Source organism: Gorilla gorilla, chromosome 7 (genome assembly GCF_029281585.2).
Source record: "Gorilla gorilla gorilla isolate KB3781 chromosome 7, NHGRI_mGorGor1-v2.1_pri, whole genome shotgun sequence".
Taxonomy (NCBI): Eukaryota; Metazoa; Chordata; class Mammalia; order Primates; family Hominidae; genus Gorilla; species Gorilla gorilla.
The window spans coordinates 78,682,247-78,733,585 of record NC_073231.2 but is presented as its reverse complement, the minus strand read 5'-3'; the positions used below and the strand labels follow the sequence as shown (position 1 = coordinate 78,733,585).

At 44.7% G+C, this 51,339-nt stretch overlaps 1 protein-coding gene across 1 annotated transcript; it reads right to left on the bottom strand.

The window, feature by feature from the left end:
* Nucleotides 1-11,605: 11,605 nt before the first annotated feature.
* On the bottom strand, nt 11,606-50,839 carry CHRNA6 (cholinergic receptor nicotinic alpha 6 subunit). Its single transcript, XM_055349179.2, has 9 exons — nt 50,758-50,839; nt 50,577-50,629; nt 48,359-48,469; nt 28,917-29,023; nt 25,639-25,778; nt 19,665-19,709; nt 17,507-17,616; nt 16,425-17,403; nt 11,606-13,862 (listed from the first exon to the last, which is right to left on the bottom strand). Exons 4-9 carry the CDS (start codon nt 28,993-28,995, stop codon nt 13,731-13,733), a joined length of 1,485 nt encoding a protein of 494 aa, XP_055205154.2. The 5' UTR covers nt 28,996-29,023; nt 48,359-48,469; nt 50,577-50,629; nt 50,758-50,839; the 3' UTR covers nt 11,606-13,730.
* Between the last annotated feature and the right edge of the window lie 500 nt (nt 50,840-51,339).

Here is a 51,339-nt window from a genome sequence, read left to right as displayed (position 1 = left end):
CGTAGTAGCTGGGACTACAGGCGCCTGCCACCATGCCCAGCTAATTTTTTGTATTTTTAGTAGAGACGGGGTTTCACCGTGTTAGCCAGGATGGTCTCGATCTCCTGACCTTGTGATCTGCCCACCTTGGCCTCCCAAAGTGCTGGAATTACAGTCGTGAGCCACCGCGCCCGGTCTACAATGGTTCTATCTGGAAGGGCAGGACAACTCAAAGCAGGGGTGTTGGAGGCGGTTTCCAAGTCATAGGTAGATTTTAAAATTTTCTGATTAGCAATTGGTTGAAATAGTTATTATCAATAGAAACGAATGTCTGGTTGACAATGAGGGGTTGTGGAGATCAAGGTTTTATCATGCAGATGAAGCCTCCAAGTAGCAGGCTTCAGAGAGAAGAGATTGCAAATGTTCCTTATCAGACTTCTGATCAGTGTTGATGTTAATTCTGGTTGGCTTTTCCTGAATTCCAAAAAGGAGGAGGGTATAGTGAGGCATGTCTGAGCCCCACTTCCATCATGGCCTGAATAGGTTTTTCAGATTAATTTTGGGTTGCCCTGGCCAAAAGGAGGGGACCATTCAGATGGTTGGGAGGCCTTAGAATTTTAGTTTTGGTTTATAGGAGTTATGATTCATGCATGACCTTTGAAGCTCTCCCCTGCTCTAAATTTCTATATTTTGGATAATTTTACTGGAGCTTTCACAGTTTTTAAACCACACAACTCACTGTAACTTTGTTCCTTTGGGAAAATTGAACCTGCTTTATCAGTACTTCATGATGGGATTTGCAGGAATACGTTGTGATGAAAATCAAGGATTCTTTGCCTTAAATTATTGATGGGATTGTGGATTCAAAGGGCAAGCCACTATTCCTCTCCTTTTTATTGAGAATACTATTGACTTTAACACACCACTTAACTTTAACTCTTAGTTTGCTAGGTAAATGATGTCAATCTAAAATAATCAAAAGGGTCAGAATCTAGTTTAAGCAGTTTATTCAAGTGCAAAGTTTGAGGACAACCCTCCCAGGAACCACAGATTCCAAAGAATGGAAGTCAGCGTTCCAAAGTTAGAAATTTGGGATCACTTTTATAGACAAAGCTTAGGGAAGTTTAACAGAATTTCAACCTCTTTCTATATAAGGCTTAATGCATAATCACAATGTTCTCATTAGTCAAGGTGGTTCTTTTCTTTCGGGAAAGGTATATTTAACATTCTACACTGAAGATGGAACTGTCATGGGGTCCCCGTTTGGGACACCATCTGGCCTGAGTTAGGTACAGGATAACAAAGGAGGCAGTTAATCTATCACAATGATCAGTGTTTGGAAGAGGGAGGTCTGGTCTTGCCTAGTCAATGACAGAACAAGGACAATGAGAAAGAGAGTTAAGCTATAATCTAAGAAACAGACGTGACAACAACATGCCATATAACTCAGATCACAGCCACATCTCTCTCAAAGTTTAAAGCGTTTGGGGGTTTCCAACAGCTTTTAAGTTTTATTTATTTTCACAATGATTATACTAATTTCAGAAAAATGTGTTTAGATCTGAATTCAGTTTCAAATTTTGAAAAAAATGCCGGTATGAGCCAGGTGGGGTGGCTCATGCCTATAATTCCAGCCACATGGGAGGCTGAAACAGGAGGGTCACTTGAGCCCAGGAGTTGAAAGTTTCAGTGAGCTATGATTGTGCTGCTGCACTCCAGCCAGGAGCGGCAGAGTGAGCCCTCATGTCTAAAGCAAAAACAAAACAAAGTTAAAAAAAAAAAAAAAAAGGAAATACCAGCATGAAACACCTTCTACAGGAAGCTTCTTACTGATCAGACACAGATTCAGAAAAGATTAAGCCTTCACATGTGTACATGTAGCCAAGGTGGGAGATAATAACAGCTTCAAACACAGAAAAGAACAAGTATTTATATAACATAATAATCCTAAGGAAGTAACCACAAATGATCACTCTAAGGCAAAGAAATTTTAATTCCAAATGTATAGCAAGAAAAATCTGTGTGCAAAATCTGCCAATTAATCCAAGAAGTGGAAGTTGCAAGAACGATTTCTCTCTGTATCACACTGCAGCAGGATGAGCCGCAGACAAAACCTCTCAGACACCAAGATGTAGAAGCAAGGGCTTTATTCAGCTGGGAGCATCGGCAAGCTACTGCCTTAAAATCCGAGCTCCCTGAGTGCACAATTTCTGTCCCTTTTAAAGGCTCACAACACTAAAGATTTCACGTGAAAGGGTCATGATTGATTTGAGCAAGCAAGGGGTACGTGACAGGGGCTGCGTGCACTGGTGGTCAGAGAGAAACAGAACAGGGCAGGGAGTTTCACAGCGTTCTTCTATACAATGTCTGGAATCTATGAATAACATTGGTTTCTAAATTATGAGTTGATTTTTAACTACTGGGTTTAGGCCAGGCAGGCCCAGGCCTAGTTTCAGGCCTGGCGCCAGGCTGCCTGTCTTTGGTTTTACTTCCTTGTTGTTTTTTTTTTAAAACAGGTACTGAGTATAAAACAATGTGAGAGGATCTCTCTCTTCCCTCAACACGTGTGAGTGTGGGACACACGTGTGCAGGCACACACACGGGGGGCCACAGAGAGCTGTCCACATTATGTGCAGCCTTCAGATTTCTGCTCACACACCCCCGCCACTGCTCCTCCTGAAGCCTTCATAGAACACATGGCCCCCACTGGGCTCCCTGTGTTGGAAAGCCAGTGGCATTTCCAGTGTATGCTGTATGGTTTAGAATATCATTTCTATTATCAAGTGAACCTCATTTCCTTAGCTATACCAGCATATTCTCCATCATACCCCCAACAATATCTAATAGAGCGTAGTCCACAGTCAAGGCTTACTTGACATTTGTTGATTAATTAAACCAGATACCAGGAATTTTGGATGAAGTTGTCTAAAATGGGGACAAGTGTGTACTCTTGCTCAGCCCCTCCAAATATTTCTAGCTCTGTGTGTGTAATTTTCAGTATTCTCCTTAGAAAAACATTTTCTTACATTAAAACAATCTCCAAAATACTATTATCATACTTAGCAAAATTAGTAATTCTACATTCAAGTTCCCTGCCTCAAAAATATCCTAATTTGATATTTAGCTTGTCTCAAATAGGATTTGACCCAAGACCATTTTGTTATGCCTCTTAAATCTTTTTTTTTTTTTTTTGAGACGGAGTCTTGCTCCGTCGCCCAGGCTGGCACGATCTCAGGTCACCGCAAGCTGTGCCTCCCGGGTTCGTGCTATTCTCCCGCCTCAGCCTCCCGAGTAGCTGGGACTACAGGCACGTACCACCACGCCCGGCTAATTTTGTTTTTGTATTTTTAGTAGAGATGGGGTTTCACTGTGTTAGCCAGGATGGTCTCGATCTCCTGACCTTGTGATCCGCCCACCTCAGCCTCCCAAAGTGCTGGGATTACAGGCGTGATCTTAAATATATTTTAATCTCTTTCTTGGCACTGGTTTGTTGAAAGGACCAGATCCGTTTTCCCCAAGTATATCTCCCTATTTGGAGTTTGTCTGGTTGCTTGCTTCTGGTGGCATTTACCTTATTCCTTTGTCTCCTGTATTTTCCTGTAAACTGAAAGTTACATCTGTATCCCTAAACATAATTCTGGTTCAATCTTTTTTTTTTTTTTCCCCCTGGGACAGAGTCTCACTCTGTCACCAGGCTGCAGTGCAGTGGCATGATCTCGGCTCACTGAAACCTCCACCTCCCAGGTTCAAGCAATTCTCCTGCCTCAGTCTCTTGAGTAGCTGGGATTATAGGCTTGTGCCACCACGCCAGGCTGATTTTTGTATTTTTAGTAGATATGGGGTTTCACCATATTGGCCAGCTGATCTTGAACTCCTGGCCTGAAGCAGTCCTCCCCCCTCAGCCTCTCAAAGAGCTGGGATTACAGGCGTGAGCCACCGCACCCGGCTCAATCTTTTTGTTAGGGATGTGCTATAGATGATAACATGGTGTTCATATTGTACCATAGTGAGGAGGGAGGCTACTTGGCTATCTGATCATTAGAGTTAAGATTAATCCCTAGATTAAGGTAATGCAAGTCTGATCTCTCCACTGTATCCAGTGGTAAATCTTGTGGTCTAGCCTGAGGCCACAACACACAGCAAGGTTACAAAAACTCTTAGCTATGATCTTGGTCCCTTTGGAGATGGTGTATAGCCAGCCAACATTGGAACATAGTAATTTCCAGAGAGTAACATTCTTATGTTGGAATGGACCTTTCGGTTGTGTCAAAATTCTTTCTCTGAAGCACCTACTGTTATCTACTTAAATTAATTCATTTAATTAACACAGTGATTACCATATATGTTTAACCTGACATGTATTTCTTCTTTGTATTAAAACTTTCTGTTCAGTATGTCAATCAAGTACCAGTGACCATAAAAGTAACACTATGTCACTGGCTCATGGACATAATCTTGGGTTTGGGAAAACTAGGTGAGAGCAGCAATCCATGCCCAGATGTGGACTGTCACCCCTCCAGGCAGTGTTGATGGCCATGGGACAGGGCAGCCCGGCCTGCTGTGGATTTAGACATGCTCGTCTGAATGCTCAAGGACAGTCTCAGCTCCGGGCATCAAGAGGAGAGTCAGCCAGGCCAGAAGATCACAGTGTTCAAAAGGAAACAATAGAAGGATGAAAACTGTGACATTAACTCAGGCAACCTTAAAGAAACAGCCCTGTGAGGAAAGCGCTATTATCGCTCTTGTTTTACAGATGAAGGTTCTCTTCATCTGCAAAATTCCATGAGGTGGGAGTGGGGAAGGATTCACCCTACTTTACTCGGGCACCCCCAGTCATTGTGGCAGCCAAAACACCCCTTTATACATTTCCAAACACCAATGGGAAATGGTATGAGAGTGTGTGCGTGTGTGTGTGTGTGTGTGTGTGTGTGTGTGTGTGTGTAGAATGGGTGCAATGGCATCTCCAGTTGAGAATAACTGGTATCTAAATTTATTCAGGATGCTATATAAAAATACCATAGATTGGGTGGCTTCTAAACTGCAGAAATTTATTGCTGACAGTTCTGGAGACTGGGAAGCCCAAGGAAAGGTGCTGGCAGGTCTGGTGTGTGGTAAGGGCTGCTTCCTGGTTTATAGACAGCCCTCCTCTCCCTGAGTCCTCACATGGTGGACGGGGTGAGGGAACTCTCTGGGGTCTCTTTTATAATGGCACTAATCCCATTCACGGAGTCTCCACCCTCATGACCTAATCACCTTCCAAAGGCCCCACCTCCTAACATCATCACATTGGAGTTTAGGATTTAAACTTCTGTGTTTGAGCCAGGCACTGTGGCTCACGCTTGTAATCCCAGCACTTTGGGACACCGAGGTAGGCGGATCACTTGAGGTCAGGAGTTCAAGGCCAGCCTGGCCTACATGGTGAAACCCCACCTCTACTAAAAAATGTTTAAAAATTAGCCAGGCATCGTGGCAGGTGCCTGTAGTCCTAGCTACTCAGGAGGCTGAGGCAGGAGAATCGCTTGAACCTGGGAGGCGGAGGTTGCAGTGAGCCGAGATCGCACCACTGCACTCCAGCCTGGGCAACAGAGTGAGACTCTGTCTCCAAAAATAAAATAAAATAAAATACACCTATGGGTTTAGGGAGGGCACACATTCAGTCTACAGCAGCTGGATATGCTGAAGTACTGAGACGATCGCTCCAAAGTCTAAAGGGGATGGAAGAGGGGAGGTGTGCACATGTGTGCCCCCGTTCTTATTGCCTTGTTCCTGAAACCGCCTTTGTAAAAATTATAACAGTGAGAAAAGAGATCTGACCTAACCCACTCCATCTTGCCTTTAACCTCCAAGCTGCCATTGTTCATCCCTGGACGTAGGCCAAACTAACTGGGAGAAATTTAGTTTATAGTTTTAACTTTGTTGTTGTAGTTGTTGTTGTTGATCTTTTTTTTATTTTTCTTTGAGACAGGGTCTTACTCTGTCACCCAGGCTGGAGTGCAGTGGCGGGATCACAACTCACTGCAGCCTTCACTTCCCAAGCTCAGGTGATCCTCCCGTTTCAGCCTCTCCAAGTGGCTGGGACCACACGGAGGCACCATCACGCCCGGCTAATTTTTGTATTTTTTAATGGAGATGGGGGTCTCCCTGTGTTGCCCAGGCTGGTCTCGAACTCCTGGGCTCAAGCACCCACCTGCCTCGGCTTCCCAAAGTGCTGGGATTACAGGTGTAAGCCACCACGCCCAGCTTGATTCTTTCCCTTTTTCCTCTCCAGATGTTCACCTTCTCTTATGTAAAATGCACCATTCGCAGCCGGCCTGTCCCTTTCCCTACTCGCCCCACCCCCACCTCTGAGGACGTATATAAATGTTAAACCTCCTGAAATCCTCTTATGAAAAACAGCCACAGGTGTGTCCCACAGGCGCGGTATTTTTCCCAGACCCGCCCTCAAGTGGCTTAATAAACCTCGATGATCAAGACAAGCCTCAGTCCTTCATTTTGGTCATCATTCTTTCTCTGAAAAATCAGATGATCAAGCACCTGAGGCCACATCTGGCACGCGGCTTTGAGGGCTCCCGAATGGAGCTGGGTGAGGGCACAGAGGTGTCTGTGTGTCTTTCCCAGCCAACTCCAATCTGGCTCATGAGCCCCCAGGATGACCTACCCTGGGCATCGCCCCTCTGCACTCAGCATCTGCTGATGTCAGTGGTTTTTCCTCTGCCCACTTTCTGCTGCCTCTGCCATGGGAAGTGTGACAGGGTGGGTGGGGCAGGGCAGTGGGAAGAGGAAACCTGGGATGCTTCCATCTGGCCTGTGACTTGTCTTTCTCCAAATGTCGACCACGCAACTCAGCTTGCCACCTCCATGATTGGTCTCATTGTGAAAACTTGTATACATTAGATATTTTTATCCTTTATGCTCATTAAAATAAACCTTCTCAGGTTTTGTTTTGTATTTTTTGTTTTGTTTTGTTTTTTGCCAACTGATAGTCCTGATCTTCCTTTTTTCTTTTTACTTATTTATTTATTTTTTGAGACAGAGTCTTGCTCTGTCGCCTAGGCTGGAGTGCAGTGGTGCCATCTCAGCTCACTGCAAGCTCTGCCGCCTGGGTTCGCACCATTCTCCTGCCTCAGCCTCCCAAGTAGCTGGGACTACAGGTGCCCGCCACCACGCCTTAGACATGAAATGAAACTCATAGATTATTTAACCCAAGTCTTATTTTATCTCAAAAGATACAGTAGTTTGCCCACAATCATACAGCTAATTAATAACAAATCCAGCACTAGAAAACAAATCTCCTGACTCTTTAACCATGTCTCTACCTCCTGTACAATTCATCCTCTTCCATGAGATGAGAGTAGAAAAAGAAGTAAATCAATTGAGATGGTTCATCCTGTCCCCGCCCCAACTCCAGGCTCACCACCACAGGACAGGGGTGGCAGGGGGACGCCCGAATTAGGGAGAGTGGCTTGGGGGGCAACTTTCAGTGTCAGTAGTCAGTAGGGAGAAGAAGGCTTTGAAATGTAAACCGTGTCAGGAAGAAGAAGAAGCAAACTGCCCACTTATTTTAGGAAGATCAGGGGCCAGGCGCGGTGACTCACGCCTGTAATCCCAGCACTTTGGGAGGCCGAAGCGGGCGGATCTGAGGTCAGGTGATCGAGACCATCCTGGCTAACACGGTGAAACCCTGTCTCTACTATCATTGATTCTATAGTTCAGATACACAGACAACCCCGAATGCATGTGCACACATGTGAACACACACACACAGAGACATTAATGATGAAATCATAATCAAGAGTATTTCAAGTCAATTCTAAAAGTTAAAAATCTCAGGCCAGGCGCGGTAACTCATGCCTGTAATCCTAGCACTTTGGGAGGCCAAGGCCGGTGGATCACCTGAGATCAGGAGTTCGAGACCAGACTGGCCAACTTGATGAAACCCCATCTCTACTAAAAATGCAAAAATTAGCCGGGCATGGTGGCATGCGTCTGTAATGCCAGCTACTCGGGAGGCTGAGGCAGGAGAATCACTTGAACCCAGGAGGCGGAGGTTACGGTGAGCTAAGATCGCACCACTGCACTCCAGCCTGCGTGACAAGAACAAAACTCCAGCTCAAAAAAAAAATTAAAAAAAAAATAAAAGTTAAAAATCTCAATTAACAAAGAGATCTTTAATGTTTTACTCCCTTCATGCTCCTTTATACATTTTCAATCCATGCTTTCCTTTGGTTCTTCTGAACAAATGCTGTGATTCCCTTTTTTTTTTTCCCCAATGCTTAGTTCATTTCTTCTTAAAAGTATGTTGCTAGTTTGTTTACTTGTAAGTACAAGATCCTCTTTCCCCTAAGGCTCACTGAGCAACTTCTGGAAAGCTGAACTGGGCAGTCTAAGGCATGCTCAAGTAGAAAGGTATGTGTTAAGAAGTCAGAATGGGGTTTCCTTGACCCTGGCTGGGAGCACTCTCCTCCCAACTTCCTGGGATGCAGTTCCTTTTTCTATTTTATTTGTTTTATTTAGTGACAAGGTCTCATTCTGTTGCCCAGGCTGGAATGCAATAGCATGATCATAGCTCACTGCAACCTTGATCTCCTGGCCTCAAGTAATCCTCCCACTTCAGCCTCACAAGTAGCTGGGACTGCAGGTGCCAGCACACCCAGCTAATTTTTGTATTTTTTGTAGAGACAGGGTTTCACCATATTGCCCATGCTGGTCTCAAACTCCTGGACTCAAGCCATCCCTCCGCTTCAGCCTCCCATAGTGCTGGGATTACAGGCATCAGACACTGCACCTGGCTGCAATGCAATTCTTTTTTTTTGAGACAGAGTCTCGCTCTGTCGCCCAGGCTGGAGTGCAGTGGCATGATCTTGGCTCACTGCAAGCTCCACCTCCCAGGTTCACGCCGTTCTCCTGCCTCAGCTTCCCTAGTAGCTGGGACTACAGGCGTCCGCCACCACACCTGGCTAATTTTTTGTATTTTTAGTAAAGACGGGGTTTCATCGTGTTAGCCAGGATGGTCTCAATCTCCTGACCTCGTGATCCGCCCACCTTGGCCTCCCAAAGTGCTGGGATTACAGGCGTGAGCCACTGCACCCGGCCAATGCAATTCTTAAAAGTCTCGTTTTTATATCTGATGGGTGATTAATATACAGAACATATCAAGAACTCCTACAACTCAACAATTCAAAAAACAAATAACCTGATTTTCTTTTTCTTTAGATGGAGTCTCACTCTGTCGCCAGGCTGGAGTGCAGTGGCACAATCTCCGCTCACTGCAACCTCCACCTCCCGGGTTCAAGTGATTCTCCTGCCTCAGCCTCCCAAGTAGCTGGGACTACGGGTGCACACCACCACGCCCAGCTAATTTTTGTATTTTTAGTAGAGACGGGGTTTCACTATGTTGGCCAGGATAGTCTCGATCTCTTGACATTGTGATCTGCCTGCCTCGGCCTCCCAAAATGCTGGGATTACAGGTGTGTGCCACCACGCCAGGCCACAAATAACCTGATTTTTAAAATGGGTGAAGGACTTAAATAGACATTTCTCCAAAGAAGATATACAAATGGCCGGTAAGCACATGAAAAGATGCTCAACATTGCTAATCATTGGGGAAACACAAACCAAAACCACCACAAGACACCACCTCTCACCCATTAGGATGGCAACTGCCAAAAACCCCAGAAAATAACAAGTGTTGGTGAGGATGCTGAGAAATCAAAACCTTTGTGCACTGCTGGTGGGAATACGTAAAATGGTACGCACTGTGGAAAACAGTATAATGATTCCTCAGAAAATTAAAAATAGAATAACCATGGGTAAAAAAAATAGAAAGAATGAATAAGATCTAGTATTTGCTAACACAACAGGGTGACTAGTAAAAAATAATTTAATTGTACATGTAAAAATAACTAAAAATATAATTAGATTGTAACACAAAGGACAAATACTTGAGGTAACAGACACCCCATTTATAATAATCACCAATGTGATTATTACACATTGCATGCCTATATCAAAATATCTCACATAACCCATCAATATATACAAGTCCTATGTACCCACAAAAATTAAATATTAAAAAATAGAATAACTGTCTGATCCAGCAATTTCACTTCTAAGTATACACCCAAAATAACTGAAAGCAGGGACTCAGAATTATTTGTAAGCCCAAGTTCATGGCAGCAGGCAAAAGGTAGAAGCAACCCAAGTGTCCATTGACAGGTGAATGGATACATAAAGGGCGGTAAATACAGACAACGGAATATTATTCAGCCTTGAAAATGAAAGAAATGTTGACACATGCTATGATACAGATGCACCTTGAAGCTGTTACATTATGTGAAATAAGCCAGTCACAAAAGGACAAACACAATATGATCCCCCTTATATGAGGTACCCAGAGTGGTCAAATTCATAGAGACAGAAAGTAGAATGGGGGGTTGCCTGTGAGGTAGGGGAGAAGGAGCAGTAACTGCTTACTGGGTACAGGGTTTCAGTGTTGCAGGACAAAGAGTTCTGGAGATAGATGGTGCTGAAGGTTGTACAACAACATGAAGGCATTATGGGCTGGGCACGGTGGTTCACGCCTGTAACCCCAGCACTTTGGGAGGCCGAGGTGGGCAGATCACGAGGTCAGGAGATCGAGACCATTCTGGCCAACATGGTGAAACCCTGTCTCTACTAAAATACAAAAAATTAGCCTGGCGTGGTGGTGTGTGCTTGTAGTCCCAGCTACTTGGGAGGCTGAGGCAGGGGAATCGCTTCAATCCAGAGGCAGAGGTTGCAGTGAGTGGAGATTGTGCCACTGCACTCCAGCCTGGCGACAGAGCAAGACTCCGTCTCAAAAAAAAAAAAGAAGGGATTTAATGTCATTGAACTGGATGCTTAAAAATGGTTAAGATGGGAAATTTTACGTTATGTGATTTTACCACAGTTAAACAAATTTTAAATGAAATTAAACATTGATTGGGCTTAATAATAAAAAATAAAGTATTGCGTAACAACCAACCCTCTATAAAGACAGGAAGATAAAAGGTAGGTACTACAATCACCAATATTATAGGGAATAAAAATGCTCTAAAATAGAGTCATTCAGGCTGGGTGCGGTGGCTCATGCCTGTAATCCCAGCACTTTGGGAGGCTGAGGCAGGTGGATCACTTGAGGTCAGGAGTTCGAGACCAGCCTGGCCAACATGGCAAAACCCCGTCTCTACTAAAAGTACAAAAATTAGCCAGGCATGGTGGCGGGCCCCTGTAATCCCAGCTACTCGGGAGCCTGAGGCAGGAAAATCGCTTGAACCCGAGAGGCAGAGGTTGCAGTGAGCCGGCATCATGCCACTGCACTGCAGCCCAGGCAACAGGGAGAGTCTGTCTCAAAAAAATAAAGAAAAAATAAAAAATAAAATACAGTCATTCAAATTCAAGACCTCTGCCTAATGTCCTACAGAGAACCTCATGCTCCAGCAGAAAAAAGACAAAGAAGAATTCACATGGTAATTATAAAAATTACGAGAACCAACACAATGGTAATTATGCCATCACAAAAATTATACTTCAAGACTCTGTAAAAGAGAATGTTGCTAATATTATGTTTTAAGGAAACAGCATTGCAAGGTAAAATTGAAGTGTTTACATACGGACAAAGACTAGAAGGGAAAAGGCACAAATGAAATTATTTCCTTTGTTAGATTTGATTTATTGTTTTCTGCCTTAAAATACATGTTTAAAATTGTTATAATATTTAAACGACAAATAAGAAGATAATCAGAGTACGATAAAACAGAATTCCCAAGCTTCTCCCTCTCAGAAAAGGAATTGCTCCAAAAGCTCCAAGATTATAATTCCTTATATAAGAAATATGCACGTGGCATTGGACCCAACTTAAAACTAAAAACCTAAATGAAATTTAAAAAAAAGAAATAACTGAGGCTGGGCGCTGTGGCTCACGCCTGTAATCCCAGCATTTTGGGAGGCCGAGGCAGGCAGATCACCTGGGGTCAGAAGTTCGAGACCAGCCTGATCAACATGGAGAAACCCCATCTCTATTAAAAATACAAAATTAGCTGGGCATGATGGCACATGCCTGTAATCCCAGCTACTCGGGAGGCTGAGGCAGGAGAATCGCTTGAACCCCCGAGGCAGAGGTTGCAGTGAGCCGAGATCGCACCATTGCACTCCAGCCTGGGCAACAAGAATGAAACTCTGTCTCAAAAAGAAAAAAGAAAAGAAAAGAAATAACTTTATTTTCCGTATCAGTACAATGAAGAAATGAAAACTGTTGATGAAAAAAGACTAGACTGCTGGGCACGGTGGCTCACGCCTATAATCCTGGTACTTTGGGAGGCTGAGGCAGGTGGATCACTTGAGGTCAGGAGTTCGAGACCAGCCTGGCCAACATGGTGAAACCCCGTCTCTACTAAAAATACAAAAATTAGCCGGGCGTGGTGGCACACACCTGTAGTCCCAGCTACTTGGGAGGCTGAGGCAGGAGAATCACTTGAACCGGGGGAATCAGAGGTTGCAGTGAGCCGAGAATGCACCATCACACTCCAGCCTGGGCGTCGCAGCAAGACTCTGTCTCAAAAATAAAAATAAAAATAAATTAAAAAGACTAGAAAGACAACTTTTTCCAACCCACAACAAAGGGGTTGCTTTAGGCTTGCCTGGACACGTCACGTCATGTTCTCCTATTCTGGTTGCTCTAGTGACATTCCCCAGATGACATCTGGCCTGCAGTCTTCATAGCTATGACTTTTCCTAAGAAGCTACAAGCACTTGTGGGAAAGACCCCATTGCTTGTCATCCTTGCAATGCCTAGCACAGTGCTGAGTTTCCACTTAAGCTTCTTGCCAGATGAATGCTAAGCAAATACAGCCTGTTGAGAAAGACCCTATCTGGTAGTTTTTATTTATTTATCTATTTTTGAGACAGGGTCTCACTCTGTCACCCAGGCTGGAGTGCAGTGGTGTGATCATGGCTCACTGTAGCCTCAGCCTCCCAAGCTCAAGCAATCCTCCCCGTGTCAGCCTCCCAAGTAGCTAGGACCACAGGTGCAAAACACTACAGTGGCTAATGTTTTTATTTTTGTAACACAGGGTCTCCCTATGTTGCCCAGGCTGGTCTTGAATTCCAGGGCTCAAGCAATCCTCCTTCCTCAGCCTCCAAAGTGCTGGGATTACAGGCCACCACACCTGACCAAACTGTTTTTTTTTTTTTTTTTAAACTAACAATCAGTGTATCAAATAATGCTGAGGAGGGTGAGTTACATTACAGAGACATGCACAAGAAATCAAGGATGCAATAGTTCACAAAGTGTTGCAAACAGTTCACAAATGTTGCATGGTCAATTCCCAGAGTTCACCTGTCACATGTCATAATACTGAGAAACAGCATCCACTGGAGGTACAGCAGAACTTTTTAGTGTGGCTTGATGTTAATTACATAATTAGGCTGTATTGTAAGTCATTCTTGTCTTTAGAAGCCAAACACACGGACACGAGAAACCTGACCTGATACTGTAGCCGTGGGTGCTGCCCAATCAGGGCACTAATGTCATAACAGTTCTCACTTCTCCCCCTGTGCTACACTGGAGGATATTCTGCTTCCTAATGTGCAAGAAAGTCCTCTTTTTCCATCTAGCCAACAGTTTTAGCAGATGGGGGACTTGGGTGGGAAGCCTTTGCTTTCCTTTCCTTGTGGCAGGGAATGCAGAACAAATATGGTGTCTGTAAATTTCTGAACATAAAAGAAAATATATTTTAAGATTTTCCTGTGTTCCCAAGTAGTGGCTGTAGAAATAGCCCTGCAGTTCCAAATACACAGACAATTATAAATACCCAAAGAAATACTCTGTCCACCACCATGGCCACGTATTTCCAGTCATCTTCTACCTGAAATGCAAACAAAAATTAAGAGCTGTTTTAAAAAGCAAAACCATAAGAAACATGCCTTGTTTCATCAATAAGCTGCTTCTTTTTTGAAGAAGATTTCTCCGGCACGTTTTAAAGCAAATATTAGCTGGGTGGGAGGATCACCTGAGGTCAGGAGTTCAAGACCAGCCTGGGCAACATGGTGAAACCCTGTCTCTACTAAAAATACAAAATATAGCCAGGCATGGTGGCACGTGCCTGTAGTCCTAGCTACTCGGGAGTCTGAGGCAAGAGAATCGCTTAAACCTGGGAGGTGGAGGTTGCAGTGAGCCAAGATCACACCACTGCACTCCAGCCTGGGTGACAGAGTAAGACTCCATTTCGAAAAATAAATAAAAATAAAAATAAAGCAAATATTAGTATTTGGTGAATCCAGGTCTCCTGTACAGGACACATAAGAAATTTTGTTTCATTTGCAGAGGGCAGATGCACAGCCTCTGTGAGTGCCTCAGACAGCAGAGTCTGCGGCAAAGCCCTGATTCCGTGGGTCACCAGGGACTTTCCCAACTGCAAGAAACGCTCCCGAGAAGCAACTGCTCAGAGAGCTAGACTCATTCTTTGCAACGGTGGGTAGTCTGGCTCCATGGCAAGTCTGGGGAATGAGTTCGAGGCAGGGGGTGCCGCTGGAGGCGGAGGACATGCAGGGGTATGATTGAGAACCACTTTATCAGGAATAGGCAGCCCTCCAGCCCTCAAAGGGATGCTGGCCATGGAGAGCTGGTTGTGTTTCTCCCAGTTCCTGACCCTCCAGCCTTCTGCCACTGTATCTGTACTTGTGTCTTGAGAGCCCTAACTGGTAGTGATTAAGTCAACAGCAGCTGTTTCTTCGATTAAAAAAAAAAAAAATTTTAGGGACAGGATTTTGCTGTGTTGCCCAGGCTGAAGTGCAGTGGTGCGATTGTGGCTCACTGGAACCTGGAACTCCTGAGCTCAAGCAATCCTCCCGCCTTAGCCTCCCACATAGCTGGGACAACAGACTTGGCAAATTTTTTTAAATTTGTTTTTTAAAAATAAGGTCTCAATATGTTGCCCAGGCTGGTCTCAAACTCCTGGCCTTACTTAAACAATTCTCCCGTCTTGGCCTCCAAAAGTGCTGCAATTACAGCCATGTGCCACCATGCCCTACTAATTTTTGTATTTTTTGTAGAGAGAGGGTCTTCTTTTAAATTTTATGAAGGTGAATTTTTCTGGGCTCTCTTGTCCCGTGACACATCCGCATGACAGCCATTCACAGCATCTTCCTTCTACACCAACAGGGCGGACTTTCGGTTTCACAGTATCCTTTCACTAGGAGCGATGGCTGCCAGCAGCTGCAGTCCGAGGTCAAACCTAGACACCTGGCCTGAGTTTCAGATGCCTTCCGCTAGTCACCCACATGGTGTGGGAAATTGGCATGATTCTCTTGAGCTCTGTCTTTGGAGGCTAAGGGAGGTACATGCTGCTATAGTTAGACTCTGGACAGCAGGAGCAGAGTACGTGAACGCTAAAAATATCCCTGGGGCTCATTTCACCAGCACCTAAATCCCTCAAGTAGGACAAGTGGGGCCAGAGCTGCCGGAACGAATGCACTCTCGCCCTCTCCCACATCTCCCAGCACCCCCAGGCTGCACGCTGCTCCGAACTCATTTCTCCTTCCCTCTGGGGCAGCTTTTCTCTTTCTACCTTTTTATTTGCTGCTGTTTCTTGTGCAGGGGCTTTTTTTTTTTTTTTTTTTTTTTCCTGAGACAGGGCCCTGATCTGTCGTCCATCTCCCAGGCTGTAGCCTCAACCTCCTGGGCTCAAGCAATCCTCCCACCTCAGCCCCTTGAGTGGCTGGGACTACAGGTATGCACCAACACGCCTGCTAATTTTTTTTTTTTTTTGGTAGTTCAGGGTCTCACTATGTTGCCCAGGCTGAGGCTCTTGGTTTCATTAACTGAGGTTGCCCTGAATATTTGTTTGTTTGTTTGTTTATTTATTTATTTTTATTTTTGAGATGGAGTCTCTCTTTGTCACCCAGGCTGGAGTGCAGGGGCGCCATGTCAGCTCACTGTAACCTCCACCTCCTGGGTTCAAGAGATTCTCCTGCCTCAACCTCCCAAGTAGCTGGGATTACAGGCCTGTGCCACTATGCCTGGCTAATTTTTGTATTTTTAGTAGAGATGGGGTTTCCCCATGTTGGCCATGCTGGTCTCAAACTCCTGACCTCAGGTGATCCGCCTGCCTTGGCCTCCCAAAGTGCTAGGATTACAGGCGTGAGCCACCACGCCCAGCCCTGAATGTTCATTTTAAGCAAATTTTACTTGAGTTCACTTTTCTGGAGGTGGAGATTTGCTCTGGGGCTATTGCACCTGACCCCGCTCCACTGGCAGGTCTGACCCTGTCAGTCCACCCATAACCACATAATAACAGAGCCAGGTCTCAGAGCAAGGCTGCCTGACCCTCTCAGGAACAAAAGTCACACTGAAGGTCTGACTGTGCATCCAGAGTGCCCATAGGCTGCAAAGGGTGCAAGCCGGCTGGGTGGAGGGAACACACATTTACCTCCTTGGTTTCATTGTGGCTCTTCATGTTTTCTGCTATGAACTGAACACTGTTAATCACATCTTCAACCTCAGGCGAGTGCTCCGAATTTTCCACCACCCACTGTAATGGCTGATGACTTAATCTTCTCTTGCTTGTGGCAAGCTCATTTGATTTGTGAAAATGGAAGCATTCTTTAAGATGTCTGGGTTCCCCACGGCTTGTAAGCTTGCCTTTGGCAGGCCTCCTGGCAAGGCCTCTGGGCACTGCATCAGAGCCTGTGCCCCTTGTCTTGTCCAGCGGCCACCTCATCAGCAGGACCTGGGGCAGCAGCTTCAGGAAAACTGTCTTCACCCACCTGGGCATGGTGTGCGTGGTTGGGGTGCGGTAGTGTATGTTCAACACAAACACAGTCACCACGATGGACAGTGTGACAAAGATCATGGTGAACAGCAGGTACTCACCCACCAGTGGGACCACCAGAGATGTGGACGGGATGGTTTCTGTGATGACCAGCAAAAACACAGTCAGAGAAAGCAGGACTGAAATACAAAGCGTCACTTTTTCACCACAGTCCGAAGGAAGGTAAAAGACCAACACGGTTAGAAATGAAATAAAGAGACAAGGGATGATCAGATTAATCGTGTAAAACATCGGCAATCTTCTAATGTAGAAAGAATAGGTTATATCTGTGTATATCTCTTCACAACAATTGTATTTGATGTCATGTTTGTAGCCAGAGGCGTCAATGATTTCCCATTCACTGTTTTCCCAAAAATCATTCATATCCACTTTTGATCCAATGATTAGAAGATCAATTTCAGCTTTGTCATACGTCCAGGAACCAAATTTTAGGGAACAGTTTTGATGATCAAAAGGGAAAAAGGTGATATCCATAGGGCAGGAACTCTTAAAAATAGCTGGTGGAGTCCAGGTTATCATGCCATTGTATTTAAGAAGAGCTTTTGTTTTGCCTTCTACTTGGAAGTCACCAACAGCACTGCAAAGCAAGTCAGACACCATTAGTAACACTCCCTTTGCTATAGGCCAGAATACACCAACAGCAGCTTTGGAAAGAGGCTACGGTGGTCAGAGACCCATACTTGTTATAGAGAACAATGTCGGGCTTCCAAATCTTATCTGCAGGAACGCGAAGAGTCTCAATGCCATCATATTCCATTGGATCCCAGCGCAATTTATAATCATTCCAGATCTAAAATAAATAGAAATCAGCTTTCAAAATTTCTTAATAACTTTCTGGCCAGGCATGGTGGCTCACGCCTGTAATCCCAGCACTTTGGGAGGCTGAGGCGGGCAGATCACTTGAGGTCAGGAGTTCGAGACCAGCCTGGCCAGCATAGTGAAACCCCGTCTCTACTAAAAATACAAAAATTAGCTGGGTGTGGTGGCAAGCGCCTGTAGTCCCAACTACTTGGGAGGCTGAGGCAGGAGAATCGCTTGAACCTGGGGGGCAGAGTTTGCAATGAGCTGAGATCATGTCACTGTACTACAGCCTGGGCAACAGTGAGACTCTTATCTGGAAAAAAAAAATTCGTTTCTTAATAACTTTCTTCCAATGTTAACTTTATGATGGTTCAACAGTTGTTGTTGAAAAAAGAATACATTTGGCCAGGCGCGGTGGCTCACGCCTGTAATCCCAGCACTTTGGGAGGCCGAGGTGAGCGGATCACGAGGTCAGGAGATTGAGACCATCCTGGCTAACACGGTGAAACCCCATTTTTACTAAAAATACAAAAAAAAAAAAAAAATTAGCCAGGCATGGTGGTGGTTGCCTGTAGTCCCAGCTACTCCAGAGGCTGAGGCAGGAGAATGGCATGAACCCAGGAGGCGGAGCTTGCAGTGAGCCGAGATAGTGCCACTGCACTCCAGCCTAGGCGTCAGACCGGGACTCTGTCTCAAAAAAAAAAAAAAAAAAAAAAAAAAGTGGCCGGGCGCGATGGCTCATGCCTGTAATCCCAGCACTTTGGGAGGCCGAGGCGTACAGATCACGATGTCAGGAGATCGAGACCATCCTGGCTAACACGGTGAAACCCCGTCTCTACTAAAAATACAAAAAAAAATTAGCTGGGCGTGGTGGCGGGCGCCTGTAGTCCCAGCTACTAAGGAGACTGAGGCAGGAGAATGGTGTGCACCTGGGAGGCGGAGCTTGCAGGGAGCCGAGATCGCGCCACTGGACTCCAGCCTGGGCGACAGAGCGAGACTCCATCTCAAAAAAAACCAAAAAACAAAAAAAAAAACAAAGTAAAAATAATACATTCTTACTTGAAGAATGCATTGGTTGCTATCAAAATCTGGACAATTATATCCATGGGGAACAGGGAGCTAAATAGCTGAGCTGATTTAGGCAAATATTTCATTAGATAATTATGTATTGATTATTAGTTAGCTGGTTAAAGTTTTAGGCTCAACTTCCATATTCCGTGAGCTATACTCACACTGGAGTATAGCTCTAATATCAAAAAGTTCAAGGGTATGATGATAAGCTTTGAATTAAAAAAAAAAACTGTATAAACGATTAAGACTTCCTTTCTGTTTTTTTTTTTTTTTTTCAAGACAGAGTCTCGCTCTGTTGCCCATGCTGGAATGTAGTGGTGCAATCTCAGCTCACTGCAACCTCTGCCTCCTGGTTCAAGTGATTCTCCTGCCTCAGCCTCCCGAGTAGCTGGGATTACGGGCGCCCACCACCATGCCTGGCTAATTTTGTATTTTTATTACAGACAGGGTTTCATTTCACCATGTTGGCCAAGTTGGTCTAGAACTCCTGACCTCAGGTGATCCGCCCACCTCGGGCTCTCGAAGTGCTAGGATTACAGGCATGAGCCACTGCACCCCTCCAAGACTTTCTTAAGGAAGAAAGGTATAACTGATAAAACCAGCTGCTGGGAATCTCATGTACATGCTCCCAAGCTCAGCTACTGACTTCTCCAAGCCTGGTCAAGCAGGGATCAAAGAGCAGGCAAGCATCAGACCCTGGAGCTCAAGTTACAGAAAAGTGGAAGATCTGAGAGCAGCAACCAGGAAGGATGGAAATCTCTATGTCAGAGGGACCTTTGTCACTAAGTGTCTGCACCTGTGAAGCATGCATCAAGTCAGCTATTACCAGAGCTGAACTTTAGGCTTTGGAGATGACCTAGTGGATAATATTTTATATTCTATAACCAGTTGGAGATGGAACAAGGTAGTGCTTGTGGGTTTTATCCATTCAACATCATTAAGCCAACACATGATATAGGCACATACGTGACGCAGCCACAAATTGGTTTCCATGATCTGGTTTACTTCATCCTGGGAAGAAGAAATAATACTTTTAGCCTCAAATGTGCTTGCCATAGAGGTGAGACTTAGAGCAAAAATTACAACTAAAAAGAACCAAATCTGACTTATTCATGCCAATGGAAGAAGACTTAAAGGCAATGTGTGAAAGCATTCAGCATGCAAGCAGAAATGCCGCATTTTCACATCTGCTGACTCCAGCCCTGTGGATTTTGAGAGGCCATGTGGCTTTAAACTCTTTCATAGCTGATTTAAGCCTCACCTCTTCTGTGAAGTTCTTCTGATCTCTGCAGCCCATAAAGGTTTCTAGTTCCATGAAAGGAAGGAAAGAAAAGAAGAGCGACAGCAGGAAGGAGGGAGGGAGATGCTGCAGAAAGTGGTGAGGATTCCAACCCCGCACAGTGTTTTTGCCTGTTCCCTAAACGCCTCCCATCCTCGACTGTGCCTCAGGGCTCTCCGGGCTCTGAGTCCTGAGACCCCTGCCCTGGGATCCTATCTTGAAATGCCAGCCTCAGCCAGCTGGGCGCGGTGGCTCACACCTGTAATCCCAGCATTCTGGGAGGCCGAGGCGGGTGGATCACCTGAGGTTAGGAGTTCGAGACCACCCTGGCCAACATGGTGAAACCCCGTCTCTACTAAAAAATACAAAAAAATAGTCAGGCGTGGTGGCGGGCGCCTGTAATCCCAGCTACTTGGGAGGCTGAGGCAGGAGAATTGCTTGAACCAGCGAGGTGGAGGTTGCAGTGAGCGGAGATCGTGCCACTGTACTCCAGCCCAGGCGACAAAGACTCCATCTCAAAAAAAAAAAAAAAAAAAGTCAGCCTCGGCCACCATGGGGTTTCCAGCTGGCAGCTGCTACTCACCCCCAGCGAAGCCACCACTTCGATCGTTCACTACACAAATATTTATTGAGTAACCACTATGTGCTCTATAAATATTGGGAATATAGCAATAAGAAGTTGGGAAAATGTCCTGCCTTCATGTGTCTTAGCTGTTAGATGGGGAGACATAAAATTACTAATACATCTATACTATAACATAAGATAGCGTTAAGTCCTATGAGGACAAATAAAGAGGGATGGAATGGTCCATGTGTGGACACACACACACATATGCACACACACGCACACTCATACACACGCACACTCATGCACACACACACTCATGCACACACATTCATACACACATGCATATACACGGTACTCTCACACTCATGCACACTCACACACTCATGCGCACACACACACTCGTGAACACACAATCATGCAAACTCATATACCCACTCATGAATTCTCATACACATTCGTACTCTCATACGTACACTCTCATACACACACTCATACATGTGCACTCACACTCATACACACACTGGTGCATACTCATTCATGCACATGCACTCACTCATGCACATGCACACGCTCATGCACACACTCACTCAGGCACACTCACACTTAGGCACACACACTGGTGCACATGTACACACACTCAAACACACTCATGCACACACACACAGTCATGCACACACACTCATGCACACATGTGCACATAATCTCAGTCACACACACACATCTATTTTAGATGGGATGGGCAAAGAAGGCTTCTTTGAGGAGGTAATGTTTAAGCAGATACTTAAATGACCAGAAGACAGTCAGGGCTGTGTGGAAGAAGACCATTCCAGGTGACATCCCAAATGTAATGAGTTCCTAAGCTACCACCTCTCAGTGGGAGAACTACCAAAGACACACCTGGCACCTTGAGCAGCCTTACAGCCCAGCAGCCTGGTGGCTGTGTATGTCCCCAGTGGCCAGCAGCAGATTCACAAGTCTTCCTCAGCCAACCTTGCTTCCCAAGACACCCAGGCACCCTCCAGAGTAAATGAGCTCCATGGTGGTGGCCGAGGGAGTCATGGTCAGGCTCAGACACCAGCTTCCCCTGGGCCACGTGGCTGCCCTGCAGTTCTCTTCTCCCCTACTCCATCCTCACTGCTGCCCCTCCTGGAAAACTCTAAACAGAAACCCTGCTGGGCTTCCTCTTTCAAATGGGCCTGTGACAAGACAGGGTAAGCCCCGGGATTTGAAAGGTCAGCAAAGGAGTTACAGTCATGGGTTCCTGTAGTCCCAGGAAGCAAAGAAATTATCTGTGCTTATCTATTGGTCAACCAATTCATGGCTTTACAATTACACAAGCCTGCGGTCATGCCTTCTGGTAATGAGCGTCCCCTTGCAATCTGCAGAGTCCAGCAGGGGCCATGTCCATAAATCCACTCACTGTTGGTCAGGAATGGACTAGCCCTGCAGTCTCGGTTCCAGGAAGGCCTTGGGGATGAGGGCATAAGCCCTAACTGCCCTTCAAAGCCTGCTTTGTCTCTGAATAAGCACACTGTGTTCAGAAGGCTGAGCTCAGTTGGCAATAGCCAACTCCACAGCCTCACTTCCGCAGGCTCGGAGAAGCTCCAGGTGGTATGGACATGGCCCATGGGGATGTGGACACCTTCAGAGATGTCAGCTGACCCTATGGAGCAGGACCTGTCTGGCAAGTCATACTCTCTCTCCATCCAATTCCAGATCCCACCAATGGGCATGGCACTGCTATCAGACATCCCTGCTGGAGGAGTCCAAAGACCCACAGCATCAACTCCATTCCTGGTGCCATCACCCTGTACCTCCTTCTTGGAAAAATCAATTAATTGACACAGCAGCTGCATCAAAGGCTTTGAGTTATGATTTCAAATGGACTCATTTCTGGAGCAGCAGCAGACTCGGAGACTCGGATCAAAAAGACCAAGTGGGCTGCATTACACCAAGGCTTTATCTTTGTCATTTCAGATATGCCAGGCCAGCACAAACACTGGATCCCTCCGAGGGGCACTTGGCCTTGCTCCTGCACTGAAAGAAACCAGAAAATTTTCTGGCCAAGGTCATTTTGCATGACACAAACACACTTCCAGGTAGAGCCTTGGTGCTCCAGAGCCAAGCTGGGGATCAGAGAGCGGGCCTTTTCCAAGGCCTTCCAGAAGGGAGGGGCAACAAAGCTTCCTGGCTGTGCCACTTCTCTCGGCCACCCCAAGTTCACCTGACAACACACAGCTATTGCACTCCTGGGCATATCCCAGAGACATGGAGGTTTATATTTACACTAAAACCTGTACACAAATATTCACAACAGCTTTATTTGTAATAGACCAAAAACTGGAATCAGTTCAAATGTCCTTCAACAAGAATGGTTAAACAAAGCGCCATGGTCCAGGTGTGGTGGCTCACACCTGTAATCCCCACTTTGAGAGGCCAAGGCGGGCAGATCACTTGAGGTCAGGAGTTCGAGACCAGCCTGGCCAACATAGTGAAACCCCGTCTCTACTAAAAATACAAAAATTAGCCGGGCGTAGTGGCACATGCCTGCAATCCCAGCTACTTGGGAGTCTGAGGGAGGAGAATCGCTTGAGCCCGGGAGGCGTAGTTTGCAGTGAGCCAAGATCACGCCACTGCACCCCAGCCTGGGTGACAGAGTGAGACTCCATCTCAAAAGCAAAACAAAACAAACAAACAAACAAAAAACAAAGCACCCTGGAGTACTACTCAGCAACAAGAAGGAATGAACTACTGATAACACTCAGTGACTCGGAGGAATCTCTAAAGGATGATGCTGAGGGAAAAACCCAGTCCCACAGGTTTACCTGCTCTATGATTCCAGTTACGTATAACATCGTTGAAATGAGAAAATTTCAGAATTGGAGGGCAGATTAGTGGGAGAAACGGGCAGAGTCTACAAGGGATCCCTCTGTTATTTCTTACAACTGCATGTCAATCTATAATGATCTCAAGAAATAAAAATTCAATTTTAAAAACCTGCAGTTCCAAGTCTGCCTTGCAGCTGAAGGTAGTCAATGAGATGGAAAGCAGCAGCTCTTACGGAAGTCACAGAAGTCTAGGATGTACACTTTGCTCTTTTTCTCCCTTCCTTATGTTTCTTGCCAAGAATGTGAATGTGAGGATGGGAATACAGCAGTTATCTTGAACCATGAAGCAACACTGAGGGAAGAAGCCACGTGAAAAGGGTGGTGAAATATGAAAGAAGGAAGGAACCTTGGTCACTGCTGCCTCATCTGGTTTATGCCTTTAGAATCACAGTCCATTGGAGTGACATCCCCTGGAGTTGTGCGGTGCATAACCTGGGCAACTGAACACACATGTGCAACCACTAACACTGTGAAACTGACTGATATTAATCTCCTGGACTGTTAACCTTTAGATTTCTGTTGCATAAGACAGGAATAAACTTGTTTTATAAAGGCTGTGGGTTTTCTTTTAATCTCTGATACTTGCAACCAAATGTAAATGTCAAAATCCGTATTTACCAGCCTTTTCACCCCCATCTTCAGAATAACCTCCTGCAAAGGTGTGTCCAGCAGGGTTATGGAGAGATGCCATGCAGTGAGGTAGCCCTCACAGACTACAGAGGAAACTCAGTTCAGCTCTTGGTTCACAACAACCCAGTCCACAGCAAGAACTTCCAGCCCAGCAGGAGACCAGGAACCAGGACAAAGCTACTGGAGTTGGGAAGGGGATTAGAACAGGCACCAAATAAGTACTCACTAAAGGATGGGAGAGTGCATCCAGGTGAGGGGAAACATCTGGCTTTATTTTTTTCAACCAGTGCATGCACACTTTCAGCCTGGGTCACAGACAGAGGACTGGACCAGGGTTGGCTTCATCCACTGAGAAGCATGGACTGGAGAATGTGGTGGGGTCTGACTCATGCCTGTCATTAGGGCCTTTCCCCAGGTGTACCCAGAAGGGCCACCGCCACCTCACCCACAGAGCAAAGTCTGGGAGGAAGGAGATCCCTTCCCCATCCATGGCTGGGGCTGACTTGATGAGCAGGGCTCCCCCTCCGTGTCCTGTAGTCTCAGGAATGCTCTAGCGCCCCTCTCTGGAGACACTTCAGACCTTCCTTGCTTCCTAAGCCTGCATCTTCCTAGAATTTGGTCTGAGCCCTGGAGCCCAGACCTTGCTGTACCCAAGAATATGGGCCTCGCCACTTCCTCTCCCTGCAATGGGGGGCGCAAAGATTATCCAAAACAAAGAGCTCCAGTCCTACTTGCCCTTGAACATGGTAGCAAGGAATGAAATTAAGATCCTCAAATTCCCAACCTCTTTTTTTTCCCAAGGCTGAATGGAATTGCATTTTTTTCGTTCTCACATAACATAGAAGACTTAATGCAATTCTTTTTTTTTTCCTCTGTCACCCAGGCTGGAGTGCAGTGGTGCAATCTCGGCTCACTGCAGCCTTGACCTCCTGGGCTCAAGCAATCCTCCCACCTCAGCCTCCCTAGTAGCAGGAACTATAGGCATGTGCCACGACACCTGGCTAATTTTTGCATTTTTATAGAGACAAGATCTTGCTATGTTGTTCAGGCTGGTCTCGAACTCTTGAGCTCAAGGGATCCGCCTGCTTTAGCCTCCCAAAGTGCTGGGATTACAGGAGTGAGCCACCATGCCCGGCCTTAAAGCAATTTTTAAACTGTGGTGTGAAAAGGGCATGAGCTTTGGAGTTAAATCTCAATTTTGCCATTTTGTGGTTGTATGACCCTGGGAAAGTCACTTAACTGAGCTTCCATTTCCTCAGCAGTGAGATGAAGATGTTGGCCACACAGTGTAAACAGGCGTCTGGTGCATAATGGGTGCCCCGTGAAGTTAGCTCCCTTTCACTCCCCTGCAACTCTTTGTTTCGTAAACTGGTTCTCAGAGCACTTCCAGGAAAAACACTGCCTCACACAGACAGTTACAGCATTGGTGGGAAAACTGCCTGCCTCCCAAATGGATGGCTTTGAAGGGCCAGATCTCATGTAGATTTGCATCTATCTGTATTTCTAAAATTCCTTCATTTACCACCTGCAAAAGTGTAACAATGCTGGGGAAAGCTCTGATCAGAGGGCACTCACCACGTTGGCCAGCTGGGTGATGGCCACTTCAAAGTGTACCGTGACAGGGTCAGAAACGTTTTCCACAGGCCTGATGAACTGGTTGTAATGAGAAAACAGCTTGTGGAAGAGCCTCTCCTCAGTTGCACAGCCCACACAGCCTGTGAGGCCAAACAAAGGGGAGAGTTAGAGCCAGCCCGGCCACTGGCCACTGCAGCGATTCTAGGCAATTCTTCCCGGGCCCTGTGGGGAGCGAATGTCCCAGCCCATGACTGCATCCTGGTATTGTTACCACCTGTGCGTGCTCCACCAGTGCCCATCTCACCCCACCCTCTGTGCCTCAGCTGTTCACCTTTACAATGGAGATAAAAACAGCAATGCCTGCATTTCAGGACTAGAGCAGTATCAAAGAAAATGATGTTGGTCAGAGCATTTCTTAAAGTCTAAGGCACTGCAGATATAAAGGATTAGATACAAGGCTTGGAATCTTCACTTATGTCACTGAAGTAACTCGCGGTCTTACTGATGGCACTAGACCCTTTCCAGTAATTCAGGAAAATCCTGTCCTTTCTTGTCTAAAATACTGAATCAACTAAAATCTGTATCTACACCAGCAAGGTGCTTAGCTGGGGAAACTTCACCAAGGAAACTGAAGTAACTAGTAATTTCATGATGGTCTTCGCAAGTCATGTTCTTTTAAAAAATCAACTTTGAGGACATGAACAGACACTTCTCAAAAGTAGACATTTATGTGGCCAAGAAACAGGAAAAAAAGCTCAACAACACTGATCATTAGAGAAATGCAAATCAAAACCACAATGAGATATCATCTCAAGCCAGTCAGAATGGCAATTATTAAAAAGTGAAGAAATAACAGATGCTGGAGAGACTATGGAGAAATAGGAATGCTTTTACACTGTTAGTGAGAGTGTAAATTAGTTCAGCCATTGTGGGAGATGATGTGGGGATTCCTCAAACACCTAGAACCTGAAATACCATTTTACCCAGCAATCCCATTACTGGGTATATACCCAAAGGAATATAAATCACTCTATTATAAAGATACATGCATGTGTATGTTCACTGCAGCACTATTCACAATAGCAAAGACATGGAATCAACCCAAACGCCCATCAATGATAGACTGGATAAAGAAAATGTGGTATAGGCCAGGTGCGGTGGCTCACGCCTGTAATCTCAGCACTTTGGGAGGCTGAGGCGGGTGGATCACAAGGTCAGGAGATCAAGACCATCCTGGCTAACACGGTGAAACCCCGTCCCTACCAAAAATACAAAAACTTAGTCGGGCATGGTGGTGGGCGCCTGTAGTCCCAGCTACTTGGGAGGCTTAGGCAGGAGAATGGCATGAACCTGGGAGGCGGAGCTTGCAGTGAGCCAACATCGTGCCACTGCACTCTAGCCTGGGCGACAGAGTGAGACTCCGTCTCAAAAAAGAAAGAAAGAAAATGTGGTATATATGCACCATGCAATACTGTGCAACCGTAAAAATGAACAAGATCGTGCCCTTTGCAGGGACATGGATGGTGCTTGAAGCCATTATCCTCAGCAAACTAACACAGGAACAAAAAACCAAACACTGCATGTTCTCACTTGAAACGGGGAGCTGAACAATGAGGACATATGGACACAGGGAGGGGAACACCACACACTAGAGCCTCTTGAGGGGGTCCAGGGAAGAAGAGCATTAGGAAAAATACCTGATGCATGCTGGGCTTAATACCTAGGTGATGGGTTGATCTGTGCACACCATGGCACACGTTTACCTATGTAACAAAGCTGCACATCCTGCCCATGTACCCCAGACTTAAAATAAAACAAAAATCAACTTTGAAATTCAGTTATTGTGGAGATTTCTGAGAATGCAAGATTTTTAAGGCAAATTTATTTGAAACTTCTTTTTTGTTGTTGTTGAGATGGAGTCTCGCTCTGTTGCCCAGGCATGGGCATGCAGTGGCATGATCTCGGCTCACTGCAAGCTCTGCCTCCCAGGTTCGTGCCATTCTCCTGCCTCAGCCTCCCTAGTAGCTGGGACTACAGGTGACTGCCACCACGCCCAGCTAATTTTTTATATTTTTAGTAGAGACGGGGTTTCACCATGTTAGCCAGGATGGTCTCCATCTCCTGACCTTGTGATCTGCCTGCCTCTGCCTCCCAAAGTACTGGGATTACAGGCATGAGCCACCGCGCCCCGCCACTTGAAACATTTTTAAAAGTTGAAATTGGTTCTTAAATAATAGCACTTTCAGTCACTAAATTCTAGACAATAACTTTATGCATATCTCTTTGTATTTTTCCAAGAAAACCTTAAAAGTGGGGTTACTTTTCCTCATTTGACATAATTCATTTCATTACTACCTCCTCTACAATTTCCTCACAGAATTTAAATTTGATACCTAACACAGGACTCCACAAATTTCTCAAAGGGATTTACATATTGAAAGAAAAAAATGGAAAGGGATTGAAAAGCTCATCAGGCAACATAAATGGAAAGATCTCTGTTAAATTACTAAATGGAAAGAGTTGCCTGACGAATACCTTAGGAAACACTGAGACACTAGGGTTTTAGCAGGAAGGACAAATTTAAGGTAAAACATCATTCTTGCCATCATAATTAATCGTGATGAACATATTTCTCCATGACAGACAATAAATAATCCTCCTCATTACCCATTTTCTTCCTCTTTAAGACATTTTATAGCAGATAAACCCTCCATCAGCCTTGAAAAGCAAGTCCCCTGCAAACCTAACAGCACAGAAATGTGATTTTGTTCAGCAGAACAGCAGTGGTCCGTTTCTAAGTTGTAACTTTTAAAATGAATGATCTTACTCATGGGATACGTTTCAGCATAATCACGTGATGTTTCCCCAAACAAACATGATTACCTACAAAATGGAAGGGTTCATTGACTGAGTAATAGTATCAGCTAACAAATAAATTACCACTTTGAAAAAATATTAAACATAACTACAAATAAATAAGCTCAATACAGCCACAGGGGAGATGAATAGAAAACTGTATCATTCTCCTTATTATATTTTAATTGGGTTTGCACTATGTTTCCTGGTCCTCTCCTCCCCACCCTACCCCTCAGATTTCATCTTTTGTGTTACACCTAACAAATAAAAACCAAATAGATTAATTAGCAGTTGTAACAGTGGTGGCTCCTATGCAGACCATAGAATCTTTTATTAATATATCTTCTCAAGCACAACTAGAAAAGAGAGTAAACACATGTAGCTAAAAAGGGAATAGAAGATAAAGCAGAAATGAAACCTACCTTTAAAGAAAGGTGTGAACACACACAGCCAGAGACACAAGCCCCCATGAAGGAATCCCTGCCCCTTGCTGGTCAGCATGGTTAAAACACACTTGGATTCCTTTTTCCTAGGCAAAGGATTGTGGAAAACAAAGAGCTATCAGTCAGCCACATGCATCCAACCTTGACATCATCAGAAGCCCACTGCAATCCGTGTGTGTCTTCTCAGAAATCAAAACATCCCCAGGACTTCACACGGTTATTACCAGGATCAGAGACTGAGGCAGACATGAAGGGCGAATAAAAAAGATTCGATCTGATGTCAGATGAGTCATCACATTTCCTATCAGCCTAGATATCTGTTCATGTAAGAAAGGGGAAGAAAAGCAGAAAGGAAATGCTGGGGCAGACAGGACCCCGGGAGGAAGAACACCTGTGAGTGGTTGAGATCTTTCTGTGGTGCAATCTCAACCGTAATCTTAGGGGAATTCACTGAGCTCCAACTACAGGTAAAGCTCATGCTAGGTCCCAACAAGTTTGTTCTGACTCATGGAGTTCTCCAGTTAATCAAGGCTTAACCTTGTTAGAAAACTTTCTAAAATATGAATCCTCATTTCTGTCTTAATGAGTGCAGCTTGGAGAGAACAGAAATTTGTTTTTGTTTTGCTTTTTTCTGACTCCAGGGTTTCCAGTGCCTTCTCTTTTTTGAGTTCAGTGATGATCCATGACTAGAGACTAGATATCAGAGAATGAGAGGAATGGATACCACCTGGATATTTTCACATTTATTTAAATATTCTTATTGCAAAGCATGGTGGATCATGCCTTAATCCCAGCACTTTGGGAGGACAAGGCAGAGGATCTCTTAAGGCCAGGAGTTTGAGACCAGCCTGGGCAACATAGTGAAACCTCATCTCTACAAAAAATAGAAAATTAGCTGGGCGTGGTGGGCATGCCTGTGGCCCCAGCTACTTGGGAGGCTAAGGTGAGAGGATCACTTGAGCCCGGTAGATCAAAGCTGCAGTGAGCTGAGATCACACCACAGCACTCCAGCCTGGAAGACAGAGCAAGACCCTGTCTCAAAAATAAATAAATGGGCTAGGCGCAGTGGCTCATGCCTGTAATCCCAGCACTTTGGGAGGCCGAGGCAGGCAGATCATGAGGTCAGGAGCTCGAGACCATCCTGGCTAACACAGTGAAACCCCATCTCTACTAAAAATACACAAATTATCCAGGCATGGTGGTGCACACCTGTAGTCCCAGCTACCCAGGAGGCTGAGGCAGGAGAATCACTTGAACGCGAGAGACAGAGGCTGCAGTGAGCTCAGATGTCATCACTGCACTCCAGCCTGGGTGGTAGAGTGAGACCCTGTCTCAAAAATAAATAAACAAATAAATATCCCTGTTAAACTGGTTTTCTTATAATTTTCCTCTTTTCTTTGTAAGTTTAATGTCAGTGGGTTTCTTTTTTTTTTTTTTTTTTTTTGAGACGAAGTCTCGCTCTGTCGCCCAGGCTGGAGTTCACTGGCACGACCTCTGCTCACTACAAGCTCCGCCTCCCGGGTTCACACCATTCTCCTGCCTCAGCCTCTCGAGTAGCTGGGACTACAAGCGCCCGCCACCACGCCCGGCTGATTTTTTGTATTTTTAGTAGAGACGGGGTTTCACCCAGTTAGCCAGGATGGCCTAGATCTCCTGACCTCGTGATCTGCCTGCCTCAGCCTCCCAAAGTGCTGAGATTACAGGCGTGAGCCACCGCACCCGGCCATGTCAGGGGGTTTCTAATTAATTGAGCCTCTGACCAGATATCAGTGTTGGTTAAACAGGAGTTAGAACTGAAGAAAGACCAGGCGTGGTGGCTCACGCCTATAATCCCAACACTTTGGGAGGCCAAGGCGGGCAGATCCCTTGAGCTCAGGAGTTCGAGACCAGCCTGAGCAACATGGTGAAACCCTGTCTCTACAAAAAATACACAAAACAATTAGCTGGGCATGGTGGCATGCACTTGTAGTTCCACCTACTTGAGAGGCTGAGGTAGGAGGATCACCTGAGCTCAGGAGTTCGAGGCTACAGACAGCCTTGATCGTGTCACTGCACTCCAGACTGGGTGACAGAGACCCATTCTCAAAAAAAAAAAAAAAAAAAAAAAGCCACTCTAGAGGAGGAGTCCTTTGGAATACGCCAAAAGTCAGCGCTTGCTCCATTCTAGGAGTAGGTGAACTGCGTCCCCGTATACCAAGGGTGCAGAACAGGAGGATGGGGGACTTCATGTCTGGAGGTTGCAGAAGAGCTCCGCAGAGGCGAGGAATGCAGGAGAGAGAATATGGACTCTGGAGTCAGACAAACCCAGAGCTGGACTCTGGTCCTGAGACTCGCCTGGGGTACACTGGGCAACTCACTGAAGCTACCTCAGCCTGTCCTCATCAGAAAAATCTGATTAAATTTAGTAATCATTGAATCTCTCTCTACCAATTTTGCATGTAATTATTATTCACTCTCTTGCCAGTTCAAATAGGTAACACAATATTTAAGTTATTCTTGGAGCCTGAGCTTATAAGAAGGATACAGTTTAAGTGCTTATAAAGAAAATACATTCTCCATTCAAAGAAAACATTTAAACTATGCCCCCATCATCAGAAAAATGCTCGAGATTTGTCATTGAATTATGCGTTTTTATCCTGCTCCAAACTCTTTTTGAAAATTGCAAAAATCAGGCCAGACACAGTGACTCACGCCTGTAATCCCAGCATTTTGGGAGGCCGAGGACTGAGGATCACTTGAGGTCAGGAGTTTGAGACCAGCCTGACCAACATGGTGAAACCCCGTTGCTATTAAAAATACAAAAATTAGCCGGGTGTGGTGACACTCGCCTGTAATCCTGGCTACTCAGGAGGCTCAGGCAGGAGAATCGCTTGAACCCGGGAGGTGGAAGCTGCAGTGAGCTGAGACCACGCCATTGCACTCCAGCTTGGTGACAAAGTGAGACGGAGTCTCAAAAGAAAAGAAAAGAAAAGAAAATTGCAGAGATAGAAGTTAAAAGCAAACACATGGATAGGGAGAAAATAAATATGTTTTCAAAAAAGAAAAAAAAAGAAAAAAGATTTAAAGACATTCTATCTTTTCCTGATGTTGCTTGATACTGCTTCATGTTCATATTCCAGGAATTAGTTTTTGTTCAGCTATATTGTTGAAACAGTCTAAACTTTAGAGTGCTGTCCATGGTTTACTGAGGTGGAAAGGATGAAGGGAGGTGGAGGGATACATGGAGCCTTGGACGGAAAGAGGCTAATTAATACTGGAAGAGCTTTGGTGTCTCCTGCCCCTTATTTCCCACTCCATGTTACCCCTAATTCCTCGTAGCCATTTTTAAAGAGAAATAAGAAGCAGCAGTGGATCTTAACTTTTTGAGGTCCATGAGTCAGATTGAAACTATGGATCCTGCTGGGTGTGGTGGCTCACGCCTCTAATCACAGCACTTTGGGAGGCCGAGGTGGGCGGATCACCTGAGGTAAGGAGCTCGAGATCAGCCTGGCCAACATGGTGAAACCCCATCTCTACTAAAAATACAAAAAAATTAGCCAGGTGTGGTGGTGCACACCTGTAGTTCCAGCTACTCTGAAGGCTGAGGCAGGAGAATCACTTGAACCCAGGAGGTGGAAGTTGCAGTGAACCAAGATCACACCACTATACTCCATACTGGGTGACAGAATGAGACTCTGTCACAAAAAAAAAAAAAGAAAGAAATACCTCCCCATATACGTATGCGGATTAAACAGAATTTTGCGTATGACTTCTGGGAACCCACAGATCCATAAAAAGCCAGCCCTGGGTGGAGGGTAATCATAGTTGGTTTCACAGTTTCCCCCAGTATCTGTCCCCAATCACTCTATACTATCCCTATTAAAAAATTATACATTCTTGGGGCTGGACGCAGTGGCTCACACCTGTAATCCCAGCACTTTGGGAGGCCAAGGTGGACGGATCATGAGGTCAGGAGATCGAGACCATCCTGGCTAACACGGTGAAACCCCATCTCTACTAAAAAATACAAAAAAATTAGCCAGGCGTGGTGGCGGGTGCCTGTAGTCCCAGCTACTTGGGAGGCTGAGGCAGGAGAATGGCATGAACCTGAGAGGTGGAGCTAGCAGCGAGCCCAGATCACGCCAGTGCACTCTAGCCTGTGTGACAGAGCAAGACTGCATCTCAAAAAAAAAAAAAAAAAAATCCTACATTCTTGGCTGGCTGTGGTGGTGCATGCCTGTAGTCCCAGTTACTTGGGAGGCTGAGGTGAGAGGATCACTTGAGTGCAGGAGGTCAAGGCTGCAGTGAGCTGTGATTGCATCACTGTACTCCAGCCTGGGCAACAGAGTGAGATGAGACCCTGCCTCAAAAAATAAATAAATAAATAAATAAACAATACATTCTAAAGAGCTAATGTGTTAGGAAACTGATAGACTTCAGGGAATAATTGTTGGGTTTCTTTTTCTGTTTTATTCATAGAAGCTCATTTCAATTTGGAGGTTTTCTGAAAAAAAAAGAGGTTGATACTGTTTAATATGAAACTTTTTTCTTTTTGAGACAGAGTCTCACTCTGTCACCCCAGGCTGGAGTGCAGTGGTGCAATCTCAGCTCACTACAACCTCCCCCTCCCAGGTTCAAGCGATTCTCCTGCCTCAGCCTCCTGAGTAGCTGGGACTACAGGCACCTGCCACCATGCCTGGCTAATTTTTATATTTTTAGTACAGACAGGATTTCACCATGTTGGCCAGGCTGGTCTCGAACTCCTGACCTCATGATCCGCCCACCTCGGCCTCCCAAAGTGCTGGGATCACAGAGATGAGGCACCGTGCCCGGCCAAAACTTTTATTATAAAAATTATTTCAAGCTTCCCCTCCACCCCCATTTGCTAAATTAAATCCAGTGGCTCATTCTGCTCTGAAAATAAAGATGATTTGATATGGTTCTATAAAATTGGCTATGCTCTTGTTTGAAGTTTGAGGGTTTTTTGGCATAGAAACTGCACGAATGAACATTTTTGTTGACCTTTCTCCAACTGTCAGTTCTCTTTAAACTCAAAATGAGAACATTCTTTAGTTGTCCATAAAGAAATAGAAAGGAAATAGCCCTTTAAACATGTATTATTTATAACTCCACTGCAGCAAAAACATCATCAATAATTTAATGATCCCATCTGCTTTTTTAAAATATCCACTGTCATTAACTCTCACATGTTCCACATCCCTAGTCGGTAGTATTTCACATCCACCACTCTTGACATGTCCAAATCACGCAGGGAAAATGAAACAGCAGTAGGGTAAGTATTCAAATTAAATGCTAATTTTAAACCACAAAGAAACATTTAATAAATCACTAATTATAAGGCAGGCTCAAATGAACTCTACAATGCCCAGTTTTTGTCCATCTAAATTTTAAGAAAAAAAGAGAGGCTTAGAACCTGGGATGGAGTCAAGCAGTGAAAGTTAAAACTGTGTTGAAAATGTTGAGACATTGAATAATAATTAGAGCTTCCTCTGAGCACGTGCTGTATGTCAATCACCATGCTAGGGTCTCGAAATTCTCTCTTTTAATCTTCGCAGCAGCTCTGTGAAGCAAGACTCGATTTTGCAGGTTAGGAGATGGACACTCAGGGAGCAAGGTGACTTGCTTAAAGGTCCATCACAACTGATCAGTGGCTGAGTTGGAATTCCAATCTAGGTCTGTCTATATCAAACCTATGCTTTAACCTTAAGGTGATCCAAAAGTGCTGTTTGATCCATAAATACTTTACAAGTTCAATATATTTGTAGAAAGCTGTTACTGACATGGGCCGCGCTTAGCTCCACCTGCGTCATTATTCACCACTGACCCCTTGTTCCACTCCACAAGGTGAGGAAGCCAAGGCTAATTAATAGAGGGAGTTGAAATGGCAGACATAATGTGAGACAGAAGTGGGAGCTGGGGAGAGTGCCCTCTTAGGCCACAAACTAACATCAGGCAAGTTCCCAACCCTGGGAGAGTGGCCAATGACAGCCACACCCATCCAGGCCGTGCTCTTGCTAGCTGTGCCATGAACATCTTGAAGCTAAGAGCTGGTGAAGAGCACATGGGCCACACCCCTGCAGCCAGAATGATTCCTGTACAGACCTTTGAGAGCCTTCTATCAATAATAACCTTCTATTATTTCCCTCCAGCCTTTAACGATCATCTCTGGGCCTTTCAAGGTAGAATGAAATGTGCCTAAATTTTAAGTCCCTTAAAGCAATCAATTTAGTTATCATTGTCCTAGAACACAGCAGTTATTATAATAAAATTTATTCTACTATAGTAGATCCAGCTCTGTGATTGTAAATGAAAATCACAATACGAATGTGTGTTTGTTTCCTAGGACCACTGTAACAAATTACCACCAACTTGGTGACTTCATAGAGCAAAAAGTCATTCTTTCACAGTTCTGAGGCTAAAAGTCTTTTTTTTTCTTTGAGATGGAGTCTTGCTCTGTCGCCCAGGCTGGAGTGCAGTAGTGCAATCTTGGCTCACTGCAGCCTCTGCCTCCCAGGTTCAAGTGATTCTCCTGCCTCAGCCTCCGGAGTAGCTGGGATTACAGGCATGCACCACCACGTCCAGCTAATTTTTGTATTTTTAGTAGAGCCGGGGTTTCACCATGTTGGTCAGGCTGGTCTTGAACTCCTGACCTCCCACAGCGCTGGGATTACAGGCATGGGCCACCACACCTGGCTAAGGCTAAAAGTCTTAAATCAAGGTGCTAGGGCAAGGCCACACTCCCTGTGGAGGCTCTAGGGGAGGATCCTTCCCTGCCTCTTCCAGCTCCTGGCTGGAATCGCCCCAGCCTCTGACTCTGTGGTTGCACTGCTTTCCCTGTGACTGTGCCTTCTCCTCTTCTGTCTCTTACAAGCAAACTAGTTATTCTGGGGCCTCCCAGGTAATCTCAGATAATCTCATCTCTAGATTCTTAATTAAATTACATCTGCAAAGATCCTTTTTCTAAAGAAGGTCACATTCACAGGTACCAGGGGTTAGGACGTGAACATATTTTTTTGGAGGGCCACCCTTCAGCTCACTACACCATGTCCCAGGAGTGTGGTGAGTATTTCATTAGAAAATGTAACTAACAGCAGCTACTGAAATACACAGGGGCAATGCACATTAATTTTCTTCTTCCAGAGAACAACATTTTGATGGGTATAATGACAGGCTTTTGGAGCCAGTGGGGAGACCCAGAAACTATGACTGCTTTTACAGGAAAATTATACCAATTTCTTGTTCATTTGAAGAAAAAAACCCCTGAAAATCTGTGGATATGATGGTTCCTGATTAGCAGTTCTCAAATTTTAATGTGCATCAGAATCAAAGGTGTGGGCAATCTTATTTATTTATTTATTTGTTTATTTATTTTTTGAGATGGAGTTTCACTCTTGTTGCCCAGGCTGGAGTGCAATGGCAGGATCTTGGCATACTGCAACTTCCGCCTCCCGGGTTCAAGAGATTTTCCTGCCTCAGCCTCCCGGGTAGCTGGGATTACAGGCATGCACCACCACGCCCGCCCAATTTTGTATTTTTAGTAGAGATGGGGTTTCTCCGTGTTGGTCAAGCTGGTCTCGAACTCCCGACCTCAGGTGATCTGCCTGCCTTGGCCTCCCAAAGTGCTGGGATTACAGGCGTGAGCCACCACGCCTGGCCTCTTTTTTATTTTTTAGCTTTTTGTAGAAACAGAGTCTCCCTGTGTCACCTGGGCTGGGATGCAGTGGCACGATCATAGCTCACTGCAGCCTCAAACTCCTGTGCTCAAGAAATCCTCTCACCTCAGCCTCCCAAGTAGCTGAAACTATAGGTGTGAGCCACCATGCCTGGATAATTTTTTTACTTTTTGTAGAAACAGTCTCAATATGTTGCCCAGGCTGGGTCTTGAACTCCTGACCTCAAGTGATCCTCCTGCCCCAGCTTCCTATAGCACTGAGATTACAGGAGTGAGTTACCACACCCAGCTGGGCAATCTTAAAAGATCAGTTTACAGGACCCATCCTTAGAAATTCTGATTTAGTGGATCTGGCATGGGGAACCAGATTTAATTGCAGTCTTTAAAAGCTTCAGAGTGACCCTGATGCAGGTGGCCAGCACTACGCATCTGAGGAGCACTCCTCCAGACAGTTGCAGGAAGATTTCCATGCAGTCCACTTATGGTGTGGTTCTGTGATATTATAGAGTTAGACGTTTCTGGGACATCTGTGTCCCCATAAATTTGTATGTCACAAAGCAAAAAGGTTAGAGATATTCCAAAGTTACTATATAAGGCACTGTGTTTCACGTGAAAAAGCTAACTCAACATTAGGATAAACTCTACTGTGTTCTGGGCACAGTGATAGATGCTGAAATATAGTTACACAAAATGCACATTTATTTTTTTCAGGTACCCATGGATTTATAAAAATTGACCTCTTGTTAAGGCACAAAAAAGTCTCAACAAGCAACAAATAATCTATATCATATAGAATATTCTCTGTCCACAAAAAGCAAAATTAAAAATCAATTGCAAGATAAAAACCCAAACTTCCCTTTATTGCAGTTATTAAAATATTACACCAGTTTTCTATTTTTAAGAGGCAGTTAAACTAATTATGGATAAAATATGGCTTCGGTCTCTCCAGTCTGTGAATACAACTGGGATATTAATCACAAGGTCATAACTGCACCAGTTCTAACCCCCTACAGTCATGCTGAATGCAGCCCCCTCCCAAAATTGCCCAGTTATTTAGGAATCTGTGAGAGCTTGACTCTGCCCCAGGCTTCCCTGCTACCTTGCTGGGCACAGCGGTCTTCCCAAATGCCAAAGCCACCCTAGAGTCTGGGTTAGTGGGAGAAGAATGAGAAATGGGGCTGGGAGGGGGATCCAGGCAGGTGTGCCAGAAAGAACCTACGCCCAGCCAGAAGACAATGGAGCAATATTTTTAAGGTATGAAAAGGAAAATAGAATTCTATTCCCAGCAAAAATTTGTTTTGCAAGCAGAAGTGGAATAAATATTTTTGCAGATATGTAAAAGCAGGAAAATGTCATCACCAGCAAACCTATGCTATAATAAATGCTTTAAAGATACTCAAGGAGAAGAGAAAATGCCAGATAAAAATGTGGATCTAAACAAAGAAATGAAGAGCTTAGTGCATGACACATATGTGTGTAAATATAAAAGATATTTTTTCTTATTTTAAAAATCTCAGCTGGAGGCAAAGTATAGTGGCTCACACCTGCAATCTCAGCACTTTGGGAGGCTGAGGTGGGAGGATCATTTGAGCCTAGGAGTTCAAGACCAGCCTTAGCAATGTGGCAAAACCCCATCTCCAAAAAAAAAAAAAAAAAATCTCAGTTGGGTGCAGTGGCTCATGTATGTAATCCCAGCACTTTAGGAGGCTGAGGCAGGAGGATAGCTTGAGCCCAGGAAGTCATGGCTGCAGGGAGCCATGTTCACACCACTGCACTCCAGCCTTGGTGACAGAGCAAGACCCTGTCTGAAAATAAATAAATAAATAAATAAATAAATAAATCTCTTTAAAAGACAATCACCTTTTAAAAACAAATGTTAAATGTACTGTGGGGTTAGAAAAATGTATGATACTAATAGCACAAAATCAGGAGAGGAAAAATGGAAGTCTATTGTTATAATGTTCTTATACTACATGTAAAATGGTATAATATTACCTGAAGATAGACTGTGATATGTTAAAGGTGTTTACTATAGATCCTAAGGCAACCACTAGACCTGCATAACAAAAAAAGCATAGCTTTGTGTTCACAAGAAGTAGGAAAAAAGCAAAGAAAAACATAGCTAATAAGCCGAGAAAAGAGATAAAATGGAATAATAAAAGATATTTATTTAACACAAAACAAAGGGGAAAAGGAGAGCAAGCAAACAAATAAAAAATAGGACAAATAGGAAAAAGTAGTAAAATGGTAATATAAACCTATCGGGGAACCTGCCCTGATATTCACATAGGTTCTTTTCTATTTTCCTTAAAGCATTGGCCAGCTTGAGAAATAAAGGGACAGAGTACAAAAGAGGGAAATCTTAAAGCTGGGCATCCGGGGAAGACATCACATGTTGGTAGGTTTCGTGGTGCCCCACAAGCTGCAAAAACCAGCAAGTTTTTATTAGGGATTTTCAAAAGGGGAGGGAGTGTGCGAATAGGTGTAGGTCACAGACATCAAGTACTTCACAAGGTAATAGAATATGACAAGGCAAGTGGAGGCAGGGCAAGATCACAGGACCACAGGATGGGGCGAAATTAAAATTGCTAATGAAGTTTCAGGCACCATTGTCATTGATAACATCTTATCAGGAGACAGGGTTTTGAGAGTAACCGGTCTGACCAAAATTACTAGGTGGGAATCTCCTCTTCCTAATAAGCCTGGGAGCGCTATGGGAGACTGGGGTCTATTTCACCCCTGCAATATCGACCATAAGAGACAGGCATACCCGGGGGGGCCGTTTATAGGCCTATACCTCCAGGCGTGTATTCTCTTTCCCAGGGATGTTCCTTGCTGAGAAAAAGAATTCAGTGATATTTCTCCCATTTGCTTTTGAAAGAAGAGAAATATGGCTCTGTTCTGCCCGGCTCATTGGCGGTCAGAGTTTAAGGTTATCTCTTATTCCCTGAACAATTGCTGTTATCCTGTTCTTTTTTCAAGGTGCCCAGATTTCATATTGCTCAAATACACATGCTGTACAATTTGTGCAGTTAATGCAATTATTACAGGGTCCTGAGGCGACATACATCTTCCTCAGCTGATAGGATTAAGAGATTAAAGTAAAGACAGGCATAGGAAATCACAAGGGTATTGATTGGGGAAGTGATAAGTGTCCATGAAATCTTCACAATTTATGTTTAGAGATTGCAGTAAAGACAGGCATAAGAAATTATAAAAGTATTAATTTGGGGGAACTAATAAATGTCCATGAAATCTTCACAATCCACGTTCTTCTGCCATGGCTTCAGCTGGTCCCTCCGTTTGGGGTCCCTGACTTCCCGCAACATAAACCCAATCATATTTTAAGAACTCATTAAATGCAAATGGGGTCTTCCACCAGTGGCTCATGTCTGTAATCCCAGCACTTTGGGAGGCCAAGGTAGGTGAATCACCTGAGGTCAGGGGTTCAAGACCAACCTGGCCAACACAGTGAAATGCTGTCTCTACTAAAAATACAATAAATTAGCTGGACATGGTGGCACATGCCTGTAATCCCAGCTACTCAGGAGGCTGAGGCAGGAGAATTGTTTGAACCTGGGAGGCGGAGGTTGCAGTGAGCAGAGGTCTCACCATTGCGTTCCAGCCTGGGCAACAAGAGAGAAACTCCATCTCAAAAAAAAAAAAAAAAATGTAAATGGATAAAACACATCCATTAAAAGACAGTAAACATTTGTTAGGCAGTGAAGCTATTTGATCCTGGTCTTTTCTTTGTTGGAAGCTTTTTGATTACTAACTGCCCTGGTTCATTTTGTGATGCTATAACAGAATATCACAGGTTGGGTAATTGATGAGGAAAAGAAATTTATTTCTTACAGTTCTTAAGGCTGGTAAGTCCAAGGATGAGGAGTTGACATCTAGCAAGAGCCTTCATGTTGTGTCATATAATGGCAGAAGGCAAAAGAGCAAAGAGGGCAGGGGAGAGAGCAAGAGTGGGCCAAATTTGCTTCTATTACAGATCGACTCTGGCAATAACTAACCCAGTCGTGTAATAATGACATTAACCTATTCATGAGGCATCAGTGACCTAATGACCTCCTATTAGGTTCCACCTCTCAATGCTGTTGCATTGGGGATTAACTTTTGAACACATGAACTTTGGAGGACATGTTCAAAACATAGCACTTAATCTTTTAATTCTTATAGGTCTATTTGTGTCTGTCTAAGAAGTTGTCTTTTCAACTAAGTCATCTAGTTTTTGGCATACAGGCATTTAAAATACTCCATTTTAGTTATTTAAGATAAGCAGAGATTGTTTTCCTCTTTCATTCTTGATTTTAGTAATTGCATTCTTCTCTTTTCTTCTTGGTCAGTCTAGCTAAAAGTTGGCCAATTTTGTTGATTGTTTTCAAAGCCCAAACTTTTGGTTTCATTGATTATTTTCCTCTTTTTTTCCTATTCTGTATTTTACTAATTTCTACCTTAATCTGTATTATTTCCTTCTGCTTGCCTTAGGCTTTTACAGTTTCTAAAGTAGAAGACTAGGCTATTAGTTTGAGATCTTTTCTTTTTTTGTTTTTTTTTTTTGAGAAGGAGTCTCACTCTTGTCACCCAGGCTGGAGTGCAGTGGCACCATCTTGGCTCACTGCAACTTCTGCCTCCCAGGTTCAAGCGATTCTCCTGCCTCAGCCTCCTGAGTAGCTGGGATTACAGGCACCTGCCACCATGCCTGGCTAATTTTGGTACTTTTAGTAGAGACAGAGTTTCATCACTTTGGCCAGGCTGGTGTCGAACTCCTGACCTCAGGCCATCTGCCCGCCTCTGCCTCCCAAAGTACTGGGATTACAGGCATGAGCCACTGCGCCTGGCCATCTTTTCTTCTTTTTTAAATATAGGTACTTACAGCTATAAATTTCCCTCTGTGTACTGCTTTAACTGCATCCGATAAGTTTTTATAAGTTGTAATTTTATTTTCTGTTATCTCAAAGTATTTTCTAATTTCTCTTGTGATTTCTTCTTTGACCTATTGATTATTTAAGAGTGTGTTGATTAATTTCCGCATATTCATGAATTTCCCAGATTATCTTCTCTTATTCATTTCTAATTTAATTCCATTGTGATCAGAGAATAATATACTTATTCCCAGCCTGGGAAACATAGGAGAATCCCATCTTTACAAAAATCAAAAACTTAGCCAGGCGTTGTGGTGCTTGCTTGTAGCCCCTGTTACTCAGGTGGCTGAGGTAGGAGGATCACTTGAGCCTGGGAGTTCAAGTCTGCAGTGGTGGGAGTTCAAGTCAGCCATGATCATGCCACTGCACTCCAGCCTGGGCAACAGTAAACAAATAAATAAACAAATTTATTGAGACTTTTTCATGGCCTAGCATATGGTGTATTCTGGAGAATGTTCTGTGTACACTTGAGAAAAATATGTATTCTTATGCTTTTGAGTGGGAAGCACTATAGATGTCTGTTAAGTCTCATTGGTTTATATTGTTCAAGTCTTTTATTTCCTTACTGTTCTTCTGCCTTGTTGTTCTAACCATTATTGAAAGTGAGGCATTGAAGCCAGGCACGGTGGCTTACACCTGTAATCCCAGCACTTTGGGAGGCCGAGGCAGGTGGATCATGAGGTCAGGAGATCGAGACCATCCTGGCTAATACGGTGAAACCCCATCTCTACTGAAACTACAAAAAATTAGCCAGGCGTGGTGGTGGGCGCCTGTAGTCCCAGCTACTTGGGAGGCTGAGGCGGGAGAATGGCGTGAACCTGGGAGGCGGAGCTTGCAGTGAGCTGAGATCGCACCACTGCACTCCGGCGTGGGGGACAGAGCGAGACTCCGTCTCAAAAAAAAAAAACAGAAAAGAAACCTCCAACTATTGTTAATTGTCTGTTTCTCCCTTCACTTCTAACTAGTTTTGTTTCATGTATTTTGGTGCTCTGTTATGAGGTGTATATGTGGTTATAATTATTATTTTTCCTGATGAGTTAGCAAGTTTGTTTATAAAATACCCCACTTTAGCTGAATTAACATTTTTGTTTTAAAGTATAGTTTGTCTGATATTGGTATAGTCACTCAAGCTCTGTTTTGATCATTTCTTGCATAGTATATCTTTTTTTATTCTTTTACTTTCAATCTATTTATATCTTTCAATGTAAAGTATGCCTCCTGTAGAGAGTATACAGTTGGATCATGTTTTTAAATCCAGTCTCATAATATCTGCCTTTTATTGGATTATTTAATCCATTCACATTTACCGTTATTATTGATATGATTGGATTTACATCTGCCATTTTGTTTTTTGTTGTCTGTGTCTCATGTCCCTTTTGCTCCTTTGTTTCTCCTTATAGTCTTATTTTGCACTAAGTGAATTTTTCCAGTGTATTTTTTTTTTTTTTTGAGACAGAGTCTCGCACTGTTGCCTGGGCTGGAGTGCAGTGGCACAATCTCAACTCACTGCAACCTCCACCTCCTGGGTTCAAGCGATTCTCTTGCCTCAGCCTCCCAACTAGCTGGGATTACAGGTGCACGCCACCATGCCCAGCTAATTTTTTGTATTTTTAGTAGAGACGGAGTTTCACCATGTTGACCAGGCTGGTCTCAAACTCCTGACCTCGTGATCCATCCACCTCGGCCTCCCAAAGTGCTGGGATTACAGGCGTGAGCCACCGCGCCCGGCCTCCAGTGTATTTTTAATGAATTTTAAGCTACATTTTTCACTTATTTTCATTACAGTTGATCTAGGGTTTACAATATACATCTTATAATCTATCTACTTCAGAACCTTAACTAGCTGATTTCAAGTGAGACACAGAAACTTTACTTCTATATAGCTCTGTTCCTTTCTCCTCTTCATACACTTATAAAAACACCTTTATTGAGATATAATTTATATTTTATAAATGCACATGTCCAGTGTAAATAATTTGATGATTTGGGACATATACATACACCCATTATACCACCACCACAATCAAGGTAATAAACATATTCATCCTCTCCAAAAGCTTTCCTGTGTCCTTTTGTGGGTTTTTTCTTGCTTGTTAGTGTGCGTGTGTGCACGTGTGTGTGTGTGTAGAACATTTAACACAAGATCAATCCTCTTAGCAAAAAGGTTTTTTTTGTTTTGAGACGAAGTCTCTCTCTGTGGCCCAGGCTGGAGTGCAGTGGTGCAATCTCGGCTCACTGCAACCTCTGCCTCCCAGGTTCAAGGGATTCTCCTGCCTCAGCCTCCTGAGTAACTGGGATTACAGGCACGTACCACCACGCCCAACTAATTTTTGTATTTTTAGTAGAGACAGTTTTGCCCCATGTTGGCCAGGCTGGTCTTGAACTCCTGACCTCAAGTGATTCACCCACCTTGGCCTCTCCAAGTACTGAGATTACAGGCGTGAGCCACCACACCCGGCCTCTTAGCAAAGTTTTAAGAGCACAACATCATATTTTTAACTATGGGCACTATGCTGTACAGCAAATATCTAGAACGTCTTCCTTCCCTTTTTATGTGCTATGACTGGTATGTATATGATGTGTATATATGTTACAAACCTGACAATGCATTATTATAATTATTTTATATAATTTTATGTCTTTTATGGAAACCAAAAGGAGAAAGTAAAGTGTACATTTATAGTTTGTTATATTAACCTTCTGATTTATCATTTCTGTTCCTCTCCATTTGTTTCTGTGAGTCCAGTGACCATCTGGGATCCTAGCCTTACTTTAGTACAGCTTTGTCCTCACCAGCCTCTTTGTGCTATTAATGTCAAATATATTATATTTCTATCTGTTGCAGGACCAACAATGCAATTATGTACATACATTTTTGCAACTGTTTTAAAAATCAGTTAAGAGAAGAAAAGGCTGTCTATTCCCCTGATCTCACAGTTAACCTCTTGCTGGTCACGCACTCAGCAAGAATGACACCCAGATGTTAGCATGCACTAGTTGCTGGCTAATTCATATATTGTTTTTGACAGTAAAGTGGGGCAAAAGTTGCTCTATAGTATGATTTAATTAAATTAAAGTCAGGGTGATGCCAGGCTTTGAAGCTTGCTTTGACCCCAGCAGGGCTCTTCTTAGCTATCTCTTTTCCTGGTTCTCCCTGGTAAACTTCTAGCTGGTCTGCTGTTTCATTTCCTCTTAGTTGCTTATCATGTAAATCTCTAGTGGTTTGGACAATGCTCTTAGTTACCTGTAATAAGCTCTGTTCCAAATAAAGGCAATTTTCTTAGGAAGGGCTGCATAGCTATCTGCTAGAAACTGCCCCTCTTGAGACAAGGCAGGGACTCTTCTTAGGGGCCTACCGAGACCTCCCCACCCAAGACATTAAAATAAAGAATCTGGCTGGTCGTGGTGGCTCACGCCTGTAATCCCAGCACTTTGGGAGGCCAAGGTGGGCAGATCACTTGAGGTTGGGAGTTCGAGACCAGCCTGACTCACATGGAGAAGCTCCATCTCTACTAAAAATACAAAATTAGCCAAGAGCGGTGGTGCATGCCTGTAATCCTAGCTACTCAGGAGGCTGAGCAGGAGAATTGCGTGAACCAGGGAGATGGAGGTTCCGGTGAGTCAAGATCGCACCATTGCACTCCAGCCTGGGCAACAAGAGCAAAACTCCATCAAAAAAAAAAAGAAAGAAAGAAAGAAGGAAAGGAAAAAGGAAAGGGGAGGGGAGGGGAGGGGAGGGAAGGAAGGGAAGGGAAGGGAGAACATTCCTAAAATTTATGAGACCAAAAAAGAACCTGAATAGCCAAAGAAATCCTAAGCAAAAAGGACAAATCTGGAGGCATCACATTACCTGACCTCAAATTACTACAAGGTTGTAGTAACCAAAACACCGTGGTATAAAAATAGACACAAGGGCCGGGCACGGTGGCTCATGCCTGTAATCCCAGCACTTAGGGAGGCCAAGGCGGGCAGATCACGAGGTCAAGAGATCGAGACCATCCTGGCTAACATGGTGAAACCCCGTCTCTACTAAATATTTTAAAAATTAGCCAGGAGTGGTGGTAGGCGCCTGTAGTCCCAGCTACTCGGGAGGCTGAGGCAGGAGAATGGTGTAGGCAGGAGAATGGCGTGAACCCGGGGGGTGGAGATTGCACTGAGCAGAGATTGCACCACTGCACTCCAGCCCAGGAAATAGCGTAAGACCCTGTCTCAAAAAAAGTCGTGTAAGTCAATAGAACAGAATATAGAACCCAGAAATAAAGACATATATTAATACCTACAGCCAGCTGATCTTCAAGAAAATTGACAAAAACATCCACTGGAGAAAGGACACCCTATTCATAAGTAGTGCTGGGAAAATTGGATTTCTATGTGCAGAAGAATGAAACTGGACCCATACCTCTCACTATTTACAAAAATTAGCTGAGGATGGATTACAGATTTAAATGTAAGACCTCAAAATAGAAAAATCCTAGAAGAAAATGTAGGGAGCCCGGCACGGTAGCTCACACCTGTAATCCCAGCACTTCAGAAGGCTGAGGCAGACAGATCGTGAGACCAGCCTGGCTAACATGGTGAAACCCCATCTCTACTAAAAATACAAGAATTAGCCGGGTGTGGTGGCCAGCGCCTATAATCCCAGCCACTCCAGAGGCTGAGGCAGGAGAATCGCTTGAACCCGGGAGGCACAGGTTGCAGTGAACCAAGGTCGTGCCACTGCACTCCAGCCTGGGTGACAGAGCAAGAGTCCATCAAAAAAAATAAAGAAGAAGGAAGGAAAGGAAGGAAGGAAGGAAGGAAGGAAGGAAGGAAAAGAAAGAAAGAAAGAAAGAAAAAGACAGGCCTGGCGCAGTGGCTCACACCTGTAATCCCAGTACTTTGGGAAGCCGAGGCAGGCGGATCACGAGGTCAGGAGATCAAGACCATACTGGCTAACATGGTGAAACCCCATCTCTACTAAAAATACAAAAAAATTAGTGGGGCCTGGTGGGAGGCACCTGTAGTCCCAGCTACTCCGGAGGCTGAGACAGGAGAATCGCTTGAACCCAGGAGGCGGAGCTTGCAGTGAGCCGAGATTGCGCCACTGTACTCCCGCCTGGGTGACAGCAAGACTCCACCAAAGAAAGGAAAGGAAAAGAGAGGGGAGGGGAGGGGAGGAAAGGAGGAAAGGGAGGAGATGGGAGGGGAGGAAAGGGAAGGGAGGAGGGAAGGAAGGAAGGAAGGAAGGAAGGAAGGAAGGAAGGAAAGAAGGAAGGAAGGAAATGGGCCGGGTGCAGTGGCTCACACCTGTAATCCCAGTACTTTGAGAGGCTGAGGCGGCAGATCACGAGGTCAGGAGATCGAGACCATCCTGGCTAACATGGTGAAACCCCGTCTCTACTAAAAATACAAAAAAAAAATTAGCCGGGCTTGGTTGTGGGCGCCTGTAGTCCCAGCTACTGGGGAGGCTGAGGCAGGAGAATGGCGTGAACCCTGCAGGCGGAGCTTGCAGTAAGCCAAGATCGTGCCAGTGCACTCCAGCCTGGGAGACAGAGTGAGACTCTGTCTCAAAAAAAAAAAAAAAAAAAGGCTGGGCATGGTGCCAGGTGCCTGTAATCCCATTGAGAGGTGACAGCGTGCTGGCAGCCCTCACAGCCCTTGCTCCCTCTCGGCACCTCCTCGGCCTTGGCACCCACTCTGGCTGTGCTTGAGGAGCCCTTCAGCCCACCGCTGCACTGTGGGAGCCCCTTTCTGGGCTGGCCAAGGCTGGAGCCGGCTCCCTCAGCTTGCAAGGACGTGTGGAGGGAGAGGTGCGGGAGGGAACCGGGGCTGCTCGCGGTGCTTGCGGGCCAGTGTGAGTTCCGGGTGGGCGTGGGCTCGGCGGGCCCTACACTTGGAGCACCTGGGCCAGCAATGAGGGGCTTAGCCCCCCAGCCAGCGGCTGCAGAGGGTGTGCTGGGTCCCCCAGCAGTGCTGGCACACTGGCGCTGCACTGGATTTCTCACTGGGCCTTAGCTGCCTCGCCATGGGGTAGGGCTCCAGACCTGCAGCCCGCCATGCCTGAGCCTCCCGTACTCCGTGGGCTCCTGTGTGGCCCGAGCCTCCACGACGAGCAGCAGCCCCCTGCTCCAAGGCGCCCAGTCCCATCAACCACCCAAGGGCTGAGGAGTGCGGGCGCATCGCGCAGAACTGGACGGCAGCTCCACCTGCGGCCCTGGTGAGGGATCCACCAGGTAAAGCCAGCTGGGCTCCTGAGTCTGGTGGAGACTTGCAGAACCTTTATGTCTAGCTAAGGGATTGTAAATATGCCGATCGGCATTCTGTGTCTAGCTCAAGGTTTGTAAACACACGAATCAGCACCATGTGTCTAGCTCAGGGTTTGTGAATGCACCAATCGACACTGTATCTAGCTACTCTGGTGGGGAGGTGGAGAATCTTTGTGTCCACACTCTGTATCTAGCTAATCTAGTGGGGATGTGGAGAACCTTTGTGTCTAGCTCAGGGATTGTAAATGCACCAATCAGCGCCCTATCAAAACAGACCACTCGGCTGTACCAATCAGCAGGATGTGGGTGGGGCCAGATAAGAGAATAAAAGCAGGCTGCCCAAGCCAGCAGTGGTAACCCGCTGGGGTCCCCTTCCGCACTGTGGAAGCTTTGTTCTTTTGTTCTTTGCAATAAATCTTGCTGCTGCTCACTGTTCGGGTCCACACTGCCTTTATGAGCTGTAACACTCACCGCGAAGGTCTGTAGCTTCACTCCTGAAGCCAGTGAGACCACGAACCCACCAGGAGGAATGAACAACTCCAGACGCCCCGCCTTAAAAGCTGTAACACTCACCGTGAGGGTCCGCAGCTTCACTCCTGAGCCAGCGAGACCACGAACTCCGCCAGAAGGAAGAAACTCCCAGCACGTCCGAACATCAGAAGGAACAAACTGCTGGCACACCATCTGTAAGAACTGTAACACTCACCACAAGGGTCCACGGCTTCATTCTTGAAGTCAGTGAGACCAAGAACCCACCAATTCTGGACACACCATCTACTTGGGAGGCCGGGGGAGGAGAATCGCTTGAACCTGGGAGACGGAGGTTGCAGTGAGCGGAGATCACACCACTGCACTCCAGCCTGGGCGACAGTGTGAGAGACTCAATCTCAGAAAACAAAAGAAAATGTAGGGAAAACTCTTCTTGACATTAGCCTAGGCAAAGAATTTATGAGCTCAAAAGCAAATGCAACAAAAACAAAAAATAGACAAATGGGACTTAATGAAACTAAAAAGCTTCTGCACAGCAAAAGAAATAATCAACAGAGTGAACAGACAACCTACAGAATGGGAGAAAATATTTGCAAACTATGCATCCAACAAAGAACTAATATCCAGAATCTACAGGAAACTAAAACAAGTCAACAAGAAAAAAAACTCCATTAAAAAATGGGCAATATTTGAAAGGAGACATGCAAGTAGCCGAGAAGCATATGAAAAAATGCCTAACATCACTAATTGTGAGAGAAATGCACCTTAAAACCACAATGAGATACTATCTCACACCAGTCAGAATGGCTATTATTGAAAAGTTAAAAAATAACAGATGTTAGCAAGGATGCAGAGAAAAATGAATGCTTATACAATGTTACTGGGAATGTAAATTAGTACAACCTCTATGGAAAAGAAAATGGAGATTTCTCAAAGAACTAAAAATAGGACTACCATTTGATCCAGCAATCCCAACACTGAATGAAATACTGAGTATCTAGCCAAAGAGAAAAAAAAAATCATTATATCAAAAAGAGATAACTGTACTTACATGTTTATTGCAGCACTATTTACAAGTGAAATAACTCAGAAACAGAAAGTGAAATACCACAAGTTCTCACTTTTAAGTGGGAGCTAAATAATGTGTACACATGGACATAGGGATTGGAATAATAGAAATAGGCAATGGAAAATCGGAAAGGTAGGAGGTTGGGAGAATAGTGAGGGATGAAAAATCACCTAATGGGTACAGTATATGCTATTTGGGTGATGGTTACACTTAAAGCCCAGACTTCATCACTATGCGATATATTCATGTAACAAAACTGCACTTGTAACCCCTAAATCTATTTTTAATTTAAGTATTTTATTTTTCTTCTTCTTTTTTTTTTTTTAGATGGAGTCTCACTGTCACCCGGGCTGGAGAGCAATGGCATGATCTTGGCTGACTGCAACCACCACGTCCCGAGTTCAAGTGATTCTCCTGCCTCAGTCTCCCTGAGTAGCTGGGACTACAGGCATGCACCACTACGCCCAGCTAATTTTTATATATATATATATATATATTTTTTTTTTTTTTTGAGATGGAGTCTCACCCTATCACCCAGGCTGGATTGCACTGGCAAGATTTCGGCTCACTGCAAGCTCCACCTCCCAGGTTCAAGCGATTCTCCTGCCCCAGCCTCCCGAGTAGCTGGGACTAAAGACATGTGCCACCAAGCCCAGCTAATTTTTTGTATTTTCAGTAGAGACAGGGTTTCACCGTGTTAGCCAGGATGGTCTCTATCTCCTGAGCTTGTGATCTGCCTGCCTAGGTCACCCAAAGTGCTGGGATTGCAGGCATGAGCCACCATGCCCAGCCTAATGTATTTTCTTCAGAATATTTTGAAGAATTGAAAAGTATTGAAATGCATTAAATTAATCCACTCCAGACATCTGTTACCAAAACACCAAGGTTTGGTCTAGGTCTTGCTGCTTGCTGCACAGAAAGCAGATTATTCAGAGGACAAGTATTGCCAAGAAAGTGCAGCAGGATAATTTAGGAATCAGAGAGACCGAGGGGTTGAGGAGGGTACTTATTATTTATTATTTAGGTGCACTGGCCCAGTCAGATTAACATCCAAAAAGACTGAGCCCTGAACAAAGAGTCCGGTTACCTTTTAAGCATTTTGTGGGGCAGGGGGAGATCTGTGCAGGGGGAAGCATATTACAGAAGTGAGAAACAGACAGTTATTCAATTCAGACATGCATTACATCATTTCTTACTTTTCAAGGAAAAACATGTTTCACGACTTGAGTTTACCTGCCTAGTGACCTTGCAGTCGCACAGCTAGAGAAACATGGTCTTCACAATGCCTGGGAAAGGGAGAGATAAGGCTCACTAGCCACAGAAAAACAGGCAATTAATTTTTAAAAGACTTCAGCTCTTTCTCTTCCTCAGGGGGAATTGGTTTTTTTTTACATACAACTGAGTTTTTGCTTACACATTCTTTAATTTCTTTTAATTCCTGTTTCAGAAGAAGGCTTTAATTGTGTGCTGCAGCCAAGGAGATGTGAGCTCAATCTCAAATCCATCGCCCTGAGCAACTAAAACTAGGAGTTTCTATAGCAGGTAAGAAATGTAACAATGTGTAGGAAACAGGAAGTAGGGAGCCACAAGGAAGCAATCATGATGAATTGGGGGCTGGGCATCTCATTGTCTGAATATGGTGATCTGGTGAGTTTCAGTTCTGTTATACTTTTTTTGAGAGGCCTGAAGGTCCATCCCTGAGGAAGAAACTCAGATAAAATAAATGTAAGCTTCATGCTTTAAGACCAGAAGGGTCAATTTCTATATTTATCCAAAAAACTGTCTATGGGACTGTTGAGTCAGTTTCACCTCCTACTTCTTTTTTTTTTTTTTTTTTTTTTTTTTGAGACGGAGTCTCCCTCTGTCACCCAGGCTGGAATGCAGTGGTGTGATCTGGGTTCACTGCAACCTCTGCCTCCTGGGTTCAAGTGATTCTCCTGCCTCAGCCTCCTGAGTAGCTGGGACTACAGGGGTGTGCCACCATGCCCAGCTAATT

Excerpts from the sequence above, each read along its gene's own strand:
- CHRNA6 (XM_055349179.2), bottom strand. The coding sequence starts at position 28,995 with ATGCTGACCAGCAAGGGGCAGGGATTCCTTCATGGGGGCTTGTGTCTC. Across the intron at positions 25,779-28,916 it reads GTTCACACCTTTCTTTAAAG|GCTGTGTGGGCTGTGCAACT; the intron begins GTAGGTTTCATT and ends TTGGCCTCACAG. Across the intron at positions 17,404-17,506 it reads GACATTGTTCTCTATAACAA|TGCTGTTGGTGACTTCCAAG; the intron begins GTATGGGTCTCT and ends CTTGCTTTGCAG.